Source organism: Centruroides vittatus, unplaced genomic scaffold (assembly GCF_030686945.1).
Source record: "Centruroides vittatus isolate TY-2023 unplaced genomic scaffold, ASM3068694v2 contig_743, whole genome shotgun sequence".
In the NCBI taxonomy this organism is placed as follows: Eukaryota; Metazoa; Arthropoda; class Arachnida; order Scorpiones; family Buthidae; genus Centruroides; species Centruroides vittatus.
The window spans coordinates 590,702-662,790 of NW_027122479.1; the positions used below are offsets into that span (position 1 = coordinate 590,702).

General features: G+C 34.1%; 3 protein-coding genes across 6 annotated transcripts in view; 2 read left to right on the forward strand and 1 right to left on the reverse strand.

The window, feature by feature from the left end:
• Positions 1 to 7,298: 7,298 nt before the first annotated feature.
• On the reverse strand, positions 7,299 to 44,027 carry LOC136981113 (EKC/KEOPS complex subunit TPRKB-like). Its single transcript, XM_067277390.1, has 4 exons — positions 43,864 to 44,027; positions 41,638 to 41,760; positions 41,215 to 41,388; positions 7,299 to 7,496 (listed from the first exon to the last, which is right to left on the reverse strand). The coding sequence occupies exons 1-4, from the start codon at positions 43,999 to 44,001 to the stop codon at positions 7,410 to 7,412; spliced, it is 522 nt and encodes a 173-aa protein (XP_067133491.1). The 5' UTR covers positions 44,002 to 44,027; the 3' UTR covers positions 7,299 to 7,409.
• LOC136981109 (uncharacterized) lies at positions 12,683 to 21,823 on the forward strand. 4 transcript variants are annotated; one of them, XM_067277383.1, is made up of 2 exons: positions 12,683 to 12,776; positions 19,688 to 21,823. In XM_067277383.1, exon 2 carries the CDS (start codon positions 19,707 to 19,709, stop codon positions 21,534 to 21,536), a length of 1,830 nt encoding a protein of 609 aa, XP_067133484.1. In that variant the 5' UTR covers positions 12,683 to 12,776; positions 19,688 to 19,706; the 3' UTR covers positions 21,537 to 21,823. The 4 variants fall into 4 exon arrangements, with proteins under 4 accessions (XP_067133484.1, XP_067133485.1, XP_067133486.1 ...); XM_067277384.1 differs by lacking the exon at positions 12,683 to 12,776 and adding an exon at positions 13,969 to 14,452; XM_067277385.1 differs by lacking the exon at positions 12,683 to 12,776 and adding an exon at positions 16,898 to 17,039.
• Positions 44,028 to 52,022: 7,995 nt separating the features above from the next.
• LOC136981110 (mitochondrial genome maintenance exonuclease 1-like) overlaps positions 52,023 to 72,089 on the forward strand; it is a 64,933-nt gene continuing 44,866 nt past the window's right edge. Inside the window, exons 1-2 of the mRNA XM_067277386.1 lie at positions 52,023 to 52,635; positions 56,660 to 56,876. Of these exons, the coding sequence (XP_067133487.1) occupies positions 52,044 to 52,635; positions 56,660 to 56,876 (809 nt within the window). The 5' untranslated portion in view covers positions 52,023 to 52,043. The remainder of the gene's footprint in view (positions 52,636 to 56,659; positions 56,877 to 72,089) is intronic.

Consider the following 72,089-nt stretch of genomic DNA (forward strand, 5'->3'; position numbering starts at 1 on the left):
CTTTCACTCGTCACTCTTACCCCCACGAGAAATAAGAAACGAGGTTTAATTGACTTTGGAGGAAAAGCTCTTAAATTCCTCTTTGGAACTGCTACATCGGAAGAAGTAGAAGCGCTTAACTCCGAGATCGGAACTCTTAAACAACAAAACGAAGGCATCATACACCTTCTTCAGTCACAAACTACCCTACTTAATGACACGCTCAACATCAGTAAAAACAATCGACATCAGATCTACATCATATACAAGCGAATAGAAAACTTTGGAGAACTAATAAATGTCTACCAGATTAACCTCGCGTACGAAATTATCTTACGAACCATTGAATCTTCGGTTCAAGAACTCCATTTCCAACTACTCGAATTACGCGAGGCGATTGACGTCTTAGAACAAGGAAGAATAAACACTTATGTTATCCCACGAGAAATTATGTACCACACACTCCGGGATATCCAAACTCAACTTCCAGAGGGTTATGCAATGATCGAACCCATTCATGAAGACACGTTGTTTAAATACTATCAGTGGATTACCACCATCGCCATAGCTCTACCCGGCAGACTGCGAGTTTTTGCCAAAATTCCTTTGATTACGCCCAGTGGGTACTTTGACATGTATGAAATCGTCCAATTTCCCACTTACGTGCCTACGATAAAGACCTTCATCCAGGTCCAACCTACATATCCGGTCATCGCTTTATCGATGGACCGACAAGCCTATATGCTTCTGCAACAACACGACCTCATCACGTGTCAAACAGCTCGTTTTGCTATATGCTCATTAGACGTACCTGTACAACGAGCCCCGCAACAAAGTTGCGAGTATTCGCTATTTAGCGGAAACGAAGAGCAGATTAAAAACCTTTGTACCCGACAAATCGTCGTTAAGTACACGCCGATCTTCAAGAAAATAGATCGACAGGGCATATGGATTTATTCCACTCCGAAACCACTTATCCTTACGATCAAATGCCCAACACGATCTCAAAAATCACCCTTTTTATCGACTATTCAAAAATTAAACGGTACTGGAGTAATTAAACTCCCAAAGGCATGTACTGGCTATTTGCCTGGAATCATCCTCACGCCACATTTCCAAGGACAATCTACAATACACCTCACCATGGAACAACAACTGATCGTTCCACCTATCGAGCAAATTATCAACCAAACGGAAATACAAATACTACAAAAACACCTCGTGACCTCGCACGAGTCTGACCTACTCAAGATATCTGGAAATACTGACATCCAGCTAGCAGATCGTTCACTGAAAAACGTCCAGTACGATCTCGACCATTTGCTACGAATATCCACAAAACCGTCAACAACATCCAACTCGCCGTTAATGACAATACTCCTTAGTTGTCTTGGAACAACCATCGTGTTAATTTGCACCACTTTCATTTTTCGTTGTTATCTACGACGACGAAATTCCAGACCAACAACCCAACAGCCCGTTGAAGAAATAAAAGCGGAAACCCTTCCCCTCAGCGGGATAGAAGAATCCAACCCACTTCCGCAAACGGCTGAACCAACTTCCGGCGAGGAAGCCAAGCCCCGACCCACCCAAGCCTCCATTGTTCAAACTTATTAGCCACCATCGTTGACTATTTTCTGAAGTTAACGGTTACAACTTTTATACCTTCATGTACTCCTACGAAATTGCAAATTTTCTACTAACCCCTATTTTATTATTATATTATACGTTTCCAATTGGCGGAAATAGGTTATTGCTTAATACTAACATTTTAATCCTTTTATTTTACGTAATTATCTTAATTACTAATGATCATCCCGAGAGAGAGTACGGTAAATAACTTGTAAACCCATCCATACCTCCAACGTACCCGAGGGACAAAACTTTAATCTCGATACTCTAATTTAATATTACTTTTGTACTCATAAGAACAGCCTCCGAAGAATGGCCGACTAAAGACGACTCAACCGAAAGTCTACAAGTCTTCAGCTACTTTGACTCTCCACTCACCGACTCCGAGATTTATCAAGACACGAAAAGGAAACTGTTATGTACTCACCTACGGATAATCTCACAGTAAGAAATAATCGCCTGCATCCTTAATTCCGAAATAACACCTCATCGATCAAGACAATACGCACCCGAACAAAGAACATTCAGCCTACCAACTTACAACCAACAATTCGAACTTTGAACTGCACCCTCGACCTCACCCTAACGGGGTCAACCAATCAAGTACCTACTGACGTCACCGGACATCCACTTCCGCACGACCGACTTCCGAACCCCGGAAATCCTATTTTACGTCGTACTAAACTAGAAACTAGAACAAATAAATAACTTCTGTATCATAGAATACCCAAACGCTAACACTACGATATTTAAATAAATTCCCACCGCCTTCTGCAAGTACTTAAAGAGAGAAAACCTCTCCAAAAAAAAAAAAAATCGAACTTGCCCTTTTAGGACAACTACGATTTTAGAAAGCCTGCAGTGATGTGAGAGTTCGAATTGACCGACAAATTACAGATTTAAATTAGTCATTATCTTGACATCAATAACCAAAGGCCAAACCAAAAACTGACCCGTCTTAGGGGAATGACTGTACCTCCCCCTCCCCTCGAAACGCGAATCTGAGTCACACTCGGAACTAAAGACAAAATTCGCTTATTGGCGAGAAATTTAACGAGGGGACGAAATAAAAAGGAGGGGAACAAGAACCAAGGGGTCGTCATTCGTAGCTCCCTCGTAGCGTCGTCGTCATTCGTAGCTCCCTCGTAGCGTCGTCGTCATTCGTAGCTCCCTCGTAGCGTCGTCGTCATTCGTAGTTCCCTCGTCCGACCGGACTCGAAGCCGAAAACGGACGGCCGAAGCCGCTCTGCCACTACGGATTGTGTATTGACTGTGCCATCTGACGCCGATACTTGTTACTTGAGGTATGACGGCCATTTATTTGTAAACTCTCTCTCGGGTTCGAACTTTCCTATGTTAGTACGTAAGTTTTCTGTCAATGTTATTCGGTGTAACTGTTCGTTATTGTTTCGTGAATAAATTCTGTTTATTCTTGTATTTGGTATCATTTATTCGAATCTCGCCTCTGTCTTATCAACGATCCCACTCTTTCCTCCTTCCACTCGACCTGACAAGTACTTAGTTCCAGACTGGACAAGCCATCCTTGACAGTGGGCAGGTCTTAACCGACCTGTGAACCAAGAAAAGGAGATCCGACACCGTCCGACCTCCCGGGGTCCCCACAAATAATTACAACATAGAAAATAATAAAATAAAATATGTCAATGTTACATGTGTACATTGTAAAAATCTATAGTCTATAGTTCTCTAGGCAATCCTTTTGCCGTATCTAATGTATTCCTGTGACTTTTTTAATTAAAAACTTCCAAGCTGATGGTAAAATCGCCGCATCCTTGTAATTTAAGCATTTTTTGGTTAAGCCGGACTTATAAATTTCACATTTTTCGGTTGTAGCCGCAAGTGTCGGCGAATGTATCGGTGTTAAGATCCTGGCTTCATCCCATTTCACCACGGACCCCTCAGTCTGCGCCATTTTTGCTAACGTTGTTGTGCATTTACCCTTCGCCACGTCATATCTGTGTTCCTTAATCCTTTTACTTAGGCTTCTCGTCGTGACCCCGATGTATTCTTTATCAATCTTTAACTGGTCGTTGCTGTACGGTATCGAGTACACACCTGGTTGTTCACTCGGTCTAATTGCATCTTTGTCGTTCCTTAGTAGCCTATATATCGAGGGAGCTCTTTTGTATACAATAGTGCTGTTCATGCGGCCCGCAATACCTTCCATGACCGATGATAGACGTTTATTATACGTGAATTTCGTGATACCGTTTGTCAGATCCCGTTTTTTCTTGTTTACTTTAGGATAAACGTCTATCATCGGTCATGGAAGGTATTGCGGGCCGCATGAACAGCACTATTGTATACAAAAGAGCTCCCTCGATATATAGGCTACTAAGGAACGACAAAGATGCAATTAGACCGAGTGAACAACCAGGTGTGTACTCGATACCGTACAGCAACGACCAGTTAAAGATTGATAAAGAATACATCGGGGTCACGACGAGAAGCCTAAGTAAAAGGATTAAGGAACACAGATATGACGTGGCGAAGGGTAAATGCACAACAACGTTAGCAAAAATGGCGCAGACTTGAGGGGTCCGTGGTGAAATGGGATGAAGCCAGGGATCTTAACACCGATACATTCGCCGACACTCGCGGCTACAACCGAAAAATGTGAAATTTATAAGTCCGGCTTAACCAAAAAATGCTTAAATTACAAGGATGCGGCGATTTTACCATCGGCTTGGAAGTTTTTAATTAAAAAAGTCACAGGAATACATTAGATACGGCAAAAGGATTGCCTAGAGAACTATAGACTATAGATTTTTACAATGTACACATGTAACATTGACATATTTTATTTTATTATTTTCTATGTTGTTTATATTAGTTTTAGTTTACGTTATCCAGCGTAGCGCGTGAGTTCTTTTTTTGTAGTTTATTTCAATTTGAAATTGCTTGTTCGAAATTGTATTCGAATGTAGTTAGCCTGACGATGGCTCATGGAGTGGGCCGAAAACGTTTGTTTTTGATTAAATTTAAACGTTCTCAGCATCAAGGTGTTTTTTGTCTTATGATAAAATAAAATAAATAAAAATTGAATGAAATTAAAGAATAACAGTTTGAAAGTTAAATTTCATATTTCTGCCTTTCTCAACTACATATCTCTGTAAAGCACGATTCTCCACCTGTACAAATACCAAAACAAAATACAGAAACAGAAACCACTTAAATGCAGAACCAGACATTCACCTGCAATTATCATCAATTAAACCGAAAATAAGAAAACTGCAAAAAATGCAACCACAGGGGTCTCATTAAACATTTATACATGATTTTATGTTGTCTTAATTTAGGCCTACTCCTAGGTTCTCCCATAACACTAATACTAAACACCACTAACTTATAAGATATAGGGTAGGCCTAAGGAAATTTGCCATAGAAATTGATTCTAAACCGGGCTTTGAGAATCAAAAAGACTGAAAACTGCTGCTGTAGGAGTTGCTGGAGATATTGCAAGAAATGCCTATTTTGCCACTGCCGACAACTCCACTGTAGAAATTGATATCAGCTTTGTGGATCTGAAGTGTCACTCGGCAGCATCCTGGAGAGATTCAATTAGACTTAAATCCAAGGATTGTCAAGGTCACTGGATGGTTTGGGACCCTGATGAGTATTTCTTTGAGCCATACCTGGATGGCAGTGGTCTGATGGGTGTACATTGTCCTGCTTAAATGTACAGTACAGTACCATCCACTTGAAAATGCACAGAGGCCGCAAAAGGGTGTAGATCTGCCAGCATATTCTGATAGCTCACAGCATTTAAGGATCTCTCCAGGCATACTAAAGGATCTAGTGATTCTTACGAAAAGGATCCCTATGCCATCACAGAGCTGTCACCACCACCACTATCTTGAACAGAACCCACCTGGTAGTATGGGTCCATGGCTTCGTGTTGTCAACACCACTTCTGCATCCTAACATCAGTGTGATGCAGCTGGAAACAAGATTCATTTGACCACACACTCACCACTTGAATAAGTCCAGTTTTAGTGTTCTTGAAACCAAGAGGTACAAGTCTGATGATGTGTAGTTATACACAAGTAGGATGTCAGCTTTCACAGCCTAGGGTATGCAATGTGTACTGTACCATCTTCAATTGCTTGCTGAGTGCTAATACACTTCCCATCACCACTGTGTGTATTTTTTGATCAGTCAGAAAAATATGTTAAAAGTAAAGACACTATCAGAAAATTACAAATTGTATATATGAGGTGTATTAAAAAAGAACCAAATGGTTATAAAAATCAATAGAAAAACTGTCAAAAATTTATTATTAGTTACAAACACACATATAGCCCTTTATTTTTCTATGTAGTCACTATTTTTACCAAGTAGTCACCATTTTCGGCACCAGGAAACAAGCTGCTTCTTGCCCCATGCATAAAATTCCACTAAATATACACATAAAATTGCCCCCTGCAAGTTCAACCAGTCCAGCACTGATGTTTGCAACTCCTCGATATCTTCAAATTATTGAGACATAAGTCACTTTTTTTAAGTGAAAGAAGAGGTGATAGTCACTGAGTGCAAGATCAAGACTGTAAAGGGGTGGTCAAACAGTTCCTATCCAAATTGCTAAACCATTTAAACAGTAAAGGCAGCAGTGTGCAAGAGTGCATTATTGTGCAGACTGTAGGCCCATAAATTTCACACAATTCAGAAGCACAATGACCTTTCACTTGTAGAAATCAATCACAGACTATACTTCATAATTGGTGGAATTATTTATTTTCACAGCCTTCATTATGCACTCTAAAACAAAAACAACCAACAGCAGATTAATGTTACTGCACAATTGTGATCCAATTGCTGTTGCCAATCAACTTTTATAATCAGTTTGGTCTTTTTCTAGAATGTGCCTCATAGATTTAATCATCAGTGTGTGAGAACCCAGGCTAGTGTAAATTTGATGATTTCAATTTTATTTTTTTGGTGAATGAAAAGAGGAGAAGTATTCCATTTCACAAATGCAGTCAACGAACGTCATAAGATTTTCCCACGAATAGCACTTCCTCCGCGAGTGTCGCAGCTTCCAAAAAACTACCCGTCGAGGGAAACGAGGAAAAAAAAATCACAGATTGGAGCAACCGTCAACTTTACCATAAATGAACATTAGAGTGGCTGGGTAGGACTCTGAATAAAAGACAAGAGGACGGATGACGACACAGAGTTTGCCTGCCTTAATTGTACGATAGACTCTTCCACTAATTCTATTCCCTTGTAAAATTTTTATAAACTTACATAAATTTTTGTTATTTAATGGTTTAATGCATAGTGGAGTGTTATTTCCAGGCTTCCCTGCCTCTCTAAAATTTCCTTTCTTCATCTCTTACTCCATAAAAGTCCTACATACGCGGCCTACGCTCGTGCGGTTTGAAGGTTCCCGCGAGCCGGAAAATCACGAGGGGTGTCGGACCCGATCCGAGGGGTTCAGCCGTCCCGTTCACAAGCGTTATTGACTCGTATCTAGAAAACCGATTTACCGTTTGCTATTAATCGTGCAATAAGCAATCGGTTTTCTAGAAACAAGTCGGCGACACCGATAATTAAATATACATAAAGTATAAGAATGCAACGTGCGACTTTAGTTATACATTTCAAATAATTAGTTTACTTTATTGTCCGAAACACTAATTGGAAATAATTCATTCAATCCTTCATTATATCAAGAATATAAAATCAAATTCTCCAGTAATTTATTTGAAACTACACTATTACATTTTATTTTTACCTTACATACATTACAGAATGTTTTTTAGGAAAGCAATTCTTCACGTATAATCTTTCGCGGAAATTCTACTTACTATCGAATCCAGAATACTTCCAACATTTAATTCCACATCTTTGATTCCATATATCTGAAATATGTAAAAAAGTTTTATATAAAGGTTGTATCTTAATCAAATTTACAATTCAATAATAAATATACTGTAATCAGATTCTTAATATTGTGAATTTAAAGATGCAAATTTCATTAATTATTTTGAATTTATACATTAAATACTTTGTATATAACATATACTAATAGAGATAGACTCACTATAGATGCCAAATACTAATACTGCAATTCTGTCAAAAGGACTCGCAAAATATTCTTCCATAACACCAATAGGAAGTTGCGAGACTTAAATTTTAATGTAAAAACAAAAGCTAAAATAATTAAATTTTCTGTATATTTTGTAAATTTTCTTGTTGAATAAATACAGTTAAGGCTCTAAACCTCGCTTTAACACCATTTGCTCGCCTCTGTTATTGACACTAAATTATGTGTAACGAAAAACTGAAATAACTTAGTGCGAATTAGATATAGTAACGAGGCCCGTACACGTTCGAGTTCGAGGGCATCCATCGTCGTAGCGTACGACGGTACGATTTTGCCATTTACGAATTCAAAGATATTAAAAGGATTCGTTTTTATAAATTTTAAGCGCTCGGTGCCATTTAAGGACGTGCCGTATCGAGATTCGACAGTGCGCAGAAATAATTATTATTTACAATAACACTTTTTTGTACGGATAACTCTGCCAAAGCACAACAATCAGCTCTACAAAGAATTTATTTCTGTTACAAAGAAATACAAAAATATCGTCATATATGTTCAATATTAAATCTTTCTGTAGGTTCATTTCCAAATCAAATAATCCACATAAATAGTAAGTGTATTTGTTAACAAATAATGTCAGAACTTTAATGTTCCAAAGTGTGTTAAATTAATTGCCATTGCAAATGTCTTATCAAAATAGCGATGGACCGAGATCATTATCATTAAATCTTTCATTTTAAATTTCTATTTTTATTTAAAATACTAAATAATACTGTATGTCTTTGACAAACTATTTTTGTTAGCAACTCATAAAATAGAGTTAATATTGTTAAAATTTGTATGCAATTGGAAAATTCATAATACAGATCATTTTCAGAATATTGTTAAATTGTATATTTAAGAAATTTTAATAATGAATTACAGATAAATAATGTCGATTATCATCCTATGAAAATTATCAGCTATTAATATTTTTATGCCATCAGTTCACAGAAAAACTTACCAAAGTGATTCCAGATGTATATGCGGGAATAAGGTGGATTTGAGATAATTATATTTTTACATTCATAAAATGTAATTCGTATGTATTTTTTAAGACTGAACAAAAATCAATCACTTTACAATACAGTACGACTTTTTATATTTCAAAATATGTTGAATATTTCTAGTTTTAATTTCATGATCTTCCAGTACTTTATTGCTATAAAGACTCGCTATTTATAACATATTGATAAATATAACTGCAATAAAAACTAGAAGGGAAGAAAAGAGATCGAGTGGGAAGAGAATGGACAGGACTCGGAATGGATAGAAAAAAGCTATCTGTTACGTAAACATTTTACTTATCGTACGCAACTTTATCGTCGTCGTCTTTTAAATCAATACCCCTAAATTTTAAAAAATTTAAAATTAGTAACCCTATTTTATATATAGAGTATCGAGGATTGATATTTTGTTCTGTTCTTTTAAATGTTCAGAGAAAATATATTGCTTCACTATTCGTGAGCAATGAAACATATTTTTACAATATTAAAATAAAGTTTGCCGTTTCTATTACTACTAAAATGTGTTTTGTTTTTTTTTTCCGAAGCTACGATCGGTCTCCGAATGGGAGTTTTATGTGAAAAATATTTCATCTGTGAAACAGCCAATTTAGAATGCAGTCCCGGTCAGAAAATTTCTTGCAATATGTTTCAAATTTGATCGAACTTAGTTTGAATATTTGTTATAATGATTACGACCATTGGAACCACTTTCAATATTCTCTACTATATTTGTGATAAAATTGAAATTATGACTAAACAAGAAAAGATGGAACATTATGCTCGTGTTGGGATGTTTACGCACGCGTACTATTACGTTTGCCGAACTCTGAATATAAATTGAATTAAATCAAGAAATTAAACAAGAAAAATGAATGAGCGTGTATCCATCCACTGACCACACCAATATGTAGTTATTTATACGATTCTTACGTCTAACCCAATCTGTTATATAATCATAAATGACTAAGACCCAATACAAAAAACACAATTCTTTGCTTACTGTTTTTACCCTGTTATAGAATACAAGTGCGTGCACTAACGGTAAAAACTCTTGTAATATTTTGACAAATTTTTAGAAATATACTTTTATTTAAATACTGTAATTATTTTTAAATCAATGAATTATTTATTCCGTGTTAACTAACTAACTTCGAGATGGCTTTGAAAAAAGACAAAAATGGTTGTTTAATATATTTAACTTTCAATCTAGTAAAATATATTATGAAAAAAATAGAGATTTCGATAAAAACCATAAAACAATAGAAACTAAAATTCTTTTATATTCAAGGTGGCTTATGCAGATTTTTACAAGTAAAATTGTAATGTTCGATACAACTAATACATGACACATTTATATTCTACGACCAAATTTCGTACGAAATATACATATTATCAAAATTTAAAAATAAACGTAATTTAGTTATAAGTAATGTAAAAAAACATAGAAAAATAGAAACACAGAAATTGTACGTAGAATCTGTTGTACGGGTACTGTACTTGTAAAAAAATTTTAATTATTATGTCGGTGAAACTGGAATTACATATTAAGGAATGCAAAGCTGCTATTAGGTTAAACTATAAAGATTTCACACGGTTCGTACATACACAAAATAAAAAATGTAATATAGATACGAAAAACAATATTTTAATATCGTATAAATAAAAAAATATTGTTAAAAGAAGGATACGAGCGATGTAGAACATTAAAACACAAAAATTTAATTAATTTAAATACACAATGTAAATTAGACAGTTGCTGGAATGACACAAATATAGTAATAAGTGAATCGTCTCTATTGCTAAACTCGCAAGATGTTAAAAAATGTAAATTACACTGAAGGTTTTTTTTAACGTGTTAATACTTCAATCTATATACATATATTCCTAAAGCGATTCCTCGATCACTTTTTTACCGTAGTTAAGCATTTTAATCTTTATTGTATTGTAAAAAAGTTTGTTCGTATTTAAGAATCAGAGGGGGCCCGGCCCGACTTATTATCCTGCCAAAGTGCATACCGTGAACAATTTTACGGATTTTTTAAAAAAATAAACTGGCTCTCCGACAACGGTGCTCCCGTTCGTTATTCTCGGGGCTGGATCGTTGCGTAGACGAACGAGACAAATGTCTAGGGCCCGGTCAAACTGTATTTTGAAAAGATTTGTAAATAAGATTACAGTATTAAACTCGGGAAAGTAAACTAAGTTTATTCATATTTATATACATTTTTTAAAAACTATCTCGGCTTTTAAATTTTCTTTCTCATTATTCAATTTACCTTTCGTGGATAAAATATTATATTATTTAAATATCAACCAAAAAGGTTAAATTAAACAATTAATATCTTAAGGTAATAGGCCTATTGTTATTGTATAACAACTTTTGTTAGACATTTAAAAAATTGAAATTTATTTTCTTAAATTTATAAACAAACTGTTCAAACTTTTCTAGAAAAACTAAAATTTATTGTTGTATATTAAATATTTTTTATTAATAAAAACGTAAGATTTGTTTTAGTTTTTCACATTATTTAGTTTTTATTTATTGTTTTATATTTTTGTGCGCTCTATTTCTTGTGGGAGAGGGAGGGCCCGGTAAGAAGAAAATGTCTAGGGCCCCAAAGTGGGTTAATCCGGCCCCGATTATTCCGATAGTCTCGGTAGAAAGTGGTTGTAGAATATGATGTACGATGCATTAGTCATATCGAGCATTAGGACTTTACTTCATAAAAATGATAAAATACAATATATAAATATCTCGATATGTAGAAACATAGTCATACTTTATGACATTGACAGCTTAACAGTTAACAGTTTTAATTAATTAACGAAAAAGTGGAATCGTATAATTAACGAGGAAAAAGATATTTAAGCTGACGATTTTGAATCCCACAGTCCACCGTCGCGAATTTTTTTAAGCAATAGAATAATTATCATAAAAGTTCCATTTTACTTTATTAATATGAAATTCGCTCGTTTACTTCAAGAAATTAGTGCCAAGTTGTTGCCGCCGGTTTGAAATACGTTTATGGATTTTTGGCACGGCACCGACATTATTTATTGTTGATTATTCATCGATTTATTGACATTATTATTTTTTGATAAGTCATTTCGTGTTTGGTTTAAGATTCGAATAATAAACCTCCAACGAGCGAGAAAAAGCCACCGCATTTCTTTCGTAATACTCGGCGTAACCCGTTCAAATTTGTCCGCCGATCTACTCGAAAAGATTCGTTTTAAAATTTACGGACTTGCCTTTTTCTCGATACATACAGTTAAAACAGAAAAACTCGGAAATAAAACTGCCAAAACAGGAAATGCAATATCGTCGGTATACTGTTTTGCCGGTCACAACTAGGTCGGGGTTGGAACCGGGCGACGCGTACAGTTTCGGACGGCTGAGGCGGTAAAGGCAACCGGAGAACCGAGGTCCGAATCCCATCGGAGTCGGAACTTTTCGCGAAGAGGGGCGAATTTCCGGACCCGTTCCCGACGCCGGTCGCCCGTGTTACGAGTCCGGAGAAACCCACGACGAAAACTGATTTTCGGAGCCGACGGGAAGAATAAAAGTGTCGAGCGAGGAGAAAGGGGCTATTTTTCATACGTAAAACGTTAAATGTCGGGATCCGATTCGAACCAGATTTATCACGTAACGAGCTGTTTCCCGTCTACCGCATGTGTTATAATTTATAGGCGATAAAAAATGTTTTACAACTAATTTTCTGAAGATGTCGAATGCTGGCCGACTTCTTAAAACAAAATAAATAAAAATTTTTTCGTCCCCACTAAGGAAAAAATAAAGCTATTACATTACGTCTTTCGTTATCACTGGTAATAATATTTTTATCATATAAATTTAAATATATCTTTATTTATTTTTGTAACTTTCGAATAAATAAATCATACTTGGAATTACAAAACATGTAACGGCTAAATTGTAATTACTGTACGTTCGAGAGCGGGTAGCCACGCGTCCTATATTTTCCGGATGTGACTCATTTGTAAATAGGTCGAACGTCCGGGTCAGACACTCCCCAGTCCGGATTTTGGAGGTAATGTCGGCATTTTCTTATATATTGATTAAAAAACTAAGCGGTAAATACGGTAGTCGTATTACATTTTTATATTTACATAACGTAAAAAGTTATTTCGACACAACGACGAGAAATTAAATAATAATAAACTGGCAACGTGCGAGCTGTACGCTAACCTGCGCCATATTCTTTAGACCCTTTTTAGACTGAAGCGAAAGGTATCCAGCTTAAAAAAGGTCTTATATTTAATATTGACGAATAGACATAGATATATCTAGATGTAATTCGACACGCTGAATCGATTGGTATTAAAAAAAATTACTTACGATCAACCGTTTAAGAGTTACGAACGATTTTTTATTTCCGGCTATTTGCTTCGTTTAAAAACAACTTTATTAAGAAATACGCAGGCACTCGTCGATATTAACAAAACGAATTACTTTAATTCACCATAATACATTCCATCTACGAGAGAAAGCGACATTAAAAATGCTAAAATGGTGTTAGCACGCGTACCCACGACACGAGTGTAGGGACAACTCGCGCAGGGAAATTTTCCCCGACCGGTGGGGAACATGTCGAGCGTGACGTCACTTCCACAATTCCCTACACACGCGTGTGCAGTAACAGAAATACTTGAATATAATTATTATATATTATTTAAAACAAAAGTAAAAATTTACTAACAAATTTAGTTTTCCACACGTTACTCTGTAGCAACATTAACGTCTTTAGCTCTTTATCCCCAGATATAGGCTGTTCTGTACTCTACCATCACAACTCAACCAAAATGACTCCAGCTGTAATTGCATTTTATACGCATTCTTTTCTCACTGTTTCTCGTCTAGGGGTTTAAATAGTATACATATAGTACACACTCGTCGTTAAAGCATTCCGACGCCCATTTTATATCACTTATACTACTACGAACGCTTTTATCTAGATGGTAGCTGCTCTTATATGCGAGTTGAATTTTTGTAGCAAATTATAACGGAAACGCAACTGGTACTTTATAATTGTTACTTTTCATTTAAGTCGATCCATAATAAGAAAGTTGATGATCAAAATATACACAAAATGTACTGTACTGTACGTTTTAACGGTAAGCAAAAACTCGATCGTAGAAAATAAGGCTCCACAAACACACTGAATATAAATATTAAATGCATATTTTTCACGGAAAATTGTTTGAACTGTTTCTGTTACTGCACACGCGTGTGTAGGGAATTGTGGAAGTGACGTCACGCTCGACATGTTCCCCACCGGTCGGGGAAAATTTCCCTGCGCGAGTTGTCCCTACACTCGTGTCGTGGGTACGCGTGCTAACACCATTTTAGTATTTTTAATGTCACTTTCTCTCGTAGATGGTATGTATTATGGTAAATTAAAGTAATTCGTTTTGTTAATATCGATGAGTGCCTGCGTATTTCTTAATAAAGTTGTTTTTAAACGAAGCAAATAGCCGGAAATAAAAAATCGTTCGTAACTCTTAAACGGTTGATCGTAAGTAATATTTTTTAATGCCAATCGATTCAGCGTGTCGAATTACATCTAGATATATCTATGTCTATTCGTCAATATTAAATTTAATACCTTTTTTAAGCTGGATACCTTTTGCTTCAGTCTAACCGTAACATTTATACTCAAAACATTTTCAACTTGCTTTATGAGCCATCCTTAGTTACAATTTTAAGGTATAAACTCTCTCTCTCAACCTAGAATGCAAATTTGTTAAATCGTAGACGAAACCTTTATTATGAAGTATTAATATTTCTGTATAATTAGTTAAATAAACGGATGTTTGTTATTTTTTTAATGGGTGTTTGGTGCACTTCCCTAACCACGTTGTCTCTCGTCTCCATCTGGATCCGGTTGCCTTTATTACGTAACTGCTCGCGCGAGAACGAGATTGTTATCGCGATCGTGTGTCGATTCCGACATAGGGGCCGTCAATAAATTACGTAAGGTATTTTGGGGTGGGTGGGGTCAAGGATTTCTTACGATTTCTTACTCAGCGGTAAGAGGGTACTAGATATTGTCTTACGTAATATTCTTATTTTTACTTTTTGATCTCGTTGAGTGGTGGAGTTTTGAATTTGGCTTTAATTTGGTGGTTTCTATTAAGAACCTTCGTTGTACTAACGCCATCAGGTGTGACGTGATAGAATAATAACGCTAGCAGATTCACTCTCTACACATTTTTCATCATGGGAGAAAGGCCGTGTAGTTGTTTCTCTCTCTTTTTTTTTTTTTTTTAATTAGAATAAGTGCACCACTCCTGTGGGTGTATAACACTAAAAATACATAAACCGAAATACATGATATAAAGTAAACTGAAAATTAGTATTCGGTTTTTAGTGAAAACTAAAATGTAAAATTAGAAATTATAGTCTTATTTTCCACATTTTTGAACATAATTGTAAAAAGCATCAAACAGTGGCTTCTGAACAAGCTTGTCGAGTTGAGATGGCCACCGAAACCAAGCGTAAAGATTTCTAATTTTAGAATAAGTCTATGTTGATCGTAAATTGGACAATGATAGATCATATGGTCGACGGTGTCTGGGTTTTCTGTAGAGCAAAAGCAAGAGGCAGTTTCTGCCCGGTTATACATGCTCGGTAAGTAGTTGAGCAGTAGCAAACATTAAATCTCTAAGTGGTGACGAGAACCTGCATTCGACACTAGGAAAATAAAGTCTTCTAAAGTTATTCTACCAGTTTTTACTGCTCAACTATTATTGATTCCACTTCTGCATAGCGTTGTTATGAATATAATTTTTAAGGCTGCTGCGTAAGAGAGAGATGTGAGTGTAGTCCTTTGCAGCTGACTTAGCCTCAAAGTCGGCTTTTTCGTTTCCTAGGATGCCAGTATGGCCACAAACAAACGTAAAAGTTATCTTATTTACAAGGTTTTTAATATGGTGCTGGATATATGATTTTATTGCTATTGAAATTGGGATTTAATAGAGCTTTTAGGACGGACTAAGAATCACTGTAAATGTTGATAGACAGAGTTTTGTTTGGTAGTGAAGTGGCGCACTGAACAGCTTGATAGACATCATCTTCTTCGGCTTGATATGTGGGGGTATCTGTACCTTCTAACATATTTTGGGCAAAATATGTCAGTTTGGAGGAAGATACAGATACTTGAGCAGACACGAAGGGGGCTTTTGGACCCATCTGTGTAGATATTAATGTCTGCATGGTTATCCATGGAGGAAGCAGATGATACCAAATGTACCCTGGAGATAACCTTGTTTACAGGGTGATGATCAGAGATAGGGTAATTGCAATATGGTAACATTTGAACAGCCGTAGATAGGAGTAGAGACTGTTGTTGAGCCTCGATGTTTGTAGTTCTGACGTAGTAGTTTAGAATTTTTTCTACAATACATAGTGGCAAAGGAAGGAGCTCCGCTAGAATCAGAGAGGCATTAGCAGTAACAGTTCTGCAGCACTTTGAAATTCTGATGGCAAACTATCTTTGAAAAGAGAGTAATTACTTGCTACTGAATTTTTACTAGTTACGTGACCCCAGCTAGAGGCTGCATAAAGTAGCATTGGTTGTATTGCCCTATTATATAGAGTTTTACAAGCTTTATGATTTAGTCCCCAGGTGCACCTAGCACATTTTAGCAGCGTGTAGTTTACATTCTTGGCCTTAGCCAAGATGTAATCAATATGGCAATGGAATGTGGTTTTTATTCTATCTTGTTTTATTTTGTATGAAGTTTCTGTTTACACGTGCACTAGCTAGTCGATTTGTCAAAGTATTTTGTGTTCTTTTGTGAAAATTAAAATTAATGTAAAAATGAATATTATGATGTTGATTAATGATAATAATAAAAAGACTGTTAATAATTAAAAAATAGTTCTTAAAATAAATTGTTCATTCAAATTTATTAAATTTTATATTTTTTAATTTGTTCACTTAATATATACTATTATTTATAAAAGACTAATTAACTAATTAACAATCATATATTTTGGACCTAAGGTTTTTAGGGTTTCATTAAAAAAATTAAGTTTTGTTAAAATCTTTCTATAAAATTATGCCGAAATATTACGTAAGATAGGGAAGGGGAGGGGAATCAAAGAAAATATTATGGTTTCTTACACAGGGGTGGGTGGGCGTCTAGAATGGCCAAAATCGCCCTTACGTAATTTATGGACGGCCCCATACTGGTGTCGTCCTGAAGAGGCATCGTGAGTGGTGCCGACCGTATGGTCACAATTGCTAAAGGAAAAGTATGATGTGCAGGGGCAAGACACTAATTTGAAGGTGGAGAGCATAGATTTTAAATTAAATAAATTAAAAAGTATGATTAAAAATTGCAGCCTGCAATTGTGACAATGTCATAATAAAATAATTGCTTGTTGATCATTACATTATCTTAATGCATTACAGGTAAGCAATTACCATTTCATTGGTTGGGGTTTCTATAGCAGATTCTGTTTGAGAACACTTTTGATGATATCCTGTCTCAACAGGCTATATGGCACATGGCGACATCTTCATTGCAACTGGATTCATTGGTCCAGATCACTCTTTCCCTACAAAAAAGGTTGACCTGGACTAGTGAACTGAGTTTTCAGCTTCTTTATAAAGAAAACTGAATTAATATATGACATATAGAGAAAAGATGTTAGTAAATATGTGTAATGCATGGTAACACTGGCTGGTTAAAGGAATGTTATGAGTTCGGGTGCTTTCTCTGGGATTTCCAAAATTCCATTAAATATCAAAATCTATTCAAGTCATATATCCTGATAGAAGTGCCATCTTTCAAGAAAATTTGTTATTGGTCCTGGGTGGTGTCAAACTATCTGGAGATTCAAAATAAAAATTCTTGCACGGTCACTTCACATACTGACATTAACCCTATAGAGCAGGGGTGACCAAGTCGATGGTGAAGCCAATTTTAGTCAATCGCTCGCGATGTCTTGACTTAATGTGTTACACTTGTAACTGAATGCAACGCATGAACGTAATGTGCAAAAGCAACAATATGCATTCGGTTATGACTGGACTCGTAGAAAACACAGCCATTTAGCTTGAATATTTGATACTGTCGTACGGTAGCTTCTTTTCTTTAGTATTCACAATATTATTATTATTTTTCATCTGTTTAAAATGCAAGTACCTTTTCTCTATGTTTTAAATTAAATTGTGGCTTTTCTTACCAATCTATTTACTTGATAGGTAAGCATTTTATGCAACAGATCTCTATATTTTTGGATTTTTGGAAATACGTCAACAGGGAAAAATATCCCAGTATCACCAAATGTAGCGAATATATTTATTCCTGTTTTGGAACTACATACCTGAATTGGCATTTTCATACTTAAAGTTAATGAAGACTAAACATCATTCTGTCCTGACTGATTCCCATATTGAAGACTCATTATTATTATCTTTGTCAGGATATACACCTAATTATGTTTCCTTGGTTAGAGATGTGCAAACTCAGTCCTCCCATTAATGTTAACGTAATAAAATAAATTATAAATAGGTCTTTATCTGTAGCTAATTTGAATTAATAAATATTGTTAATAATTACTCATGTTGTTTTAATTCCGGTGGACGTGAGTTTTTTGGCTCGTTAAATAATTACATTGTTTTTTACGTAGGTAGATATACAGGGTGTTTCGGTACAAGGTGCACTCCTGCCAGTTATTGATAGATTAGCAAAAAATAGGTCTAAAAATCTTACATCATTCTTCCATGATAATTTTTCCTGGTCCAAAAAAATTGCAAAAGTAAAATCTTATAATCAAATTATCAGCCATACTGTGCATTTTTATAACAACTTTTTCATAAATATGTCTACTCTAATAACCTTGAATAGCTTCGCAAAGTATAGTTTACTATACTTTGCGAAGCTATTCAAGGTTATTAGAGTAGACATTTATTATTGCTTTGTTTCTTAAGATGGATTTTAACTTTTTCATATTTATGAACAAATAGTACCACAACTTATACATTGTAATTGATAAAAAAAAATTAAATTATATTTTAAGTTAGTAAAAGTCTATCTTGAAAAAGTGTCGAAAAATTGATTTTTTTTTAGGTACTGCCTGTACGGAATGAACTCGTAGCTGCAAATATCAAAAGTTGGGTCTGGAAATTTATTTTCTTTATGAGCCTATATCTTGAAAACTTAATAAGTGATTTAAAAAATAAAAAATAGTTTTGAACATATAATTTGCTTATCTACCCATAGCTCACAGGAGTGCACCTTGTACTGAAACACAGTGTATAAACATAATATGTATTTCACACCTCCCCCTTGCCATTTAGACTATGCCTACGACAACAAGTCGATCGCAACACGTTTTTAAGATAAAAAGTAGATCTTATGTATACAAAAGTTGGCCACCCCTGCTATAGAGCAATTCTATGACATTTGGAATTGAATATGTAGACTCATCACCATTGACTAGCCAGAAAATATCAGATGCAGGCTTAGCTTACCATTGTCAGCAGATGGTTTGCTATCCTATTGAATCAGTTCCTCACTGTGCACAAAGTTCATGTACAGTACCATTTGGCTGTAAAAAGGAAAAAAGTCTATGTACTATTAGATGGGTGTTACTAATATGCTGCTTCTTCAGTGTACAGGTATATTGAGAAAAACTACTAATCTCTTAAAGAACAAGATAACCACTGTCTATCGACGTTAAACAATTTTTATTACATACACAGTGATTATCACATTCTTCAAGTGGATAATATTTTTGGCACATTAAACTTAGTCTTTATCTTAAGATTACTAAAAATTGTTATTGGAAACGATTTTAATTAATTTAAACTATATACAGGAAAATAAATATAAGATCATGAAAGTATTATTGTTATTAATTATTATTTTAACTGAATTATATAATTTAATTTAATTAATGTTTCATTTTTTTCCTTTTTAACTTTAGTGCCACAGCAAAAGTTAAAATGCCAAAAAGAAAATGTATCTTTAATGATGACTTAAAAAGAACATATACAACATTTAAGAAGGGAAAAAATGATTCAGAAGTTTATTGTCTAGTTTGTAATTGCTTTATTTCTATTGCAAACAAAGGAAAATGTGATATAGAGGTCCATCTTGCTACAAGAAAGCATCAGCGAAATGCAAATACCGTACCTAATGCATTAGATTCCGTTCGTGAATATGTTGCTCTGTCAGAAAATACAAAATTTGTCGAAGCTGCAGAAGCAACACTCACTTTTCATACAATCATCCACCATCAGTCATTTAACTCCTTAGACTGCACAGTTGAACTGAATAGAAAAATATACTATGATTCGGATATTTCAGAAAAAGTGTCTTGCAGTGGGACAAAGAGTACGGACATTGTAACCAATATTCTTGGACCATTATCTACAAGAAAACTTTTAGAAGATTTAGAAGAAATTCCATACATTGGCATAGCCATCGATACCAGCAACCATTTAGCAAAAAATATGCTTCCAATTATAATACAGTATTTTGATTTTAAACAAGGAGGAATCAAAAATAAAATTATTGACATTTCATTTGAAAATGATGGATCACTAAATACAATATCTGATATTATCATAAATTCTCTTAACAAATATGAACTGAGTTCTAGATGTATTTCTTTTTATGATGGTAACGGCATCACAAATTTTGATAGAAAAATAAAACAGGAATACGATACCATTTATTCTAGGCTCAGATTGCACATCAACAACTATATAATTGGTATAGGATGCCCAGTGCATCTACTTAATAAAACTATTCATCGGGGCTGTGATTCATTATCTGTAGATATTGAAGTATTTATATTAAAACTATTTAACTACTTTTCTGTTTATGAGGTTCAAACCATACATCTCAAAGACTTTATTGAATTTGTCAAAGTAGAATATAAAAATGTTTTATGTAACGCTAAAACAAGATGGTTATATCTCTTGCCGGTAATAAATCGTCTTTTGTTTGTGTTTGACGTATTAAAATCTCACTTTCTGTCGAGCACTGATCCACCTAATTTTTTATTTAAATTTTTTAACAATAACTTAAGTGAAGCTTACTTGCTTCTTGTTCATTCTTTAATGACAGTTTTTTATAATAATATTCAAAAAATGGAAAACTTTGACATTTCTCTTATTGAAAGTATAAATATAATAAGTGAAATTGTTAATCTTTTGCAAGAAAGATTAAATAATAATTTTATGCCTATGAAAATTGAAAGCATTTTGAATTCTTTGAGAGTCAGTGGATTAGGCAGCAATGTCGAAGACTTTTTGAAAGAAGTTAATGTACTTTACAAGAAAACAATCAATTATCTAGAATCATGTTTAGAACCTTTAAAGCATTTTAGAATGTTTTCTTGGATGTGTTTTAAAGATGAAATCAAATGGAACGAAATTACTCCTAGTTTACAATATCTTGAAGGAATAGAAATTAGCATTAAAGATTCAGAATTTTTTAATCAGTTTTGTGCTTTGAAACAATTTATAAATAACTTATCAGAAGAAGAAAGTAAAGAAAATATCCAAAAGAAGTGGACAAAATATTTTAATGCTTGTTCATCGCAAGAACAATATTCTGAACTGTTAAAAATTGCACAGTTTGTTTTTGCAATACCAAACCATAATGCCATTGTAGAGAGGATAAATGATATGATTGATGAACAGTGGACTCAAGAAACAAATAATCTTTCGCAAGAAACCATAAAGGATATAATTTTAACAAGATATAATTTTCATGATATGAATTGCAAAGAATTTTATGATTGGATCGTTAATCAAATATATTAAATCAAATACAAGGTTCTAAAATAAATATAATTTTATAATAAAAAAAAAATGTTACTTGTTGTAACTACAATATTTAATTTTCTAATGAACACTTGTGAATGCAATATTTTGAAAATTCTTTCTTGTTCTATTAAAAAAACTTCTAATACATAACTTTTTGTCTTCCTAGAATTATAAATAAAATTTGAATGCATGTACTATTGTAGCCAATTATATCTATAACATAATGATTAAGATTTTCAATCAGTATGTTTATATATAGTTATTAAAATCTTTTAATGGTGGAAGTTTAAGGTTACATTTAAGACTTTTTTTGATTTAAATACACTATTGACTGGGGCAACTAAGACATCTAACTGCCAATCTCAAATTGTGGTTTCCAGAGTACATTACACATTATAGAGCCCCAAAGATATCTTATCTATGTTTACTGTATAAAGACACAAGATCAATTAATAATATTGATGCGATAAATTTGGAAACAACACATGGTAGAGACAAAACAGGATAGAAGGTTAAGATGTGTACACAGTAAAACCAATCTTTCTCATTTGGTTCACTGTAATTATAAATATATATATATATATATATATTTATTTATACAGTAAAATTTAAATATACAGGGTCTTTATAATTAAAGTTCCACTTTAAAAAGACCATAAAAGGAAAACTACTGGACAAAAATGCTATCAAACTTGGTAATAGTTTACAGGAAGTCATGGGATTTTATTTTTGCAAAAAAAAAAAACTCACCACCAGTGGGGAAAGGCACTGTATGCCATGTTGTTAAATGAAATAAAACATGAAGACATCAGTTGAAAATGAAAATGAACAATTTGGCAGAATTGAAAACTGCAATACTCCGACATGTCCTTAACATTCCTCCTGATATGCTGAGCTACTGTTGAGAACACAATAATGCAATTTAACTTGCTTTCAGATAATGGTGGATGCCACATTGAACATGCTTTGTAACACGTTTTAGAAACGATTAAAGGCATTTTCAACCAATGTCTTCATGTCTTATTTCGTTTAACAATATTGCAAACAGCACCATTCCCCATTGGTGGTGAGTTTTTGAACTACACTGCTGGCCATTAAAACTGCAACACCAAGAAGGAAAGCAAATAAAAAAAAGATATTTATTGTATGTAAACAGTATGGCATGAAGACAAAATGATTAAATTTGCTAGCAGTTTGGGGGTTTACAGGAATGCAAAATTAGTAGAAACAGTTGCCACTCCTGGCAGCTAAAACAGCCCTTATCCAGTTAGGCATGGAGTCGAATTGGGCTTGGATGACAGAAACGGGCAACTCATTCCATGCTGCTTCAAGTCTATGCCACACTTCATCAACCGTATTAGCTGGAGAGGGGTGGCGGCCAGTCTCTCAACAACCCATGACCAGATGTTTTCAATTGGTGAGAGATCTGGAGACTGCAGGCCAGGACAACAATTCAATACCCTCTGTATCGAGGAAGGTCAGAACACAACATGCAACATGTAGTCTTGCATTATTTTGTTGAAAGATGGTGTTTTGCAGGCCTCGAAGATAGAGCACAACCACTGGATGTAAGATGTCAGAAATGTACTGATCTCCATTCAAATTACCGTCGATACAAACTAGAGATGTGCGTGTCATGTACCCAATGGCTGCCCATACCATCACACCAGGTGCAGGACCCCTATGCCGATATCGAATGCAAGCAGGCGATGAGCAGTCTCCTCAGAGCCCCAGACACATATATGGCCATCAGACGAGTCCTGGTTCTGCTTGCAGCATTGCAAGCAGAACCAGGACTCGTCTGAAAAGATGACATTGTGCCACTCCTGTATCCAGCTTTGTCGTTGGGCACACCAGAGTCGCTGTCTCTCTCTATGCTGCAATGTCAAGGGAAGCCGAAGTAATGGTCACCGTGCTGACAGTCCATGCTGCTGCAAACGTCATTGCACTGTGCGAGCAGATACTGGACGTACTGCAAACAAGCCCATTTCCTGACTAATGGTCCGTGATGTGGTTGTACGGTTTTGCACGGCCGACCTCACAATATGTCTGTCCTCTCGGGTGTTAGTCATGGGAGGGCATTGAGATCCTGCATGCCGTTCAGTATGACCATCAGCAACCCATCAATTCCATATTTGCATGACAGTGGTTGGATTTCGACCAGTGCAAGTGGCAATATCACGGAACGATAATCCACACTCTCAATAGGCAACGATTCTGCCTCTATCGAATTCCGACACTTGCTGGTAAGCATTTCTTCTTCTTATTTGAGGCATAACACGATATTCTGATGAAACCCCAACCTTACAAAGCGATTTCCGAATGAGAAATCCACTGCACAACTTTTCTTTTATGCAGTGCTTCAGATGTCGTTTGTCCCTCCTGCATCGTCTAAATACTAGTCATTTGCATATCGCAACCTCTTCTTCCATTCATAAAGTTTTGATGTTCGTATGATCATTCCTTCCTAGTGTTGTAATTTTAATGGCCAGCAGTGTATTTTTTTTTCTTTACAAAAATAAAATCCTATGACTTCCTGTAAACTGTTACCAAGTTTGATAGCATTTTGTCCAGTAGTTTTCCTTTTATGGCCATTTCAAAGTGGAACTTTAATTATAAAGACCCTGTATATAAAATAGCAGATCAGCCTGGCATTGCTCGGGCAAAAAAATAACACTAAAGATTAAGTACAAAATAATCTAGTAGATTACTTCGTACTTCTAACCTACTATTATATTACATTATAGTGTTTGATGTAAGGTTATCTTATGTAAGGGTTTATCAGACCAAGTGATCAATGTAACACATTTTTAAAATTCAATCAAATACTATAATTTAACAAACATTAAAACAAACCCATATAAAGAGTTTGGTTAGTTTAGCCTACCGTCGTCACTTTTATCTTAAACTCTATAAAAGATAAGTAGATGATGTATTTATAATTTGGAGAAATGACTAGAAGTTTCAGGAGCTTTTAAATGTGATTACAACAATAGGCACAGTTTAAAGCTAAAACTAGAACAACAGAGCACTAGTTGTCTGCACTTCCTAAACATTAATATCCAGTTTAAGAATAGAGGTATTTACTGATGTATATATCAAACCAACTTATGCTCCTCTGTACATCCCATCGTGGTCTAATGACCTTTACAAGTACAGTAGAGAGTTGTTTATCCAAATCAATTGGGGACTGGGTTGTTCGGATAACCGATTATGTACGAAAAAATATATTAACCTGTCTGATGTTCAAATTTTTCTCCGTTGCGTGTCGCTTCATGTTGAATTTTCGTCGATTTTAAGCCTAACGAAAATTTTTATAATAATAATCGAGACTATTGTATCGTTAAAAATTATTTCTTTATTTTGTACAAACAAAATAAATATATTATACTTTAGAAGTAAATCTAGTATCAAAAAAGTTTGATTCAGCATGACACAGTCCGACTGGAAAGCGTTCGGATAAACGACTCTCTACTGTATAAACTTTCTTCATTCAGAGCACTGGTTAGAAGAGTCTTTTTGTATTGTTCCAATATACAAGAGATCTAAGAGAAATTTTTAGAATTAAAGAAATTGATAGAACTTTAGGGTATAGAACATCCTCCATAGAATGGCACATCAAGAGTTATGAAGAAAACAAAGAGAAGTCTCCAAAAAACAACATGTTTCTTGTACCCATCATGTTGTATATAATTTTGTAAATGATTAAATATAATACTTCTTATGTATTATAAGAATATTAATAATAGTGTTTATTATTAGTATTTTATTAGTGTAATTATCCGTGTGTCATTGTAATATTTGTTTTTATTTTTATTTCTATATTTTGTGTATATGGATGTGAACACAAGGGGGTGCAGCTGGTAATATATATTGAGTGTAAGAGCATGGGGGCTTCCTTTTGTCGTCTTGTTGGTGCTGTGATGTGAACCAAGGAACTCTGTAGAAGAATGGACAGGCCTAATTGGAAGAAATAAAAATTTAGTGAACAACACAATCTATTTTCATCCGAAGCAGAAAAAGAGACAAGGGCAGAATAGATACTTGAATAACAAGAATGAACCAGATTTAGGATTTTTAAAACGTTATTTTCAATGGAACAAAGGACTAGAATACTTCGATATATGTAAGGAGCATTGGAGTCCTCCATGAGTTTTGTTGCTGCTGATTCTTCAGCTCCTTTTGGATTGAATATTATCAGTTTCAGAGAATGTATTCTACCAGTGTATCCTTACTAGCTGTAGACCTCATATATATATTGTATGATTAAATATGATTTTTTAACTTAAGTGTTGTACTTATGTATTCCAAACTCAACACACCACAGAATCAATAAATTTACATACAACAAATCATTGAAAGGCACTATAAATGATCTGGCAACGTACAAAAACTCAAGGATAGTTTACAAAAAAGCTCCTAATATTTAAAACTTACTGAGAAATGATAAAAACAAATTAAAGAAAGAAGAACAGACTGGAGTATGCAAAATACCTTATGAAAATCAACAATTAGAGGGGTCCACAAAGATTACATTGGGAAAAGAAAATCAAAAAAGAAATCTCATGGTGCAACTGAAGGAAAACAAGGACAATGTAGAAAAAGGCCATAATAATACAATTTTAGCAGCAATGTCACAGGTGGAAGGCTCTGTTATAAAGTGGGATGAAGCAAACATCATTAAAAAGGTACATTCTCCAACCCTCTCTATGGATATGGAAAAAATAGAGATTTACAACAAGATCAAAGAGCAGTGCATGAATGCAAGATGCAAACGCACTCATCTTCAGCCTAAAAATACATCATTGAAAAAAGATTTGGACATAAAATCCCCTGAATTGTGTGTCCCCGTATAATTATATTTGGCTTGTGTTATATTCTCATAGTTTTCAGTATATATTTGTGAGTACCGCTGGGAGGTAAGAAAAAGTCAGACCTCCCTTTCCGGCAACAGGTCGTTGACCTGCCCACTTGTCTCGGATGGCTTGTTTACGATTTGGGTCTGTGGGTCGGGACTCTTTCTGTCAGGCGAGTGTAGGGAGAGTATTAGGGGTCGACGATAAGGCGAAGGCGATATATGAGTAAAGGAGGACACCATATAACAAATAAAACAAGATTTATTGGAATTAACAAAATGGACAAGTTACAATGCTAATTTCCCTAAATCGCATAGGGACTCGAGAGTTACAGGGTTGTTTCATACCTCTTGGTAGGTTTTCATGGCAATTCAAGTTCGTTTAATGGCACATAGATATCCACAAATTGTTCACAGGTATCCAAGATAGGCACGAGTATAAAAGTTAGCGACTGAGATGCGATTGATAATGATATGTGAGGCTTGGAGATGCGGCGACTTTGTTGGTTCCTCTAGACGGTCTTCAATGGCGTTGGTCCAACTTTCGATAAGAGACGCCCCTGAGGGGGAAGGAAGCATCTTTTATAGTTTTGTGATGGGAAAATCGGTCATGTGATTGATTTTTATAGGTCACCTATAAAAATCGGAAAGCGTGTTACTTGAATTTAATTCCCATCGGAAAGCGTGTTACTTGAATTTAACGATTACTTATGTTAAAAGTTTTCATTAAAGTTTATTTTTAGATTGACACAGTTTATTTTTCTTAAACCTTGTGGTTCCTGCTAACAACAATGAAATCAAAGTGGTCCCTGGTCAAAAAAAGGTTGGGAACCGCTGTTATAGGTGTTTCCGGGACCAAAACAAGTGACGAAATTTAGATGTTAACTATAAACTATCGTGCAAGTCGAGCTGCATGTTGCTTGGCAACAATAGAATGTTGATAGTTATTTGAAGAGGGTTTCAAGTTTTTCCAGCTAAAGATTTTTTTGCTAATCCGTTATATAACGGAAAGGAAATTAATTAAAAATTTCCTTAGGAGAATTCCGGATTTCACATTATTTTTCTTATTTGCATATTTATTTGTATTTTATTAAACTTGCATAATTTTTAAGTTTATTTTTATTTATTGTTAACCTTATATTTTTCATAAGTTATTTAATTCATTTCAATTTAAATTTGTATTTAGAATACTTCGTAGGTTAAAATTTAAATGGAATGTTCTATTCGAGAAACATTTTCTAAAAATAGTTTTAAGAAACCTGATGATGGCTTAGAGGAGTAGGTTGAAAATGTTAGTTATTAAAAATATTCTCTCAGAAAATGCATAGGTGTAGTCATAAATTTATAATTGCTGAAGACAGTCATCTCATTGTTTAATGTCAGCAAAATACCTAATTACAGAATTCTTGCATCTATCTTATAACAGATACTTTGTTTGTGTCCTCTACTGGAATTAACAACTACAAGAAAGTTAATCTAAGTCGATTAATTTGAATAATTATCCCAATTCAATTTTTATCTTAACACAAGTCAAAAGACCCAATGCAGGCTTTGGGGCATACTAAATTACAAATAAAAGTAATATACTGAGTATTATACTGTAAAAATATAAAATAATTTATATTGTTAATTTGAATTAATTTAAATAATAGCTAGGAGTGGCCCTAGTAGTCGTTTTTGGCATACTGTGAGACTGCCCAGTTTTTCAGTTTTATACAGTATGGTAGATAGTATAAGTGATTTTTGTTTGAGCACTGGTTGATCTTCAGAAATTCTTATGGGTTGCCTGAACTAATTATTCACTAATACAAATGTATGATATGGATGTGTTATGAATGCTTTCCTGATAGCACACAGTGGAAAGGGTTTAAAGAGCATTTTCAGATATAAACAAACATAATTTTTATGCCAAATATTCCCTATTTCCAAATTTTCTTTTCTTATGATATTGGTCAGATTGAGTCCCAGAAGAAAAAGTCAAGTCAATATTCAGGAAAGCCATAGTGTTGGTCATTCCAAATGAAAAAATTTATGTGAACATGTGTCCTCTTCAAATAGTTTGAGACAGAGATACTTGAATATGTTGGATTGAACCGAAAGTTCGTTCAGGTATTTACATAATCGCTCGTCTGTGGCACCTCTGTCGTGCTTATCAAGTTTTAACTTGTTTAGGTTGACATTATGAATACTTGCATATTTATTACATAAGTTTAATTACAAATATTTTTTAAAATTTTGTTATCTTTTAAGAAAAAAAAGACATTAAAATGGAAGATAAGAAGGTGCATTTTTGACATCTCAGGCTCTATTACAGTAGAGAGTCGTTAATCCGAACCCCGGTAATCTGAATCGCCGGTTATCCGAACGATTTTCAGTCGGACTGTGTCGTGCCGAATCGAACGTTTTTGATACTAGATTTACTTCTATAGTATAATTTTCATGTTTTTATATTCTTCAATAAATTTATTTTGTTTGTACAAAATAAAGAAATAATTTTTAACGATACAATAGCCTTGATTATTATTATAAAAATTTTTGTTAGGCTTAAAATCGACGAAAATTCAACACAAAGCGACATGCAATGGAGAAAAATTCAACACAAAGCGACACGCAACAGAGAAAAATTTGAACATCAGACAGGTTAATATATTTTTTCGTACATAATCGGTTATCCAAACAACCCCAGTCCCCAATTAATTCAGATTAATGACTCTCTACTGTATTTCCAAAAAGGAAAAAATGCAACAAAAACTCAAAAAAAAAAGATGTGTACTGCATATGGGGAGGATGCAGTTACTGATCGAACATGCCAGAAATGGTTTTCAAAATTTGGGGAGAGAGGGCGATTTCTCTCTCAAAGATGCACCTTGGTCAGGACGGCCTTCAACCATACAAGATGAGTCCATAAAGGCTTTAATTCAAAATGATCAGCATAAAACATCACGAGAGATAGCCGACATTTTAAAAATATCCCAAACATCTGTTGTCAGACATTTGGCTAATCTCGGAAACACTTCCCTTTATGATGTTTGGATTCCCCATCAATTAAGTGAACAAAACCTTATTGAGCGTGTTTCTGTATGTGATTCACTTTTAAAAAACACAATGAAGACAATCCCTTTTTAAAGCAATTAATAACAGGTGATGAAAAATGCATCGTTTACAGCAATATTCAATGCAAGAGATCTTGGAGTAAGCCAGGTGATCCTCCAGTGCCACAACCTAAAGCTGGTTTGCATTCCAGAAAAGTAATGATTTCAGTTTGGTGGGACTGGAAAGGGTTTCTTTATTATGACCTTTTACCCAACAACCAAACAATTAATTCCAATAAATATTGTCTCCAACTGGATGAACTAAAGGCTGTATCAAAAATGTCCAGAACTTGCAAATTGACAGGGAGTGGTATTCCATCATGATAATACAAGACCACACATAAATGTGCGCAAAAAACTCAAGACTTTAATTGGGATGTTTTGAGTCACCCTGCATATTCTCCAGATATTGCTCCTTCAGACTATCATCTTTTTTGTTCATTGCAGAATAATTTAAATGGCATAGAATCTCAATCTTTAGATGACATCAAAAATCACATCAATAATTTCTTCTATCAGAAACCCACCAGATTCTATACAGATGAAATTATGATACTACCTGTCAGGTGGTGTAAGGTTATCGAACAGAAGGGAGAATACATTGGATTAAAGGTTTTATTTATTTCAAAATAGTATATTTTATTTCTTTCTAAAAACCGAACGAACTTTCAGTTCAACCCAATATATTGTAAAAATATTGATAAAATAGGTATTGTTTGCTGTTTGTAATATTTATTGTTAAAATGACAAATTTATTAGTTTTATAATAAATTTTCGAAAATTCTATCATAACATCATGTTGCAACTCATGAGTACATGACATGTTGCTCATCTGAGTTCATCTTAATATTCCTTTATGCAGGTACTAGCATCCATTATGCAATCGAGTAGTTCATCATGTGTATCCAGTTGTCTTCTGTACACAACTCTTCATCTGAACTCATAAACAGAAATCTAATAGATCAGATCTACAGATCTCAATGGCCAGTCAATAGTACTATCATGACCCATGGAAAGTATCATTATATCAATATACAGTGGGTGATCGGTTAACGAACATAATCCATTCCAAGACTTTGTTCGCTATCCAAATTGTTCGTTAGCCGATTATTGATTTACCATAGGTTTTTATGGAAATTTGATTAATTTGTTCTGGACAACCAAAAAATATATACTTTGTTATTACATTTATTTATATGTAATAATAAAAATATATAATACACAGTCTTGCATTTTTATTAGTCATGTTTTTTCTGTTTGTGGGCATTAAAGAATCTGTCTAATGTCAATTGCTTCTCTCTCTTCTTCGGGATTTTTCAGAAGTAATTAATAGCATTGTTATTGTAGAGATCTCCAAGTCTATTAACCTCAACCTGGTTTGGATGCCATTCTAAGATCACTGTTCTATATAAGATCTTTTTCAAAAGTGGGAGGATTCCCACTTTTGAAAAAGATCTTTAATAGCATATATCGGCATTAATCCTCTTTTTCAGAAGAAAATATATCTCGCCGAGTATCTTGGCGTTCTTCATTCAAGAGTTCTTGGCAGTCTTCTGTAATCAGATCCATTTCAGGTTCCATTATGAGCTCTTCAATATTCTTTATTTCTCAGATGTGATTTTCATTACTCCTTTAGCTGCTTGAGTCTTCTTGATGCTGTATCTTTCTTAGATAAGATTGAACTGTCCCCTGCTGTAGACCAGTTGAAGCCATACTGCCCAGCAACATCAGACATCTTCTGCCCACTCTCTACCTTTGCTCTTATACTCTCATCTTTCGAAAATAAAAATCGACACAAAACTTAACGAATGCCCGCCTGACAGTCTTGCGAGTACTATAAAAGAATTGTTTGTCAGAAAAATAAAAGGCTGAAATTACAAGGAAAAGTTTCAAAGTTCGGAGGAATACTATCTGATCAGTATATACCAGGTTGAGCATCTATGTCAACATCTCTCACGCTCCAAAAAATTTCGAATTGTTGCCTGAACACAAGGGAAGACCAATCAGTATTCATTATTTTATGTTGCTTCTTCTTGTGTTTGTTCTGAGGTATTCATTGTCTGAACATAAAACTCTTTCGTAAAAGTGTTCGTTATCTGATTTGTTCATTAACCGGTGTGTATATATATAACTATATTTATAAAAAATTAACTAGATTGGTATATATATACCAATATACAGTGGCGTAGCTAGCATGGGTGACACCCGGTGCAGATATCGTGGTGTCACCCTTTTTAACTCTTTTATAAAACACTGTTGAATTGTAATATCTTCGCACTCGAGCAACTTGAACGCTATATTAAATATGCGATGTCGCGACGTATGAGTATAGATTTATAGAATAAATCATAGTAAGATTTTCAGCTGGTGTGAGCTCTCATGGCATCTCCTCATAGAGAAGAAACTGTCATGGGAGGCGAGCCGTTGACCCTTTTTTTTTAGGTACAGGCCTACTCTATCTATTAGAGAATTTTGTTTTTTTCATTTTTATAAACAAAAAAATAGGTTTTAAATATTAAAGCATTTTGCAATGGATAAGACTAAATTACTGGATGAAATTCTGTGACACTTTGTTCTCAAATAAATTCATAGTCACTATATAGTATGTATATAAGATATAATAAAGAAAAAATAATTTATAAAAATTAAAAATAAATAAATTTATTTTAAAATGTAAATCATATAATTTATACAAAAAAATAAATTATAATAGTTATATTAAATAAAAACAAAACTTAATTTTTATCTTCATATTTTTATTTCACTTATTGGGCTGCAATTTGAAAAAATTGTAGACCTGTAAATTCCCACTGTCATCCAATCATACTCCTTAATCCTGAGAACGAAGTTAGATAGATGAAAGACAAGACCAGATTCTGTCATGTTATTTCAATTCAAAACTTTCCCTGAAAACCATTAATAGATGACTGGCACAACTCTACTTTTAAAAGAAGAGTATAATTTACAGGGGCAAGACACTACAATACTAATTTGAGGTGGAGAGCATATATTTTAAATGAAATAAATTAAAAATAAACCAGCAATGAGTTGCTCAACTATTCCAGCAACAGTTAAAAATTTGGTGGCACCATCTGTTATCATATTTTAATAAAACATATTTTTTATTTTTAACTACTATAAAATGGCTACTATATTAATACTATATTAAATATACTATATTAATTTTGAGGGTAGGAATGAGTTTTATAAGAAATTGTAAATGCTAATAATGAGAGGAAAAGTATGGTGATTATTCAGAAAAGTAATATGAGTAGAAATTGCAGGCCGGCATTATGATGTCACAATAAATAATTGCTTGTAAATTATGTACTGTTTAAGAGATATTATACTAAGCAAAGTATGGTCCAATATTTCTGAAAGAATCTGTGATTTATGATTGCAAATTTTTCAATTCTAAAAGTTTGTAAATAGACAAAAAAAATTGCATTTTCAAAACATGATACAAATAATTTTTAGTTCCACAAAACTTGTGGAATAATTATTTCTATAGTTAAAAGATCAGTAAAATTATCTTGTAATATAATCAAGATGGATTGATGATGATTATGATAATAATAATTACAGAGCCCAAATGGTTAGGAGTTGAAAGCTGAAATTTGGTACATGGTTATGGTATGCCATGCAAATGCTAAGAAGGGATTTTTTGGAAATTCCCTCTGTGGGAGAGAGGAGAGGGTTAAGGATTACTCTGAAGAACTCAGCTTCTACTGTACTATTTTAGATGCAGCTTTTTGCCTTTTTGTGGGAAATCGAACATACAGTCAAACCTGTTTTTGTGTGGTCTTTTTCTGTGCGATTTGTTTTGTGCGAATTTTTTTATGTGCGGTATATGAAAATTTCAATCAAATTGGAACATAATTGACTCCTGTAAAATTTTTAAAAACTCTATTGGTTGTTTTCTATGACATCAGCAGGTTTTTTCATTTTTTATTCAGTAAAATTTTTTTCTCATACGTTTATTTCGGTCCCCTCTTATTTTAATAGCATAAAAACCATAAATATTATGTTATATTTGAACAGATGTGATAAGTTAGCTCCCCTCCGGCTTTAGACTGCGGGTGTGAAATTTCACGCCTTGTTAAATGAAATAACACTTCCTGCAGCTATATTTATCAAATAAAATCATTATTTAACGATTATTTTTAACTTTTTAATGTTAGATTCGTATTTAAGTGGAAATAATTAATTAATATAAAAATTAAAATTCTTAGAGGATTTTTTTCCCCATTAGGTGTTGCAGAAAAAGGCCCAGGGAGTTAAAAAGCAATTCCTAGTTATTTCGTACGGTTTCAAGTTATTTTCTACGTGAGACTTTTTTTATGCGGTCCCTATCCCCCGCAGAAAAACAGGTTTGACTGTATTTTTAGACCCACCTAAAAATTCTCTAATTAGTCTTGGAAGAGAAGGACCTAATTCTTGCACCAGATTAAAACAAGTAAGATGGGCTTTAATCTAATAATCTTAATCTTTGCTATTGTTACTTTTTGCCCAAGCAATGCCGGGCTCATCTGCTAGTATAAGTTTTTAAACTAGAATTCCTTTATTATTATATATCTTCTACATTATAGTGTTAGCATAATGCATATACATCAAACTCAATGGTTCTATCCTTAGTCCTAAGGTAAACTGCCACTTCGCCACCAGTCTTGAAGCTTACGTTACGCTTGATCGCCATGCAGCCGATACTTTACTCGCTTCTCGGAAGTTGATAGCTTGCCCTTCTTGACTGGTTTTGCAAATATGCCAGGCTTCTGCGTACCTGAGGCGCTTTCTATCGCGAACTATTTGTATCAAGCTTGCCTTATCCCATTCAGCTTTAACCTCTTGGGGGTCTGCTAAGACGTAAATTGCAAGGCTGTTCGCTTCTTATCTTTCTTTTGTGTTCCGACAGCCTTTCCTTAAGTTATCTTCCTGTGGCTCCGATGTAAAACAACTTATTCTGCTGCCTTGTATCTGTAATAGGGATTCTATAAACTCCAGGAAGACAGTTCTTATCCAGAGCATCTTTGTCTGCTCTTAACATTTGGTAGATAGTAGGATTCCTTTTATATATTATCCTTTTGTTCGTTGCAGCTCCTATTCGTTTATAGACATTGTTCAGCGAGGCCCCTGTATTCCATCACCGGGAACTCTTCTATTTTTTGTATATTTCGCACTTTGCTGCATTTCTTATTTTTGCTGGTAATAGCCTTAATATTAACCCATATTTCCTTGCTAGTTTAATGATATAACTCAGCTCTTCATTTCTGTCTTGGGTATTGCTATAGTGTGAATGTGCTTGTGCGAAGAGAGCTCGGAATGCTGCAAGTTTATACGTTGGCTGGTCGTACGAATTCCATGGAATAAGTATCGGGTTGTAAGTAGGCTTTCTATAAACTTTAGTAAGTAAATCTCCTTTGCTGTCAAACTGTACAGATAAATCCAGAAAATGTATAATCGTATCACTCTCTTGTTCAAGTTCAATCTCTAGGCCAAACTTGTTGTCATTGATGTCCTTTATGAATTGTTGTAAGTTAGGTTTTACTTTCATATGATAAAGACATCATGAACATACCGTGTGTAAATTAGAATTTGCATTTCATACTTCGGTAAGATTGTATTCTCTAGAGTTCTTAAAACTATCTTGCATAATGTACCTGCTACTGGGCTTCCCATAGCTACACCTTTCTGCTGCGTATATGTGACGCCTTTAAAGTTAAATGTAAATGAAAATGTGGTTAGATGCGTCATTTCTAGTATGTTTTCTCTTCTTTTCTGGAAACTTGATCTTGCTTAAAAAGAAATCCCTTAAATGGCAAAAACATGGTTCTGGATTGATGGAAGGGTTCAGCGCTTTGAAATCTAACACTGTCATATATCTAACTTCTTGCGATTTCATATTTGCCATTTTGTGGAGAAGTTTATGCTGTATATCTAACTATATATCATATATCTATATATCATATATCTAACTTCTTGCGATTTCATATTTGCCATTTTGTGGAGAAGTTCTAATGGTTGTTTTATGCTGTATCGATGCAGGGGCAAGTATTTATTAATGAACCCTTTGATTAATCTTTCTAATATTATTGTGGGTGAGCATCCTTTATCAACCACAGGGGACTGTCAAATCCAAACAGCCTGGGGACTGTCAGGGACTATTATTTTCATCATACCCAGTTCTTTTGTCAGCGGTGTGTTCGCAAATCGTTTAACTCTTGATTGTAGTCTCTTGAAAGCACATGGGTGCTCAGTAGCGCATTGTGTATCATTTATGTACTTTAACAAAAGGTCGTCATATGTGCTTCGTTTCATGATTACTAAGTCTTTCGACTTGTCGGCCCTTGTAAGCACGAAATTAACTTTCAGCCATTCCTGGCTTTTTCTGATATTTAACCAAATTGGGTTGCTATCTCTTTTACTATTTTCATGCTTGATTTTAAGTGCTACTTCCCATCTAAACATTTCTTTCATGATATCACTGAGTCCCTGTATTTTTGCTCGACTTCCAGCATGATCTTTTCGCGCATGAGTTTGGGTTAAGGGATGTATTTACGGCCATACTTGCATGCTTCCTTACCGCATGTTGGAAGTGTGATACTGTTCTAACAGATAGGGTTGACCTGCATTCTAAAACGACTTTCTTGGTGCTTTTTAATCCAGTCCATTTTGCTCTTATACTTCTTCTGCAATCTTTCTGTAAACTGATTAGCTAGGCTTAAAACTTGGTAGTTAGCTTCTTCTAAGATGTGTGGACCTATTTCGTACAGTTTGTTTCTAACTCAATTAGTGCTTTAAGCAAGTAATATCTTCTGCGCCTTGTGGAGCGAATGGCTTTTCTTAAGCATATTGCCCGTAGTTTAGGAATTAGAGAGGCACATCCTTGAAGTAAATGTATTTGCCAAATTGACATGGGGAATACGTTGCATTTTTTGCAATTCGTCAGAAACCTGAGCTTTGCATCATTTCTGCAAATCTTCATGATTAAAATTCGATACCTTTTGGCTGGCATTGCCCTATTAAATCTCTTCGTAGACTGCATTTCTTAATAACTATACACACTCAGAATACCTTGTAAAAGTGCAGCCGTATTTATTACCAAATTTGAATGTTTTCGGTCATATTTAATGACCTTTATCAAGAATAAATGGAAATCAAATTCTGAGAGAATTTGTATTAACGATACATGCGTTTTGGAATGTTTCTAAAAGGATATTCTACAGAAGTTTTAGTGTGCCATCTCTACTAAAGACAATCATTATATAAACAAACTAATACTAGAACGTACGATAAATACTGTAACGTTCAAGAAAAATAAAAAGCAAGATCAAGTTTCCAGAAAAGAAGAGAAACCAGATACTAGAAATGACGCATCTAACCACATTTTCATTTATATTTAACTTTAAAGATGTCACATATATGCAGCAGAAAGGTGTAGCTATGGGAAGCCCAGTAGCAGGTACATTATGCAAGATAGTTTTAAGAACTCTAGAGAATACAATCTTACCGAAGTATGAAATGCAAATTCTAATTTACACACGGTATGTTCATGATGTCTTTATCATATGAAAGTAAAACCTAACTTACAACAATTCATAAAGGACATCAATGACAACAAGTTTGGCCTAGAGATTGAACTTGAACAAGAGAGTGATACGATTATACATTTTCTGGATTTATCTGTACAGTTTGACAGCAAAGGAGATTTACTTACTAAAGTTTATAGAAAGCCTACTTACAACCCGATACTTATTCCATGGAATTCGTACGACCAGCCAACGTATAAACTTGCAGCATTCCGAGCTCTCTTCGCACAAGCACATTCACACTATAGCAATACCCAAGACAGAAATGAAGAGCTGAGTTATATCATTAAACTAGCAAGGAAATATGGGTTAATATTAAGGCTATTACCAGCAAAAATAAGAAATGCAGCAAAGTGCGAAATATACAAAAAATAGAAGAGTTCCCGGTGATGGAATACAGGGGCCTCGTTGAACAATGTCTATAAACGAATAGGAGCTGCAACGAACAAAAGGATAATATATAAAAGGAATCCTACTATCTACCAAATGTTAAGAGCAGACAAAGATGCTCTGGATAAGAACTGTCTTCCTGGAGTTTATAGAATCCCTATTACAGATACAAGGCAGCAGAATAAGTTGTTTTACATCGGAGCCACAGGAAGATAACTTAAGGAAAGGCTGTCGGAACACAAAAGAAAGATAAGAAGCGAACAGCCTTGCAATTTACGTCTTAGCAGACCCCCAAGAGGTTAAAGCTGAATGGGATAAGGCAAGCTTGATACAAATAGTTCGCGATAGAAAGCACCTCAGGTACGCAGAAGCCTGGCATATTTGCAAAACCAGTCAAGAAGGGCAAGCTATCAACTTCCGAGAAGCGAGTAAAGTATCGGCTGCATGGCGATCAAGCGTAACGTAAGCTTCAAGACTGGTGGCGAAGTGGCAGTTTACCTTAGGACTAAGGATAGAACCATTGAGTTTGATGTATATGCTCAACACATTCATTATGTGTTATTTGCTATATTTTTGTTTGTATTTTTATTGTTTATTTTTATCTTTGTTGAACGTTACAGTATTTATCGTACGTTCTAGTATTTGTTTGTTTATATAATGATTGCCTTTAGTAGAGATGGCACACTAAAACTTCTATAGAATATCCTTTTAAAAACGTTCCAAAGTGCATGTATCGTTAATACAAATTCTCTCAGAATTCAATTTCTGTTTATTCTTGATAAAGGTCATTAAATATGACCGAAAATATTCGAATTTGGTAATAAATACGGCTGCACTTTTACAAGGTATTCTGAGTGTGTATAGTTATTAAGAAATGCAGTCTACGAAGAGATTATTTACAAACATTTATTTATTTTCTTATAAACGTAAAATTCCAGACGTTTTGTACAGTACATATAATTTTCATTGTGTGTGTGTTCAGAATATTTCAATAAGTCAATAATACTAAATATTGAATATTTTCACAAATATTTTCATTAAATATTGACCCAAGTTTCTAGCAGTCCATAGTAACTTTAGATACATAGGAGGAATAGGAGTGGGTTAGAGGTGTGTTGATGAATTATTGTTATACATGATCATAGTTGGTCTTGAAAAATGGTTAATCTAGCAGGGTTTAAATCCAAGAGTGCTGGGAATTTGGTGGTGTACCTATATTTCCAAGGAATATGTCATCTATATCACCAAAACTCGTCTCTCTTAGAAGTCATAGATAGGTTAAAGTTAAGCAAAATAAACTAATATCACAAAATTGTGATGGTATCACCACCCACAAGTGCAGTGTAAAGAATGTAAATTTGTAGGATATGCTTGTCACCAGAACATAAATGAGGATGTTGGTTTGTCTGCTACGCTGCTAGGCCATTTGACCAATTGCTATGAAATTCGGCAGTTACATTCACATACTTCTAACTCAGACAACATTGTACATCTCACCTCAAAATATTGATAGGATCTTTATATAACAATTAATTTCTGTCTACTTTTGATTTGCTGGCTGTATATGTAGCACCATCTATTGGCAAAAAATTTAAGAAAATAATAAACTAATCATAATTCTTACAAAAAATATATATATATTTTAAAAAAATAAAAATTATATTCACATAATTACTATGACAATGATATAGCTCAAAACAGATGCGCTATTATGCCATTACTGCGACAGGTAGCGTACAGCATTTTCTGCATGGAGTGGAGTATTGTTTTTCCCCTGTATATCATAATTTTCCTGTTACCAATAGGGACATGCTGGTTATGTATGTAACTCCATTCCGGGGAAAATATTTGAATTGAAATAACATGACTTGCAGTGCAAACCAGATGTTTGTAAAATAATTTATCTGGTCATCCTGCTCTAAAATTTTCATATCTGGTATTGACTTTCATCCATCTAACTCCGTTCTCAAGATTAAGGAAAGACAGACAGACAGACAGTGGAAATTTATAGGTCTACAATTTTGTCAAAATGCAGCCCTATAAGTACCCTCCAGTAACAGTGTGGATAAAACCACCAAACACCAGTATTCGGTTGTAGGTTCACACATGGCCAACAGACCGGCCAAGTGGAGTTTTCTGGGTTTTTTTCACATTACTAACACCTAACTAGGGGCCAGCTTTACATAAAAGTCTTCCCGGTATGAGTCCTTGGCAGATCGCTCACGTGTTGCATTGCCGTAACCAAATAAATCAAAACAAATTCTAGTAATGTTTTCTATGAACACGATATTTAGAAGGACTTACTTAACTACCACAAAACCTGGGCACCCACTCCATCCCCGATTTCATTTCCCCTTATTAACTCAAACACATTGTCCCAAACTTCTTTCACCGATACCGCTTAAAGATGCTCTAGCATTCAGCCAAATTAATGCAACAATTTCAACACACAAAGTAGAGCTCAAAATCTTTTTCTGTGCCAACGATTTTAAGGTTAGCTACTTCGATCACTTGCGAGGCCATCACAACCTATCCAACATAGATCACTTTTCAAATATTAACAGTAGACCGGTATTGATTAGTTATCTTCGACCATCTTGTCTTCGGGATGAGATCGACAACTACTTTTGGTCAAATTAACTCCAACCCCCTTCTGCAACAGTGCCTTTTTTCTATTGGACTGGCAGTAAAGTGGCATTCAAATAGGAAAATTACATAATCCAAGTTACCGGCCAGCACAAAATATGATTTAAGCAATTTTTGAGGGTGCCAAGTTTAAATATTTAGTCCATTTTTTCCAAAATTTGATTTATTGGCAGTTTACCATTCGATATTTGACCGGAAATGGTACAGTTTCATAGAGTTAACATTAGGAAAAAATACAACATCCAAAATTTTTTAAGATATCGTATTTTCACAATCGACGTCTACTCGACCAAGGAAATTGTGCCATTTTGTACCATCCAAGAATGGCAATAAACGTGACAATGGTATGTTAAATAACCAAACTCTTTATATCAATTTCATTTTAATGTTTGTTATATTGTAGAATTTGATTTGTATAACTACAAAAGTTATCTTACATATAAAGATTTATCGCACCGAGCAACAGTTTAAAAATTCTTTGTTTCTTTACCGTACACAATTTAAAGAATTTTTAAAATGTGTTAGTTTGGGCACTGGGTGTGATGAACTCTTACATAAGATAACCTTTGTAATTTCTTCTTTTCTGGCTTATTAGATTATTTTGTACTTCTAACCCTTATATTATATTATAGTATTTAATTTATAAGGATTAAAAGTACAAAATAATCTAATAAGCCAGAAAAGAAGAAATTATTACAAAGGCATTGATTATGTATAAATATCTCTATATTTGCTTTAATTAACATATTTGTGATAATTTCTTCCTTTCTCGCTTAAACTAAAGATCGGCACGACATCCGACCCTCCAATTCAATAATCTAATAATCTTAATCTTTGCCGTGGTTATTTTTTGCCCATTCGAGGCCGGTTTTGTTTGCTAGTATTTAATAAAAGAAGAGTTCGACGGAAATAATTCGTTAAATTTATCATAAAATTGCAGATTATACCTTTTCGAGATTATTTATCGAAAATCGACACACCGTGCCACTCTTAAACAGACATTAAATTTATCATCACGTATTTTCGGATAACAAACATATTCTTTTACGGTCGTCGACGTACAACCGAGAATTAAGGATAATAGGTTAATATTATAAACAACTAACCTTTTTTATTAAAGACTCGTCTCCAATTCGACAAAGGAGTTCGACATCGTTCTGTATTCCTCGTACTTCGTTTCTTATTTCCCGTAACTTTCCGTCGTCCCGGTCGTCCAGTATCACCGCCAACACTTCCGAATCCGAGTCGTTAATTCCAAAGGTTTTCAAGGAGCGAGTAATCTTTATAAAAAAGTATACACTTTTATTAATAATTATACGTAAAACCGAACCGTAGGCAGAATATCGACAGACGACGGACCGGTACCGTTCACCCGAGCGGCACGTAAGAAACAGCACAAAATAATACAGTTTTTTCAAAATAACGGAGGGAAAACAAAACGGAACCGGGGCGGCAGACTTCCTGACAAAAATGCCACGACTTTTTTTAACGTTCCGTAAAAAGACGGGGCGTAATTTTAATTCGCTTACGTTTTTGGCGGGCGAAAGACCGTACAATATTTCGGAATATACGTTCTTGGTCTTCATGGCGCCACGGGTTCGGCAGTGAAGGGCCTTATTGACGGCCACCAGAACTTGAAATTTGTCGATTATCTAAAACGGAAATAAATTGTTATCGGCATAAAATTCAAAAAATGGGTTATATTAAACTTAAGAATAATTTCATTACCTTCTCAATGTAAGTTTAATTGGGTTATTTTACCACTTTCTAATCATGGATAGTAGTAAAATAATCCAATTAAATCACCATTGTATAACAACTCATACTTAACACTAAGTGAAACTGCTTTCTATAACTTTACGAAATAATTCATATCTTTGAAAAGCTTCCAACAAATTAAAGAAATACCACATTTATATTAATAGACAACGACATGTAGTAGTAAGCATCCTCTAACGATCCGTGTCGTTTAAATAAAGCGAAAGAACGTTACCGGATTTATTTAATAGTCACCTCGGAATAATAATCGCAGCCAATTGCCACAGAAGAGATACCAGGTTGTTCAATAAGTTTTGTCGTTCAATAAGAGATGGCACTATTAGGTTTGTCGTTTTATTACTCTAAAAATAGTACTACTTTTTTATAAACACGTGTGAAGTTTCATGTAGATCTGTCAACTCATTTCTATATTTGCAGCTGTTCAAAGTTGACATGTCAGTGTATTTTTTTACAATGGAAAAAATTGAATATCGTGCAGTGATAAAATTCTTATTTTTGGAAGGTGTAGCACCAAAACAAATTCATGAACGATTGGTAAAAGTGTATAAGGACTCTTCACCTTCAATTAGAACAGTAGAAAGATGGGTTGCTGAATTTAAACGTGGCCGTACAAGTCTCGAAGACGATCCACGTGAAGGACGTCCAAAAAGTGCATCAACACCAGAAATCGTAGCAAAAATACAGCATATGGTTTTGGAAGATCGTCGATTAACTGAGAGAGATTTAGTAGAAGCCCTAGGGATCTCATTAGGCAGTGTGAGCAATATTTTGGCTGATGTTTTGGGTTACAGAAAGCTGTGTGCACAATGGGTGCCGCATTCGCTAACTATGGAGCAAAAACACATTCGAATGCAACTTTCTCAGCAACATTTGGAGCGTTTTAGAAAAAATAAAAAGGATTTTGTGCGTCGTTTCATTACTATGGATGAGACTTGGGTCTACCATCATGATCCTGAATCAAAACAAGAGGCTAAGGAGTGGTGTGAACCCAGTACTTCGGCTCCGAAGCGAGTTAGGGTCCAGAAATCGGCCAAGAAGGTGTTAGCATCAGTTTTTTGGGATGCAAAAGGAATTTTGTTCGTGGATTATCTCCAAACTGGTAAAACAATAAACTCAGACTATTATTGTAATCTTTTGGACCAGCTGGATGTAAAAATTCGTGAGAAAAGACCTGGTTTACAGAAGAAAAAAATCATTTTTCATCAAGATAACGCACCCTCTCATACAGCTCAAAAAACCATCGCAAAAATCAGCGAATTAAAATACGAATTGTTGCAACATCCTCCCTATTCGCCAGATTTAGCTCCCTCTGACTTCTGGCTGTTCTCACATCTTAAAAAATTCATGCATGAGAAACGATTTTCATCGAACGAAGAGGTAATAGCAGCCGTGGAAGCGTATTTCGACAGTCTTCCGGATTCTCACTTCAGGGATGGAATCCATAAATTAGAAGATCACTGGAACAAGTGTATTGAGGTTCAGGGAAATTATATTGAATAATAAAATGTATTTCAAACCATAAAATTGTGTTTTTTTTATCGAACGACAAAACTTATTGAACAACCTGGTATACAGTAATATCTCGGTTCTCATCGATTGTTTTCGGACGGATTATCGACGAAAACCGAGGTATCACTGTAATAAACAGCACGGAGACAGGTTGACAAAAAGTAATAGACGTTGGTTAAAACCCCGGAGAAGGCATTAAACAAAAGTTAATTTAGAATTAAAAATTGAAATTTGACGTCTGTTGTCAAACACATCTCCTCCCAACACCAACTACAAAAGCGAATTACACAATTAAAACGGTAAATCCAATAAAAGCGAGGTGTTCACAGATTCAATTTGTCAAACAAAAACACTTCGAAAACCTTTAATATGCAGTTAAAAATATCACCAACAATCTAACGTTTTCGGCCAACTTTCACCAACATTCAATTCCTTCGTCGGGATTATTCCATTATGAAAATAATTACCGTTTTTGGATTAATAAAAGTGGCTTGTATTTGTCCTTTTATAAGTTTATCTTTTATCTCGTCGCTATTTGAAACGCTATTAAATAAAACCAGCGTAACCTCCGTCTGCTCTTCGCCCAAACAAAATTTGGCCGCCATTTTTTAAATTGCTTTCGGGCAGGTTGCCAGATCATTTACGTAATAAATGAAATTCATTTTTTTCTCTTTCAATAATTTTCGTCTGGGTAAACGACGATTAAACATGAATAATATATTATTTTAAGTCACATGACGGTAATTAAACGACTGGAAAAGAACTCGCCCTCGGCTTTTCGGGAGTGATGTTTTATTTACCGGGAATTCGGTTTTCCAGAAATTTCGCAGTAAAATTTAATTTATTCCTTCCAAGTGGTAAACGGGAACTTTATTTTACTCTAAGCGGGTCGTATTTATAAATACGACATATTCGTTTACGTGGGATGTTAAGTATGAATATAGTGTTTTCTCCATAAAATGAGCGTATATTACTACATTTCAATACCGTATACCGGCATCATTAAATAAACTTTATGTTATTTTCAATAGCACACTTGTTCTTGGATCTTTCTTATTCGTATAACTTTGTCACCAATTCCCGCCCCCCCTTTTTTTGTAACTCTTTCCGCCCTGTGGGCACTAAGAGGGCCTCTTTTAGAAGGCCCATTATGGGTTCGTCTGGGTAAACGACGATTAAACACGGATCGATCCCGGGTCCCCCAGAGCGGTAGGCTGCCACCTTGACCGCTCGGCCATCCGGCCGTCAATTCCCGCCCCCTCTGTAGAAACTGGGTTGGCCTTTACCTTTCCACCGGACAATTCAAAATAAAATTCATTCGTGTTCTATTTTGTTATCTCGTATTTTTAAAAATGTCTTTTAAGCAAAAGTAGCGGCCAAGTAGAACTGGTCCCGTAGTCACACGTTTTATTTCACCCACCGGATGTTAAAGACGGTTTACCACGCTGGACGATTCTGGATCGAATCCGGGTAATTAGACGATAGACATAAAAAAAACACTGGCCAGGCAAAAAAAGTTAACACCTTAGTCCAGGGCTTCTTAAACTATGGGTCGCGACCCCATTTGGGGTCGCTTAGCGAAGTCTCGGGGTCACGAGATTTTAATGCAAAATATTGAAAATGATTTGTGAGAGTTTGAAAATGGCATGCTTTCTGTCGTAGGTTTCGTGAGTTGCACTTTGTGTCACTTCTGGTGCAGCGAGACAACGATTCAGCAACACTGATTGTAGTGTGAACTAGAGTAGTGTTGTTGCTTTTCAGTGTATTCAGTTGGTTGTCTCTGTTCCATTGTAACACAAGAGTGAACTGTGGTAGTACACCATTATTGTTTTTGCAAATTTGTATATATCTTCAATATATATGTATATTTTCATTGTATTTCATATGTATATTGCAAAATATTTATATATCTTTATATATATATATATATATATATATATATTTTTTTTTTTTTGGTCGCGAAAAAATCACAATCATAAATGGGGTCATGAATTAAAAAATTTTAAAAAGCCCTGCCTTAGTCTAATAAAAGGAAAAAAAACCTCTACCCGGACCGAGATGGCAGCTGCCGATAACTGCAAAAGGAGGACAAGAATCTTACCAATTTTGCTCTTAAAATGTTTTCTGTTAAGCGCATTTAAATACAAATTCGAATAACGATTTTATTTTCAGAATTATTTCTGTAATTCAAAAAGAAAACTGGTAATTTATTTAGAAACCAATTATTTAACGTCGTTTTTGTTATATTAATAGTACAAATAAAGTAAAGTGGATTATATTTATATTGAACATTAGAATAATGTCATCAAATATTTTTTAATTAAAAAACATATATACTGTATAAATTTTGGCGAGTGAGGGTGCTATCGGCATCGCGCGAGAAGTAAAATAGAAGTAAGTGAAATCAAATTTTCATTCTTAGTTTTCGCCTGATTGAAATGCCAATTATCGGGCTGTTTAAGTGAAAATTGAGATATTTACAACGCTTTGTAATTATTTATATGACGGTTAATTACTAATAACGACCATCTCCAATTAACATTTGAATTTATTCATTTTATGCCCGCTTTTTAGTTTTTTAAATGTTTGCTTGTTATGGCGTGTCACAGATTGTCAATAATCGATATGTAGCCTATTTGTGGCGGGACTCCGAAAATTCTTTATTTGTCGGAACCTGTAATATCTGGAATAATTGTGCCCGTGTTGTTTTGATTTTCGACCCTGCCCGTAGCTTCTCTAACTGCATTATGCCGGGGTGGGCAAATTGGGCCGGGAGACGAATCGGTACGAAGTGCGCGAGTCTGAAAGTTTTCTTCGTAAACCCCGTTATTAGAGCCAGAGGAGCTGCCAAATTATGGGACTGTCGGCTCCGTGCCGCTATTACGGTGGCCCGGGTAGACCGGTAGAAAATATCGGGCGACAAAAGTCTCGGTCGGTTTTCGATAGGCGGGGCCTTTCGAAAATCGACCGAGAAATCTTGCCGGCTACGGGTGAAAAAACATGTAACGTCTGTCTTCTCTTAAATGCAGTAAAGACCGTTCCGCCCGCATCCGTCAAATGGGAAAGGCCGTTCTTGGTGGCGGGACTTTGACTACTAAAATAAGAACCGGATCTAGTGATCGGATTATTGACTGTCTTTGCTTTTTAAAATCTTACGAGGGTAGTCCCAAAGGTAGTCTCCTATTTTTTTTAAATACAAAGAAATGTTTATTTTCCATAAAGTTCGTATCATTTTAAAGCTTGAACATTTATATATTTTTCTACGTAATTGCCATTTCGGTCGATGCATTTTTGTTTTCGCCGTAGCAATTTTTGTATGCCCGTGTCGTACCGGCTCGCCGCCGTGTCGCGTTAAACCTCTCGAAATTCGTTGCCAATTGACGGAAGTCTATGACGAGTTGTGCGTGATTTCAAAAACGTCGAGTGGTGTAGGGAGTTTGCAATTGATCGTACCGAAATTCACTACAAAGAAAGAAACAGGAGACTGTTGCAAAGGTTGAGCAAACCATGCGTGAAGATCGGCGAATCGCTCTGGTGATCTCTGCATTTTGGTTCTTGGAGTTTCCCGAATCGCCGTTCGTAGGATTTTAAAGGAAAAGTTGCAATATCGGAAGGAATGTGCAAGATGGGTCTCGCGATGTGGCGGCGAGCAGGTATGACGTGGGCATACAAAAACTGCCACGGCGCCTATAAAAATGCATTGACCAAAATGGCAATTATATAGAAAAATAAATAAATGTTTAAGCTTTAAAATGATATGAACATTATTGAAAATAAGCATTTCTTTGTATTTTTTTTAAAAATAGGAGATTTTACTTTTGGGATTACCCTCATATTATGAATATTTACAATAATATTTTGTATTATGTTTTATTTAAAAAACTAAAATTACCTTCTAAGTTAGACGTTTGATCTAAGTTTGTTTTTTTCGTTAAATTTTCAACTTGATTCAAAGGCAATTTTTTTTTTACTGTAAGCAGTTTCCAACAAACTGTAATAGATATTTTTTATGAGAAAATTTCTACGTAATTCAAAGTTAATTTTTAATACGTATTTTACACTGCATTGTTAATATTATTATTTTGGAGGTGGCGGGACGTATTAAATTACTTAAAAAATGAAAAATAATTATGTCGTTTGATTTTGAGATTTATTTTATAACTTAAAAATAAATTATAATCCTGTGAAATGGGTCGTTTTTTTTCTCGAAATCCCGGGACAAGGAAATGAGAATCTCCACTTGTAAGTCGTTCGTACGTCTACCCGTACTGGCAATTTACCTAAACTTTTTGTTACTACTATTATTATCTGTTTTGTTGACTATAAATGAGCCTATGGCACCAAACAAATTTTGATTTTTTTTCCTCTAACTAAAAGTAATCCCTGCCGTAAAGTTTATAGCAATTTTGCAATGTCCTTTAAGTGCTATTTTGGACTTTGATTTACACTTGAACCTATCTATCTCAAACGTGTATATGGAAAATTTTTTGTTTTTCTCTCTGCATTTGCTGTCAAAATTCTATATATTTTCCATGCTTATCTCAAATAATTTTTTCTTAAATCCTCTGTCTCAAATTATGGACCGAAGTGTCGATTACAATTTCAAAGCTTGGCAACTACATACGTTTTGATGGTGTAAATTGTTGTGACTGGAAGGTTGGCACCTCTTTGATGCCGCATTGGGAGGATGCTACCGTGTCCCGGTAGACGGACGCGGAAGCTGCCTTGGCAATGTATTATTGTTTTTTGCAAGGTCGTGCCTACGGTCGGTTGGATTTGAAATGGAGGAGTGTGAGACAGAAGTGTGTTGGAAGCAAGACACTCAGATACAAGCTTAACAAAACAAATGCCCATTTATTTTATGTTATATTATCTACATACTATTAGTAGCGAGACAAATAGATATTAGATACTAGAGTGAGGTTGAAGCATTTGTGAGAGAGAGTTTACATGAAATTGTGCATTATTATAAATACCTGGAGATAAATGGAAACTTTGTAGATGGGAGGATCGTTACATTGAGGGAAGGGTCAACGAACTAGAGTTTGGCACAAAGGGGCAGTCTGAAGAAAGAATTGAAATTTCTTGTTCTGGAGTCAATCCGAGGAGGTAACAATCAGACTATAACATTGGAAGAGCAGGCAACAACTTCTTGAATGTTGGAGGAATTAGTGATAACTGCCTGATCTGGCTGCTATCTGTCACATTAAAAATGGCAGAATATGCCAAGAGGTCGGATGATGCGGGAAAGTGTCTCTGTTGGCATTGAGAACACGCAAGGTGAGATGCTCTCAGGTAGAAAAGTTGACAATTATCACTGTTGACAATATTGTATTGACTTATTTTCTCTTTTCTCTTAATTTCTTTTTTGTTTATTAAACTTTTGTTTGGTTCGGAGTTCTTGCATTAAAGTTGGGAGACATCTCTTGCAATACGGTACAGTTTCAATTAATGCTGCTTTTCTCTGATTAGCTATGAGTTCGGTTTGCGGCTTGTCGGTTGAAGAAAGTTGGACATAAGGAACTATTGACAAACTATTTTTGTTAAGGTATGTCGAGAATGTTTTATTTATACCTAAGATAGGTATAAATATCTGCTAATGTATTAATAAAATATCGTACCTCCAATCAAACCTATTAATCTATTACTTCTTTGTCTTTGCCTTTTCCCATGTTTATATGGGGTCAGCATTCCCATCTTTAAACTATCTTCTCCACTTCTATTTATCTGGAATATTCTCTCTCCCAAATTTTCTGCCACATTGTCTCTCCGTCTCGTCTTCAATATTCTCTGCTTCTTCTTCCCTGTCGCTTCCATTCTCAAAATCCTCTTATCAATGTAGTCCTCACTTCTCTCCACATGTCCAACCCATCCTGCATCTTATTTATAGGACCTACCTTGACTATACCTCTTATGTAATCATTCCTGATTCTATAATATTAAATAATGCTTCTAGCCCACAACTATAATTTAGAATTGAATTAGTTAGCCTAATAAATAGGGTTGTAATAAATTGGAAGGCTTATCACATCAGGGCCCTGATGTGATGGCCCTGATGTGATAAGCCCTCCAATTTATTACAACCCTGTTTATTAGGCTAACTCAGCGCTGTCCAACTTATCATAGCTCGCGGGCCATATTTTCTTCACCAAACATTTCGGGGGCCAAGAAGGTTGATAAATGAAAAGTCAGTTTATGTTAATTTAAAAAAATATTTTATTTATGCTAAAAAGAAAACTTTAAAATATTCGTAATATATTAATGAGAACATTGTGGCCGTAATTTTCACATAGTAAAATAATTTTAATATTAATAATAATAATTTAGTAACATAAATTTATTCATAGTAAAATGTACTCACGGGCCGTAGAAATAATTTGGCGGGCCGTATACGGCCCGTGGGCCGCCAGTTGAACAGCCCTGGGCTAACTAATTCAATTCTAAACATCCTGATTCTGTCCTTTTTCACAATATCTGTCCATCTAGACATTCTTGTCTCTGCTGTCTCTTCCTCTTTTTCTTGGGCTCTTGTAATTGCCCACATCTTGGTCCTGTATATCATTTTAGGGTTAATGTTACCTATGGTTCCAAAATGGCGGCTCGTCTCTGATTCCAGCAAATAGAAGAAAGGAAACAGTGGGGATGCACGTTCTAACCTAACCTATTCTAATTACCATAATTATTACCAACAAAATTATTAGAATAGGTTAGGTTAGGTTAGAACATGCGTCCCCACTGTTTCCTTTCTTCTATTTGCTGGAATCAGAGACGAGCCGCCATTTTGGAACCACAGGTAACATTAACCCATTTTAGGTCTTACCAGTGTTGTATAATCTTTCTTCCATTTTGCAGCTTCTTTTTTTTATCATGCAGCACTCCATTCATCTTTCTCCAGTTCAACCATCTGTTCTGAACTCTACACTGGATTTCTGCACTCATTCCAACATTACTTGCTACATATGATTCAAGATACTTAAATTTGGAAGCTGTTATTAAGTTTTAACCCTAGAGTTGTATGAAATTCATTTTAATGAACTTCCATTGAAAGTTCTTTACAATGAAATAAAATTAATACACTTATGTTTGTGAAAATTGCAACACCATGAAGGAATGTGCAAATTGAACCAAACTTATAGGAAATGTAAAGTGAGGTAAGACATGCAAATGAGTAGAATTATAAAGTGATTGCGAATGCGTGGAACGAGAACCGGTTCCTTAGCAAGTGGCTAAGGAACCGGTAAGTGCATCTTTACAGTCCTTTATACCTGAAACAAGTGGTTTCAGGTATAAAGGACTGTAAAGATGCATTGAAATCCATTTATCTTCCTCTGTCTGCGGTAAACGTTTCATGGGTGGTCAATATGCCTCGTCAAAAGTGGAGGAAGCCATACCAACAACTAACGAAGTTCATACAAGGCCGCATCGTTGGTATGCGAGAGGGTGGATTTTTGTATCGAGAAATTGCAGCCCACATGCAGTGTAATGCCACAACAGAGTTGTTTGGAAGAAATGGACAGAGGAGAACCATATAAGGTGAAAACCTGGCAGTGGGGCAAGCAATAGCACAACCACACGGGACGACAGACACCTCATCCACATGGCTGTGACGGACCGTACAGCATCCTCTTGTGTGTTAGCACAACATTGGAGCACGGCTACGGTGTTTTGTTGTCTAGCTCCACAGTTCCTTGCCATCTGCTGCAGCATGAACCGCGTGCAAGGGTTCCTCTACGCAGGATTCTCCTCTCGCTGATTCACAAGACGCCTTCAACTCTAATGGGCTCAGCAACACAGTACGTGGTGTGCCCAGTGGCAACAAGTTGTTTTCTCTGATGAATCTCGCTACAATCTACAGTACAATGATGGAAGAGTATGCATCAGATGTTTCAGAAGGGAATGTCTGCTCCCACGGTGTGTTATCCTGCGTTATACTGCACAAACACTTGGTATCATGGTGTGGGGAGCTATTGGGTATAATTGTCGATCCCATCTAGTGCACATTGCGGGTAATCTCAACAGTGATCGCTACATACGGGAAATTGTGGAGCCAGAGGTCGTCCCCCTTCTTCGACGCATTCCAGGTGCTGTATTTCAGCAGGATAATGCCCATGCACGTGTTTCTCAGACTGCACAAGCCTTCTTCAGTGTACAACAGGTTTCGCTTTTTCCATGGCCTGCTTATTCCCCAGATGTCTCCCATCAAGCATATCTGGGATTTCATTGGTCGACGACTCACTCGTACAGCTGGTAGGGCAAACAATAAGTTTGAACTGTGGCGTCAAGTCGAAGCCATCTGGAATGCCATTCTCCAGGATTACATTCAGAACCTGTATGATTCAATGCCACGACGTGTACAGGCTCTCATTGTTCAGCATGGCAGACACACAAAGTACTGATTGCTGATGTTCTTTTTGTTTTTTTGTCTTGTCTTTTATTTGATCGTTTATTTGTACCACTGTCAGTAATATGTGGAATAAATTTCATTAATTTCTTCATGGTGTTGCAATTTTCACAAACATGAGTGTAGTATTATCTCTAAAAAATTAATGCTTATAAAATTTATTTTTATAATATCAAAAATTAAGTGTTTATATTAAGTGTTTAAGTGTTTTATTTTCAGGATTATTTAGGAATTCTAACTTCAAACATGCATATAAGACAGCAGTTCTATAAAAGTGTAGTTTTTACTATTCAGAGATTTAATTCGTCAAAAGTAAAGGAAACTGTTAATCACAAATCATTTTCGAATGGCAGTCAGACAGTTTTGAATAGCATTAAATCAGCTCCAGTTGTAAAAAGAATAAATTGGGAAAACATTAATCTGTTTGGTCCATTACTGAAAAGAAGAGCTCATAAAAAAAGTTTGATAAAACATGTTCCAGATTCTTTATCAAGTAATAATGAAAACTCTTCAAATTTTTCATTTATTGAAGAAAAGAAATGCCTCCTGTATTTTGAAAATTTGAAAGCCGAAGACTTTGTACACGGATATAAATATATTCTTCCATCTTCTAATTTTAACATAACTTATGCATTAGATTTTCCATTATTAAATATAGATAGTAATGATAAATATGAAGGGATACCATATTTATCGGAGTTAAAAAATTATAATTTGCCTAGCGTTACAACGGTTTTAAATCAAACTATGTCACCGACAAATATGGCAATTCTTCAAAAGTGGAAAGCCAAAATGATTTTGGAACTAGGAGAAGAAGGATTCAAAAAGTACCAGAGAGGTAAATTAAGTTTTATGTAATTTTTGTTTTATTTTATTAATAAGATCAAATATTATGCAGAAATTCTACCTTCTACATCATTCAATAATGTTTGATAATTTTTATTAATACCGAGCACATAAACATAAAAATTTTTGTTTTTAATTTTATATATTTGTAGTATTAAATTGAGCAAAATACACTAAATGTGTAAATACAAATTTATACAATGAATAAAATCTTTGGGGAATTGACATCTGATTAAATGTTTGAAATAGTGTATACTTTGATAAATAATCAATACATTTATGTATATTGAGTAATTACAGTTTTATTTTTTACTTTTATATTGTTCATTTAATAGTATTTAATTGATTTGGCTGATGATTTTTTTAAATAATTAGTTATCAATTTATTTTTATTATTTAGAATTTTAATTAGTACTTTAATGACAAAATACATGGTCAGTTTTTCAGAATGTTATTAATTTTAATAAGACAATAAATTTCATAATACTTTCAGAAGTATGTCAGTTTTTAATGTTAGAATTTTGTATAAGACAATATGAAACTTTAGGTGTCATTAACCATAGTTTGAATAATTTGTAATTGATAAGTTGTGTTAACAGTAGATAAAATATTAAATTTTTCTTTCTTAAGAACCATTGTTAATTATGTGTACAGCTTTTGAGTCTGTTTAAAGTCTTCTCTCTCTGTGGTATACAATGATGTACTTTTGGCAAACCTTATTACATGTATTGGGTTGTATGGAAAGTTTGTAGCAATTTTTTTTTTCCATATATAGTTGAGACACTGGATGAAATGAAAATTATTAGAATCGTTGGCATGAATCGATGTATATAATGAAAAATGATGATCATTAAAAAATATTCATTAAGATTATTTGAATAATCTTAATGAATTTTTCATAAAGGACATTTAATTTGTCTTGTTACAAAAATGGAAGCAAGCAAATTTTATTTTTGACACCTGTTTCTCTTCTATCAAAAAGACAAAAATGCTGTACAGACAGCAGAAAAAATGTCATGTTTATGGTGAGGGTGCTATAGCAGAGTCAGCTGTTCAAAAGTGGTTTGCTAAATTTAAAACAGATAATTTTAACCTCAAAGATACCTTATGCTTAAAAAGACTTGTTGTTATTGAAGAGGACCAGATCAAAGCTGTTGGATGACAACCCTTATTATACAACTCAAGAGATAGCATACATAGTGAAGTCATTGAATAGTGCCTCATTTCAATATCTGAAGCAGCTCAGATATGTGAATCATTATGAAATTTGAATACCTCAATGGAAAAGAACTTCTTGGATTGCATCTCCATTTGCAATTCTCTTCAAAAATGAAATGAAAATGACTTTTCTGAAATGTCTAGTGACAGGTGATGAAAAGTGGATAGTTTATAACATCCACTTTTCATCACACAAAAATGATTATGGGCAAGAAAACTGAACCACCATTAAAAACTCCAAAGGCCATCCAAAGAATGTCGTGCTCACTGTTTGGTGGAATTTGAAAGAAATTTTGCACTACGAGCTGTTTCTGCAGAATCAAACAATTGATTTTAATAAATATTGTTCCCAACTGGATCAACTGAAGATAGCAATTGAAGAAAAACATCCAGAATTGGCCAACAGGAAAGGCATTGTGTTTCATCAAGATAATGCCAGAGCACACACTTCTTTACAATCATGCCAAAAATTATTGGAACTAGGATAGGATGTTTTACTCCACCCCCATATTCTTGACCTTGCCCCATTGGACTATCATTTTTTCCAGGCTCTGTAGAATTTTCTGTGAGATAAAAACTTTGATTATTTGGAAGCTTCTAAAGTAAAGTTCTATGAAGAGGGTATTATGAAGTTTCTCTATAGATGGCAACTTACTATTAAAAAACAAGTGATACAAAATTGAATAAAGGTATATTTTTAGTTTTAAAACTTTTTTTTATTTCTCTTAAAAATCACTACAAATTTCCAGAACAACCAATGCAAGTTTTTGAAATCCCCTAACATTGAAGAAATTACTTAAAATTTGTTTCACAAACATTTTCTAACTCAATTTATTCACAACTAGTAAGTAGGCTTATAAGAGGAAATTTATATGCCACTAATACTGCTAAAAGTCCATGGAGACAATGCCTTGACCTTCTCCCCATCATGTACTGTACAATGAGGTACAGGTATCCCTCATATGACACAATAGTTACATTCCAATAAAGTGCCATTATTCAAATTTGTGCTATATGAAACAAAGGACATGGTGTTAGGTTCCAAAAGTTAACAAAAGTATACTATTCTTTTTTATTATTAAGAGAAATGTTTATTAAAGCAATTTATAATTTATTTCCAATCAATAATTAACTAACAATCTCAATTTAAAAAAAGTACTGTTTTATGTGATAATATTAATGTTAGTTAAACAAGGGCATTTTCTTTTTACAAAGTATCATTGTCATCTGAGCTTTTTTGTTGATCTTGATAGAAATATTAGCAACATCATTTTTTTTATCATAATTTTTTATGGATGAAAAAATAAAAATATTAATTGAAAATTTGTTCTAGCAGGTTGCATTTGTTCAATAGAGGACAGCAATTTTTCCAGAATTTGTGTTTGAATACCAAATTATTTGAGTTGAGAAAAATTTGAGTATTGAGATACCACTATATTTTGTTCGTCATTTTTACGAACGATTACTTGTCTATGGTTAAGTAAAGGTTAATAATTATCACTTACCTAAAAATGTTTAAATAAACTTTACTAATTATAAAGAAAAAATTTATAATAAAAATCACAGTGACAGTCTTACAAGCTAAAATCTGAAAACAATGACGACAACACCCAATTGATAGAAAATATAGTGCAAAAAAGAAAAAATTGCACTACCAGTTTTCATTAAAGTAAACCAGATGAAAGACACAAAACAAATTGAAAATTTCAATATTTTCTAAAATCCATGGGCAAATTTGAGACAACACGCATGCTTACTTGAATAGAAAAAATATCAAATAACAGAGTTTACACTTAAAAATTGTGAAATTTTGTATAAAGGATCTCCCAAACTGCAAAACCAGAAACCATGATGTATGGGGGATTTCCCCAATTTTCAAACCATGTTATAGAAGTGCCGTGTTGTATGAGGAATACCTGTACTTTATGTGATTTCCCTTTCCCCTTAATTGTTGATGGATAAATACGTCTCTAAGTTTGACTAATGTATTCTGACATTTTTCCATTATTAAATTAATCTTTAATATTTCTGGAATTTTTAAAATTTATCAAATCTTGTTCTGTTATGAAATTTTTTCTCCATTTCATTTTTTTTAATTTTTTATTCTGTGACTATTAAAAAGACTTTTTTATATGTCTGTAATGGATTTGTCAAGTGTAGGATGGACTAGGTGGCAAAGGATAGGCATGGGTTGTCAAGAAGTAGATTGCATGTGAAAGTTTCTAAGGATCTAGAATTGGACTCAATCTTACAAAGTGATAGACTGACATCTTTACTGTCTAGGAAATCCAGTCATCTCTGTTTTTAGTTATCTTGATTAGGAATAGTCCCTCTTAGCAATTTCACAGTTTTTAACTTCAAATGTAAATTTTAATTTTTTATTGGCTCTTGTTGCCACAATGGAATTAGTATCAAGCTATAATACTCCTCAACATTTTCTGGATACTTGTTTCTTAAATTTCAATAAACAATTCATAACAAATATTGAATAAACGAGATTGATTTGTTTGCCAAATAAAATTTATTATATTTTTATTATAGATGAAATGTGTTATTGCCTTCAATGAGGTGTAATTTTCCACATTTTATATGATTAGTATACAACTTTCAAATAATTGATGATAAGATGTAATTATTTTTAAAATGATACATACAATTCTATTGAAGTTTTAAAAGCAATAAATAGAGAGATTTATTTTAAAAAATTAAATGCAGTTTTATAATCAAGAGAATATGTTTGTTCTATCAAAACTAAAAATGTATTTTTTTTTTTCATATGGTATTTTTTGTTATTCCAGATACATTTGAAAATGGATCATCTCTTCATCGCTGTATTGAAAATTATTTATTGGGAATACCTGAATCTGAATTAATTATAAAAGCAGAAAATTTAGGACATTGGAAAAGCTTAAAAACAGTGATTCCATATATTTGTAATGTAAAATTATTAGAAAAACCAGTTAAGCATCCTTATCTTTTATACAAAGGAATAATTGACTGTGTAGCCACCTATAGGTAAGTAAGTAAAAGTTTTAATCAAATATTTAAATTGAGGAACACATTAAAAATTATAAAGATAAGAATAATAAATTAGGTTTTTTTATAACAAATAATGAAGCAGTGTAATAATATGTATGAAACAGGATGAGATTCCAATAATTAAACAACAACACCTTTTTACTCCAGCAATATGTTTTTAATAGAATAAGAATGTTTGACCTCAATAGATCATCTTCAGTAAGAAGATAACTTAACTGAATTGAATGTATATAATATTCCAATAAATAGAATATATACAAATTTTAAACACAATGGAAACTAACAAGAAAAATAACAAAAATAATAATGTAAAGAAACATAAAAATAAAGTTACTAAATAAAAGTATATAGCCAGTCTTTGCTTAACAGTCTACCTGCTTAATGACTGCTTGAACTTATAACCAGCTTTCCTAGCTCAGGAAATCTATTTCTTAGTATTAGTCTAGCTTCTGTAGTTGGTTAGTATTCACTATATGAAGCATTCTCAATCTCCAAGTCCACATATTTTGTTTATAAATTTGTACTTTGGTATATATCCCATTTGAAGAGTTCAGTGACTAAAATATTAATCTGAAAGCCTTTTTCTTTTCAAGAATGAACTTTAATTTTTGGTACTGTACATCATTTTTATAATGTTTACTCATTGTATTCTTATGTTCTGTAATATGTATGAGATGCAAATTAAAACAAAGTTATTGAGGCAGAATTTCCTTTAGATTATTTTTTTATCTAGAACAGGCCTGGCCAACCTGCAGGCTGCATGCGGCTTGTTATGTTAAATTGTGTGGCCCGCTAAGCGATATTATATATCTATTAAAACTTTTGTTTCCCGTTATGTGGATACCCATGAATTAAATAAATGAAGATTTGCGTGTGTCATTGTTATAATGTGCAAGTGCGAGTACAAACTCTTGATATAACAATAAAATCTTATTCATTTTGTATTTGTTTTACTTTTTTAAAAGCATGTTTGCCTAAATTGTGGCTCACCATAATGTTACGCATGATCAAAGTGGCCCGCAAAACAATTTGAGTTGGCCAGGCCTGATCTAGAATAAATACTTAACAATAAAGCTCCTTGTTTAAAGACGAATTTGCTTAACAATCTAGTCATAGGAATGGAACTTAGCCATTAAGTGAGGAGTGGCTGTTTATACAAATTAAAATAATATTTAAGGTGACATTATAAAACATTAGAACAAGTTAGACTTCATAGATGGATTTGTGAGAATCCACAAGTAATTTATTTAATTAAGAAAATAACATTGATAAATTAGTGTGAGAAATCACATGTTGTTTCCAAAAAGGGGAAGATACAGTGTCACTTTTTGGCTAGAGAAGGAACTCCACTTCCTTTCCCACAGGACCTTATCTTCAATTTTTGATGCTCATCTCTTTATTTTACCCCTCTGCCTGTCATTGCGCATCCTGTTGTAACCATGGATCGTTTTATGCCATTGGTCAGAGAACCCAATAAAAGGGTAGTTTTCCTGCCTTTCTGGGCAGTCTACAGAAGAACAGATTTTGCCACATATATGCTGCAGTCAATCCAAGAATAGATTTGCCATAAGATCGGCATAAGAAGCTCATGTTGCATATTTAATTTGTGCACTATAAGTTTCTGCCAAGATTCTCATCCTCCTCCCGAACTTTCACCATTGTCGTCCTGCATATTAGTAAACTTTATTTGTTATATTTACTTGTTGAGTTTGGACTACTCACCACTACAACTCAGACCTACCTGTGACTGTCCCCACTCATCATCGTAAGAGCCCTCCTTTTTAAGACTATATTTAAATGTGTGATAGGGCACAAGTCTCATCCCTATCTGGTGTCAGCATCCTGACGTCAGAAGGATAATACTAAGCCAATGGCAACATACTATAAGCCATCCTTAGATGACAGTGAGTGGGCCTCAAAGACCTGATGATTAGAAGGTAAATACCTCTGTAAATGTGACAGTATGTACATGAAAGCAAAAATATCTGAAAATTAATATGAAGAAATAAAAAATTTATTTAACGACATACAAGAGTTAAATCTACAAAGACTTCATTTTCACTAAACAGGAAATGACATCACATTTTTTAATCTTGTTTTATAAGATTTAAACATGAGGAATAATAATAGTAATAGTAATGCTAATGATATAGTAAAATAATATAATAATTCTGTTAAACATAAAAACTAATTAAAAAAAACTAAAATTGCAAAGGCTTAAGCCTACATCATGTAATCTGTGCCTCACATCTTATCTACTGTACTTGGTTACCTCCATTAAAAGAAGTGAAATTTCCAAAGACTTATAAGCTAAACACTCAAATTCAGAGGCTCGTTTTTTGGAAATGCTTGAGAAGTTGGTCCTATTATTTTGACAAGGAGCTGTTTGTGTTTAGGGCTATGTGCTGACCAAGTTTTGTTTGAATTGGAGACCCAAAGGTCTGGCCCTCACTTTGTTAGAGACATTGGGATTTTGTAAAGCTCATAATAAACAGCATTAAATCAATTACAGATATACAGACATTTTATCATCTGCTTAGCAATCTGGGAGATTATTTAAATCACCCGATCACAGGTGATTTAAATAAACAATATTACCTGTATTTCTGATCTGTAAGACCTAAATGCTGCATCCATAAATCCAGTATAATAAGTCCTGTTAATTGATAAAGTACTAGTAGATGAGATAAGTTTAAAATAAGATAAAGACACACAGGCATTTAACTAAACTATAGAAACGATTTATGCAATATGCTTCTTGTCTAGTCTTATGTTCAATTATATGAGCACTAAGGTGGCTTTTTTTTTTCCGAGACTTATTATACCATCAATAAAAAGGGTATATTATAGAAATGATGTCACTTTTTTTTAATCTTTTGTTTGTAAGCTTTAAACATTAGGAATAATAATAGTAATAATAATACTTTTGTTACACATAAAAAAAACTAAAATTATGAAGGTTTGAACCTACATCATGTAGCTCCAATACCTAACGTCTCATTCACTCACCTGTTTCCATTACAAGTGAAACGTCCAAAAACTTATAAGTTAAACGCTCAATAGTCAGATGCCTGTTTTTTGGAAAGGCTTGAGAAGTGGGACCTATTATTTTTACAAGTTTTTTTGTGTTTAGGGCTATGTGCTCACCAAGTTTCATTCAAATTGGAGACTCAAACATCTGGCCTTCTCCTTGTAAGTATGGTTGCTGGCTGATTTAATTATCTTGGCATCCTCCCACTTGTATGTCATGTTGATTGGCATAAGCTGCTAGGATTGTGTTGTGTAATTTTTTTTGTCACCCTTTATTGATGTTCTCTATTCCTTTGTCTGAGGTCACATTCAGTAACCTTATATAGATAAGCTTTATGTTAAATTGTCAGTCCTCTACAGTGGCTTAGCGAGGGGGTGCAAGGGGGTGTATCATGCACCGGGCACCCCCTCTGCAAGTGGCACCCAAATGGTCTCCAAGACAAACTATGTGTTTCTGGAGAAGGGGGATGCCAATAAAGTGTTGTGCCCTAGGCACCAGTTATGTTCACTATGCCACTGGTCCTGTAGTAGGATGGTACAAACTTCTGAGATGTTGGAACAATTGGCCTTTGTTGTTTTGTAGAATACTGAAGGTTGTGAGTTGCATCTATATATCAAGTTTATGTTGATGTTTTTGACCATAGGGACACACTACCCTTGTACATAGATCTTGTCAAAAAGGAAAAATCATGAGTAGCAGACCAAGTTAGCCAGTTCTAAAATGTGTCAGTGCACCTTCTAGGTTGGTGAATAGGAAATCCCTAAGCTTGCAGAAACAAGGAGACAGTTTAATGCAGGGATGGTCAACCCATGGCATGTGTGCCACAGTGTGGTACAACAGAGTTTTAACAGTGGCACGCGAAGACTTGTTGAAAAATTTAAAAATTTGAAAAAATAATAATATCGCCTTCAGGAACTTTGTCCAACTGTAAAAACCCTACTCATATGCTATTGAATACAACAGCGATGGAAAGCGGCACTGCTTGACACCAGTACAACAATGTGGTAAGACAGCATGGTCATGGGACAAGCCCAATGGTTTGAGTTGCCTTGCTTTGGCGCTGTTGTGTCTTGCTACAGTTGTCCGTTTTTGAGCGAGTGCGACACTCTGGCTGTCTGGCTCAGTTGATTATAATGTTGCCACCTTTTCAAAATTGCTGACCCGGATGGCAGGTCAGGTTTGTTTGAACAGAAGTCTGACGCATGCAAATGTTATTTTATCATGCAAAGAATAACATGCAAGCTAGTTCTAAAGCCAGTTATGGACTTGTATAGGAGCAACTTAAATTAAGAAATGAAATAACTTAGCTGTAAAGAGCTGAGAAGCAAAAAAATAAATAAAAAAAAAGAAAGGTTGACATACGTCAGCATAAGATGGCGAATTAAGTTTGAGTGTGAAGTCTTTCACTGTTAAAATAAAGTAAATTTATAAAAATATTTGCTAGTACTTTGTTTCATCATAATTTCACAATTTCTACGAAATCCCAGACAAAATTAATAGATAACCTGGGCAATGAATTAAAAACCAGATGGGTGGCAACATTAGTTGATTTTAAACTGTCGAGCAAGACGTTAAGCTTTCTTTAAACTGTTTTTAGATTTTGGCGTCGAGTGTCATCATCTTAAAAATTTTATTTTCACAATGTCCATGAGTAAACCTTTGACATCGAAGAGAAAATATGAAGAGGATATTGCAATTCGCAATTTTAAAACTGTCTGGGAAGAACAATTTTTGTTTACTCTTCAAAATACTTCCAAGCCTGTTTGTTTGATATATGGAATTTATGTAGCAGTGCCGAAAAAATTTAACCCAGAACGACATTTCAGACAACTGCATAGTGATTTCAACAGCAAATATCCTGTCAGATCGCACTCACGATCGGAATTTATCAATAAAACAAGTAATATAAAAAAAATTTTTTTAAGGTCAATTCCTACTTAGGTCAACAAAGAAAAATTTTATTTTAGTTCACACTCTCTAAATATAAGTTCACACTCTACTAAATATCTTATATAAGAGAAATTTTTTTCTCCCATATAAAACTAAAATAAATTAATTAAATTTAATTAATTAATTAATATTTGAAAAAACTGTATTAACATCAAATGTCATTCACTACAAGTTTAAAAAAATGTAGGCCTATTTGAACTTGAGTGGATGAATAAAAAGTATTTTATTAACGATTGAAAATTTGAACAAGACACATAAATATATTTAGGGAGAGTGTGAACTAATAGTAGGAATTTAAAAAAAAAATCTTTAGCCGGCCAACAATCCTTGTTCCAGACGAGAAATGACGAAATGGAAACTATGGTGAAGGCTTCTTATGAACTTTCTCTGTTGTTAGCCCGCAAGAAAAAACCCTATTCTGATGGAGAGGAGATAATAAAAAAAAAAGCCTTTTAATATTTGCCCAAAATGTTGGTGATATAAACGTCAAAAATATGGTTGATAAAATAGCTTTGTCTAGAAATACCGTCTTGCATCATATAGATGACATGGGCCAGGATGTTAGCACCCAAATTGTCTCTACAATACTGCAAATACTTTTCATTAACTTTCGATGAAAGCTGTGACATCACAGACAATGCACAGTTAAGCATATTTGTGCGATAATTTTGATATTGTGGAAGAACTTCTTGATTAGCACCAGCTAGTTTTAACTACAGGCAAGGACAATTTTAAAGAAGTTAAAAATGTAATTGAAGTTAACAAAGTAGGGTGGACAAAACTAGATAGTGTTTGCATGGATGGAGCACCTTGCATGGTTGGCAGAATAAAAGGTTTTGTTACATTGCTTGAAAATTATTTGGGAAGAAAAGTTTTTAAGTATCATTGTATTATCCATCAAGGAGCTCTTTGTGCTGAGGACTTAAACCTGTCTTCTGTTGTTGACCCTGTAGCGTGCTGTATCAACAAAATATGAGCTCGAGCTCTGAATCAACGACAATTTTGTGAACTTTTCCTGGAAGAAATGGAAGAGGATGGTGAATTACTCTTTCATTGTAGTGTGCGCTGGCTTTCCAAAAGAAGTGCACTAGCGAAATTTTGGAATTTGAGGGAGTGTGTTTTAAAATATCTGGAAGAATACAATGAACTGCCCAGTGAGTACTTGGTACTCAAGAATGAAGATTGGCTGTGGGATTTAGCTTTTCTCGCCGATATTATGGGGCATTTAAATAATTTAAATTTAAGATTACAGGGAAAAGATTGTATTTTTCCTACCTTAGTTGGTCATATATCGTCTTTTGTCAAACTTTTGCTTTTTTTCTCTCGATTTTGGAGAAAAAAGATTAACACATTTCACGTTAATGCAGGAACTAGCTACCAGAATCAATAATGCTCCAAACTATGATAAATTTAAAAATTTAATATCCATTTTGCAGGATTCATTCAGTGCTAGGTTTGATGATTTTCAAGATGATAAAAAAAAAATGCTGATTTTTTCACAAATCCTTTTTCAATTCCTCTGCAAGATGTTAATTGTTACCCACCTGAAATCCAAATTGAAATTATTGACCTGCAGCACCATATTACACTGAAAAGCAAACATAAGGAACTTATTTCAACTGCAAGTGATCCAAATTATATTGAATTTTGGAAATTTGTACCAAGAAGCAATTTTCCAAATTTACACGATTTGGCTGTCAGATATTGTTGTAGGTTTGGATCAACATATGTTTGTGAACAAATGTTTTCTATGAACATAATAAAATCAAAATATCGTTTAAGATTAACTGATATGCACTTAAAACACTAATTTTGTTAGCATCTTCAAGAACTAATCCTAATATAGATGACTTGGTAAAAAAACTACAAATTCAAAAGCCACATTAATTAAGTACTGACTGTTTAATAATTATTTAGAATTAAATGTTTCAAGTTATTCATTTTTATTGTAAACAACCTGACTGACTGGACCTTTAAAAATGTTTATTAACAATAAAACCTAAGTTTGTACTTTTATTTATTATATTATTTTTAAATCTCCACTATTCAGACTTAAATGAAAAAAACACGTGCTATTTGCATAAAAATCCCATAATCAGCCTATACATAACATTTTTTCACCTTTATATATTTTTTAGTATGTTGGAAAAGTTGCAAGTGGCACTCTTATCAAACAGGTTGGCCACCCCTGGCTTAATGGATGGGTATAGTGTCTTGATGTCCATTGATGTTGTGTACTCCTTGTCAATCAAAAGAAATCAATATTGTTGGAGTGTTCTAAAAGTAGTAGCAAATTATTGACAGTGAATGGGTAAATAGATGATTTAATATTGTAGAAATTGACCAACTGTTTCGCCAATAAAAATATTGGAGAGGAATATTTCTCAATGAATGGATGTATCTGCATTCCAAGTTTGTGCATCACTAGCAGATTCATGCTAGTGGACTGGAAGTGAATCTTTTTACCCTTTGTCATAAAGAACCCAAGAAGTTGAGGCACCATTTGACATTCTGTACTTGTAATACATTCTGGCAACTTCTCATTATATGTGGATGTTTGTCCAAGACAATATTCTTGGACTTATCCACCCTCATAATGATGGCCTCTAATCTTAAACAATGTTTGCTGTCCTATATAAGAGCCCAAATATACTATGTCTTGATATCCATTCTATTGCCTTCTTGCTCATAGTTACGGTTTCTCAAACGGGATCCTGGTTGTTTTTTAACCCGGGAAATTTTTCTTATCCTGGGAAATCCCGCAAATTTGTTAAAAATTCACTTTTTCTTATTTTGTGTTAAGGTTGGGGAAATTTTATGAAGAGAAAGCATAATTAACTCATAAACTGTTAGAATACATTTGTATTTATTAATTTTAAACCCTTTTAAATTTTTGCTCGGTATGGCATGTCACAAATGGTCAATAATCAATACGTAGCTTATTTGTGGCAGGAATTTGAAAATTCTTTACTTGTCAGAACCTGTAAAATGTGGAATAATTGTGCTTGTGCTGTCTTGATTTTTAACCATGCCCAGTAGCTTCAAAAACTGCATAATGCCAGGTTGTGCAAATTAGTCAAGGATTCAAACGAGTATGAAGTGTACAAGTATGAAGTTTTCCTTCATAAACCTGATTATTAAAGACAAACAAGCTGCCGAATTATTGGGCTATAAACTTAATGTTTCTATTAAAGCAGTCGAGGTAAACAAACCAAGAATACTAGAGACCAAAGGAATACTACAATCTCAAAAACGAACTAGAAATCTTCCATGCTACGGGTGAAAATCACATAACATCTGTCTTCTCTTGAATGCATTAAACATGATTCCACCCACATCAATTGAATCGGAAAGGGCATTCTCGGTAGCAAGACTTTTCATTACTAAAATAAGAATTAGATTGAGTGATCGGAATATTGACCATCATTGCTTTTTAAAATCTTATAAAAATTTACAATATTTTGTGTTATATTTTATTTTAAAAAAAAACAAAAATTACCTTCTAAGTTAGATGTTTGATCTAAGTTCATTTTTTTATTATTTTAAACTCAATTCAAAGGCATTTTTGTTGTTGTTGTATGCAGTTCCAGCAAACTTTAATAAATTTTTTCTATTTTTGAAAATTTCTACGTAATTCAAAGGTAATTTTTAATATATATCTTACACAGCATTATTAATATGATTTTGGAGGTTACAGAACATATTAAATTATTTTAAAAACAAAAAATAATTATATCATTTGATTTCTTGATATTTTGTATATCTTAGAAATAATTAATTTTGTCTCGGGATTTCCCTGGATCCCGGGAAACAGTTCGCTTTTATCCCGGAATCTTGGGACAAGCAAAAGACCTGGAAATGAGAAACCCTACTCATAGTGCTGCTTTCCATAAGAAAAAATTCCTTTGTGTGTCCTTATGGCTTTATATACCATCTCCATGTTTGAAATATAAGGGATGACGAGGAGTACATGACAGCAGTGGACTTCGGGTCTTATATCCATCCATCTGTGAACTTTCTCTTTGTCTAGAGATTTTGTTTTCACCAACCTAGAAGGTGCACATAAATATCACTGACACATTTTAGAACTGGCTCATTTGGTCAGCTGCTATTCATTTTTTCTTTCTGAAAACAAGATTTGTGTGCAAGGGAGGGGTGTCCCTAAGAGCAGCCCCAGCTCTGGAATTTTATGTGGACTAGTCAAATGACTATCTATTGTAAACTCATATACACTGGTTTTCATTCCATACAACTCAATTGACCTACCTTACATCAAACTTTCAGCATTCAGATCATTAACACAAAGAATGTTCTAGTATTGTATGAGAAACATTATAAGTGAGCCCCCAAGTACATTGAGAAAATTCCCAGGTAACAAGGCTTTCTAGCCATGAGAATATAAAACAATTTCCACCTATGACTCAACAATGTCGATATGTTCACAACCATACTATAGGAGGAGGTGTGCATTAAACTTCTTTCCAGTGTTAAGAAAAATACATAAGGAATTGGCCAAACAATAATATAAACTTGATGTATAAATACAATCTCACAATCTTAGTATTCTACAAAACAACAAACACAAAGCCAATTATTCCAACAGAAGTTTATACCATCTCACTAGAGGACAGAAAATTTAATAAAAGGCATGTCTGTATAGAGCCACTGCAAGTAGCCTCAGACAAAGTATTGGGAAACATCAATATAGATTGAAAAAATTTGGCAATACAATCCTGTCAGCTTACACCACCCAACAAGACATACAAGTTAAGTGAGAGGATGCTAAGATAATTAGACAGGTCAGGAACCATAACACTTTCAGATACATAGATATTGAAAATTTATAAAGCCCATTATTATATACAATTACATAGATGCAGACACTTGATCATCTGCTTACCAGTCCATCTATCAAGTCTAACTTGCTCTAATGTTTTACAATGTCACCTTAAATATTATTTCAATTTGTATATATATTCTTATTTTATTTTTTGTTTCTTTATTATTTTTATTCTTCTTACTTGTTTCAGTTGTGTTTAAAATTTGTATATTATTTATTTTTGAATGTTATATATGTTCAGTTTGTCATTCTGATTCTTGAAATGCTCTAGTAGCACTTAAACTAAGATGACCAGACGTTCCAGGTTTGGGTTGTTCCAGGAGTGGGCTTTCTAGCAGCAATGGTGTCATTCCGTGGTATAAATAATAAATTCATATCAATAATTCAATAATAAATTCTTGTTTCAATAATAATATACTAAATTTATTGTTAATTTAAATAATATATAGGGGCGCCCCTAGTGGCCGTTCTGGGCATGCCGTGAGAGATATACAAACAGCGCCATCAATGGCTTATGTATATTGATAATATGCATGATAAGTTTGTGCTAAACTTGTCACGTCATGTTGAATAGAAATGTGTAGTGGAGACGTATGGAATTTGATATTGACAGTTAACTAAACAAACTTGAGATTATTTGATTTATATTATATTTAGTGATGTGCGACAAAGGGTATGTATAAATTTTTAATATTAATTAATTGATTTTTTGGTTTATTCTAGATAAATAAATAAATAATTAATTTTAGATAGCTATGTCGAAGAAACGAGCTTGTACGTTTACAATTGAATTACAAAAAGAATTTTCTTACATAAACGGAACTGAAATTGAAAGTAATGTTCACTGTGATGTTTGCAATAGCGAATTTTCCATATCGTCCGGAGGTAAAAATGATATAAACAGACATGCATCATCCGAAAAACATAAACAAGCACTATTAGCTACAACTTTTTCAACAAAATGAGGTAATTTTTTTCTAAAAGTCGGATTTGGATCTAAAGAAAAAGAATTAGCAATTGCCGAGGCAGTCTTTGCATATCATACTATAATACATAATCAAACATTTCGGTCTATGGATTGTATATTCAAACTTATTTGTGCATTATTCGAGCCAAAGTTTACTTGCGCTCGCACAAAAACTGAAGCAATTGTAAAAAATGTATTTGCTCCTTATATAAATGACCAACTTTTGACATTAAAAAATATTGATTTTATAACAATATTTACAGATGCATCAAATCATAAAGAAATTAAACTATTTCCAGCATTAATTCGTTTTTTTATCACAAACTAGGGATACAAATAAAGCTTTTAGATTTTGTCTCTCTTCCAGGAGAAAATTCCAAAATAATTGCCAACTCACTTATTGAAATAATTGAGAAAAGAAAGTTGTAGCAGTTTGTGCCAATAATGCTAATACAAATACAAATTTTGGTGGTCTTATTAGAAGAGGAACAAATAATGTGTACAATAGACTAAAAACACATCTCCAGAAGCCAATTTTTGGTGGATGTGCTATACATCATATAGTACACAACACTATACAGTCAGCAGCAGATCAACTTCCGATTGATATTGAGTGCATCATAATTAAAATTTACGGTCATTTTCATATACAGTATTTACAATAAGGGTAGAATTATTAAAAGAATTCTGTGAAGATGCAGAGGTGGAATACAAGCACTTGCTTGGATACAGCAAGACTAGATGGTTGGCATTGATGATTGCAATTGAAAGAATTTTAAAATTGTATTCTCCCTTTAAAATCACATTTCTTGTCCATTATTTAACAACTGTCCAAGGATTTTGCAAACATTTTTTGAAGATGATACCTCAGAAGCAAGATTGCATTTTACGCATAGTCAGGCAGCACTGTTTTATAGTACCGTGACAAATATTGAAGGGGATAAAAATACTATTATGGATGTTGTTACGGAACTAGACAATTTAAAATTCAAATTAAAAGAAAGATTGGATATGCAGTACCTACCACTCTCTGTACACACTCACATAAGAAATTTAGAAGATAGGTGCTCCACTAAAGCAGATTTCTTCAAAGCCAATGCCACTAATTTTTATAATAAATGTATCCAGTACTTAGAACTCCGCTCATCACAATTTGAACACATTGGTTGTTTTAAGTGAGCAAAGAAGAGAAATATACCAATAATCCAAAAACGTTTGTGTACACAATTTGATTATACCCCATGCCAGTTAAAGGTTCTAATGAAGGATTATTGGAAAATTAAGTACTTGGAATGACTAAAAAATTCCAACTGATAAAAGGTGGATTGAAATATTTACTTCAGTATGAACAATATATCGTTCAGCAATATTTAAAAAAAAATTATTGAATTTACATTATGGTTGCCTGGCCCTAATGCTTCAACGGAAAGAGTTTTTCAATTGTAAAACCAATTTTGGACTGCAGAAAAAATGCAACTGAGCATAGAAACTTTAAAGGCTGTATTACAAGTGAAGTGCAATTTTTCAAATTTCTGCAAAGAATTTTATAGCAATATATCAAATAATGATGATTTATTGAAAAAAATTCACTCTGCTGGAAAATATTAATAAAAAATAGATATTAATAATTATTTTTCACTATTGTTAAGTTATGGAAAAAAAACAAATTTTTTCTATAAAGAGTTATTTTTAAGTTTATTTATGCATTTATGTATTCTCCTAATAAATTATTTATTAATTAATTAGTTATTATTATTATATATATATGTATGTCGGAAGTCCACCCCATTTTTAGCTCCCACAACACAGAAGTGTCCCTCATTTCAACCTAATATATCTGGTCACTTTAACCTATGACTACTTATGTGAATTCGACTGTATATATATATAATTATTTTTTTTTATGAAACAGAATCATTATAACCTAGTGAATCAAAAGAAAGAGTGTGACATTGTTGCAAAAATAATAACTAATTTGGCCCCTAACCAAGATGATAATACTCCTCTTCCTACTGCAAAAAGCATTGAAGTTGAGTCTACTGTTGAAAATAGTATATCTTTGCCAAAAGCTCATAAAAAACATACAAAGCTCCAGCTCAAGATGAGGCCGCTGAAAAAGTTACAAGTTTAAAAAATAAATTGAATATTCAGCTTTTAGGCTTGAGATGCCAATCTAGGAGGAGACACCTCACTAAATGATATTAAAAAAACTAAAAATGAACTAGGTATAGCCAGTGGCATAGTGTGGGTGTCAGGCACCCAGGGTAGAGGAAAATTTTGCCCCCCTTAAATAAAATACGGAGAATCCGTACAAGTCAGTACAGACGGTGTTGTCAGTCACCCAATGAGCAAGATGTCATTATTACACATTCATTTAAAGAAAGGGGATTCCCCAGTTTCGTCACAGAATAAGTAATGAAAAATTCCATGCTCATTTCAGTCGTTCTGAATCGTAGGTGCGACAAAAATATGAAATGAAATAATATCTTGTAAAAGTTTGAACTATTTATTGTGAAAAAATGCCACTCGGGGTGAGCCGCTTCTGCCGCCCCCACTACAGTATGTCACTGGGTATAACCAAACAGAATCTGATAAAAAAAAAAAACAAAAAAATGCCAATTACCAGCAAAAATTCAGAGCTGCTTGAAAAAACAAGCTGAAATTGATATGTGAATCTAATGTGGCTGCTGCTTCAACTTTGAAATTAAAAAAAAAAAAAAAAAAAAAAATGCTGGGAGACTGTGCATCGAAGAGAAGCAGGTTTTGTTACAAACTATTACAGAAATAGCTTCTTTCGGAGGTGCAATGAACGATCGTTGCTGCGCAGATGAAATAAGAGCATGTAAAACTCTCGATGAGTTGCATACAAAGCTTTTGGAGGAAAGTTTCAATTTATCTAGAAGTGCTACATATTTGCGACTTCTTTCGCGAAATTCTAATACCATCGAAGGAAAAAGACATGTAACAATCACTCTTGTGAAATTATGCCAAGCTCAAAATGATAGCCATAAAGCTCATCCCGATAGTTGGTTTTGTACAACCTCGATACGTGCTTTAGAATCGCTAGCTTCTGCTCTTGGACTGAAACAAGTTGCATTTATTTTACAAGATGATAAGGCACGGGTGCCTGTAGGTCTAAAAGCAGAGCAGAAACGATCACCTATCCTACTGCACATAGAGTACAGAATAAAGCTTCCCGATCACAATTTTATTGTATTGGAAAGACACAAACTGATTCCATCAGTTTAAGCAGGTGTAGTGATTAATAGACCACAAGGACTGGGAGATCCTGAAGCAGTGAGTTACTCAAGGCCAACTTATATTGCCATAAGAAGTGGAAAACACGATAAATTGACTGCTGCTAGCCATACCACAGATTTTGAGCGCAAATTCGAGCTGAAACAATTTGACAGTATAATAAAATCTGTTTTTATCTTCACGACTGGGTGCATAGATAGAGACAGGGCAATTTCTACATCATCTTTATTTGGAATCTCCTATAAGCCAATAAGAGATTCCGAATAAAGATGATGTAGAAATGCCCTGTGTCTATCTATGCACCTAGTCATGAAGATAAAAACAGATAAAAGAAGACACGGTTTCAGAATACACAAGTATAATGAAAATTAATGATCAAATAAAGCCAGTAGATGCTGAATGAATGTCTGAAGGTGTTGATAGTACAGAATCTCTTGAATTAAAAAATGATGAAGTTTCTGAATCAGACTCTTTGCCTGTGATCGAATCGCTTGAAAATTGGCTGAAAAATCAATGGACAAGTGAAAATTGAAATTAATATAAAAATGAATATTCATAAACTTCTAGACACACTGTAAATTATCAGACTTACGTCTACTCAAACCGAACAGTGTTAATTTCGCTATATTTCTTTCGGTTAATGTTACCTTAGGATCCAAAATGGCCGCCGGGGAAATTTTTCCCTACTTTGGAGACTGCGACGGGGGAAAAAATTTTTCCCTAGAGTCGAGACGTCGACGACGTGGGGATTTTTTCCCCGTTCGGTTTCTACCCTGCGTTCGACGTTGCCGAGTATTCTGTAACCTCGAAATGGAGACGGTATTGTGTAAATTTGCGACGGTAGAGGGAGCCTTTTCGTGACATCGTGCGAGAGTAAAATCGGCGGAAAATTCATAGGGGTGTTACGAACGAATATGCAAATGCATGATCTGCAACGTGATTTCTGTTCATTTCTGGGCAATTTTATGCAAATCGACTAGTTTCCTGTTGGAATCGTTTACTGCTGTGTTGCGACGAATTGCGTATTGGATTAATTGCTGTGTTTTTTTTTTCGTAACGATATTTCATTTGCACACAAATTGCTATCGGTGAATATTTATTATTATTAATTCCTCCAGTATTAGTAAGTATTGTTATTTCTTT

Coding starts and splice junctions, on each gene's coding strand:
- LOC136981113 (XM_067277390.1), bottom strand. CDS start 44,001: ATGGCGGCCAAATTTTGTTTGGGCGAAGAGCAGACGGAGGTTACGCTG. Junction 41,389..41,637: donor GTCTTTCGCCCGCCAAAAAC/GTAAGCGAATTA, acceptor TTTTTTATAAAG/ATTACTCGCTCCTTGAAAAC. Junction 7,497..41,214: donor ACGAGTCTTTAATAAAAAAG/GTTAGTTGTTTA, acceptor TACATATTTCAG/ATATATGGAATCAAAGATGT.